At 43.8% G+C, this 60,948-nt stretch overlaps 1 protein-coding gene across 1 annotated transcript; it reads left to right on the top strand.

Moving 5' to 3' along the window:
* The first annotated feature begins 1,157 nt into the window (after positions 1–1,157).
* FLT3 (fms related receptor tyrosine kinase 3) lies at positions 1,158–54,595 on the top strand. The gene is made up of 24 exons (XM_053385951.1): positions 1,158–1,230; positions 19,578–19,699; positions 21,091–21,287; positions 22,625–22,740; positions 24,567–24,681; positions 25,231–25,385; positions 27,741–27,877; positions 28,340–28,493; positions 30,645–30,810; positions 35,169–35,275; positions 36,082–36,190; positions 36,577–36,749; positions 37,733–37,836; positions 37,927–38,059; positions 38,150–38,254; positions 41,534–41,644; positions 42,596–42,749; positions 45,047–45,168; positions 45,317–45,441; positions 47,908–48,030; positions 49,560–49,671; positions 51,058–51,157; positions 52,297–52,402; positions 54,412–54,595. Exons 1-24 carry the CDS (start codon positions 1,176–1,178, stop codon positions 54,487–54,489), a joined length of 2,979 nt encoding a protein of 992 aa, XP_053241926.1. The 5' UTR covers positions 1,158–1,175; the 3' UTR covers positions 54,490–54,595.
* The last annotated feature ends 6,353 nt before the right edge of the window (positions 54,596–60,948 follow it).

Below are 60,948 nucleotides of genomic sequence, written 5' to 3'. Positions count from 1 at the left end.
CATTTCCCTTATCAGAATACTTTGTGAGTTATCCACAATAACTCATACAACCACAAGTGTCAATGAGCAATTTCTGGAAGCATACGTAGATATACCACATTAGTGAGAAGCAGCTGTAAGCAACCCTTTTATATGTGTGTGTGTGTGTGTGTGTGTGTGTGTGTGTGTGTGTGTAGTGTGTTCCTGTGTTAACAGATCCGTGATATGGAGATAGCAAAACTTCTGAGTTTGGGTGTGTAAAATAAATCCATCCTAAGCACTTGACGACTGACACCTTACGGGAAGAAGGACCTGTTACTCTCCATATGTTGTTGTTGTGGTTAAATTTATTACTTGCGCTTCACCAGCAGGTACTATGGAGGGTTACAACAATTTAAAATTCAAAGCAGTTAAAACAGATTGCAATAACAGGGATATGGTGGACCCCGAAAAAACATGTATCAGATATCAAAGTCCAGACTAAAGAGGTATGTCTACTGCATTTGCTGGCAGCTGTATAGTGAAGAAGCCAAATGTGAAGAAGTTACAGAGAATTGCCTCTCCTGGCCCATGATTCCTCAAACTTCTGAGGGAGGTGGAACTACCCAGAGGGCCTTCTCTTTTGTTGGACGCCATCAGCTTCAGCCAACATGGTGAATAGTCAGCTTATGTTTTAGTCCAGCAATTTCTGGAAGTTCTCCACTTGTCTCTTACAGCCTTGTCCAGCATCCAATTAAACTAGGATATCTGGATTTAAATGTGCTTGGTCAATGAGAGAAAGTTAGTTTCAGTTCAAGGGTCCTGATTTAAGTGGGGTTTTGGACTTGAGCCCAAATTTATCTGCGGACAGAATCCTTCAGTACATGGTGATGATTACAAACGCTGATGTTGCCATGAGCTATCTAAAGCCTGCCTTTTATTAAAAGTTTGCCTCATTCTGATAATTCAGTGACACGTGTCATTTGAATATAAAAGCTCTGCTTAGATACCTGACAATTATTGGACTATCACACCTATCATATTTAGTTATTATAATAGCTATGAGGAGGCCTCTTCAGGGTTCTTCCTGAAAAAAAGAAGAAGCTATTTCGGGTTCATGCTCCCCCCCCACCCCCACCGCTTTTTTTGAAGAAGTGGTTTACGCTACACAGGCTGCAGTTTCAGACCCTGAGCTCTAACAGAAGCACACCACAGCTATGAGCATGCATCAGGCAGGCACCTGGGCCAGCAGAAGCCAACTGCAGCTGCTTGGTAAGCATAACCACTGACTTCAGTGGAACCAGGATGAATGCTCTGGCCTCCTGTTTGCTTTGGATTCTAGCTGAAATAATGCCATTTCCTCCTTTCTTCTTCTCATCCAGATGTTCCCTCTCTCCTTTCCCACCTGCCGCATTCATTCCTTCCCTCTCTGATCTCTTCTTTCCCCCATTCCCTCTTTTTCTACTTCCTTTCCCTCCTGTCTCCTTGTCCTCCTCCCCTTTCCTCTTTCCCTTCCATTCTCCTTGCTGCTCCTATACCTTACTCTTCTGTCTGTTTTCCCTGACTAGAGAGAAAGGTTTTGCCAACATAATGGATGCGTAAAGGCTACTGATTGCTTACAAAAGAGGTAATGCAATGACTTCCACTAGAAAAGCTTCTCTTGGCACAGTTGCAGTGGAAACTGTCAAAAGGCAATGGGACCAATGTTTTAGTAAGGAAGAATGGAAGTGGTGATTCATTATTAGCAGTGGTCAACTTGGGACTTTCAAATTTCAGCAGCAATGCCAAAATTCAGCGCTTCTTCCAGTCCATTCTGAGTCCTTGTTGTGGTGGCCTCTGCAGCACTCAGTGCAGCCAAACTGGTCATGCACCTCTGCTCTCAGATTAGATTTGGGCTGCGTTGTCAAGTGATGCAAACAGTGCATGTTCAGGAAGCTGCAAGCCTTAGATCAAGGATGAGGAAACTATGCCCCTCCCGATATTGTTGGACTCCAGCTTCCATCAGCCCTAGCCAGCATCACCAATAATTGTGGAGGATGGGCGTTGTAGTCCATCAACATCAAGAGGGGCACAGGTTCCCAAACCAAGCCTTGGAGCATTATCAGAAACATGATTTTTCAATCTATGGCAGTGCTTCCCAAACCGTGGTCCCTGAGCTTCATTCAGGTGGTCCATGGCATGTTCACATTAAATATTCATAGTGATTCTCAAATGTATATTTCACTCCTTTATTTCTTTTATTGACTTTAATTGTATTACAATTTGAATTCATTGGAACTGGGAGGTAATCAGAGTTCTTAGGGCATGGAGTTCCACATGCAAGCTGCCACCACAGAGGTCAGATCCACACCATACATTTAAAACACATGACTTACCCCAAAGGAGAAGGGTCGCGGGTGGCGCTGTGGTCTAAACCACTGAGCCTAGGGCTTGCCGATCAGAAGGTCAGCGGTTCGAATCCCCGAGACGGGGTGAACTCCCATTGTTCGGTCCCTGCTCCTGCCCACCTAGCAGTTCAAAAGCACGTCAAAGTGCAAGTAGATAAATAGGTACCACTCTGGTGGGAAGGTAAACGGCATTCCCTTGTTCTGCTCTGGTTCTCCAGAAGCGGCTTAGTCATGCTGACCACCTGATCCAGAAGCTGTCTGTGGACAAACGCCGGCTCCCTCGGCCTATAGAGTGAGATGAGCGCCGCAACCCCAGAGTCGTCCACGACTGGACCTAACGGTCCAGGGTACCTTTACCTTTGCCTTTTACCCCAAAGAAACCTAGGAACTATAGTTTGTTAAGGGTGCTGGGAATTGTGGGGTGGGGGTAAACTACAGTTAAATGATTCCTTGAAGGGGCGGGAAATGTGTTTTAAATGTGTGGTGTGTACACAGTTGTTGAAGGGTGATGTAAGACCTAATGTGTATTGCTATTAACCTTATTACTGTTTGGGGGGAAACCCATGTGAAATTCTAATGGACTCCAGTGGAACTCTAGTGCAGAGTTAAAATATCACATGTATTTTGTTACAAGGGAGAAAGCAGACAATCTCCGGTCTCCTAGTTTATCCATCCCATTCTCTCCAACATTTGTTCCTATGCACTTGCCTGCAGGGCTGACAAAATGTCTCTGCCATGTCAATATATATATATGATTTCTTACAGGCTTAGCAGCTGGAACATGAGCTGTTACACTCTTATCTTCTGATCTACTTTAGCCTGTCTTAGGACTGGGCTTGGGACTCTCAGTTTGTTTGGTTCATTCATGACAGGACATTTGCACAAGGTCCCATATGCTGAACTCTGATAAAAGTGTTGAGGTTTGATTGATGCTTCCTTGCACAATGCAGCCCAAAGTATTTTTACTGAGAAAGTTTCATGGAGTACAGTGTACAATATTCCTATCCATGTATGCTTGGAACTGTGGTCAACATCTCTTTTGCATGTAGTACAAACCAAAATCTCATCCAAACTTAAGAACCCAACAAAATTAGTGCAGCTAAAACATAATTTCACTGAGGTCTTTGCTCCTCTTATTGTATGTTCTAAATCAAAATTCAACCCAGATCTGTGTATACTTCCCTGGAAGTAAATCTCATAGAATACAATGGTGCTTCCTTCCCAGTAAATGTGCATACGGCTGCAGCCTTAACCTTCAGGAGAAAATACGCAAAGTGCTTTCCAGAGAGTTCACTATCAGTCCAAATCTCCCTAACGCTCTCCAAGATCAAACTACTTTTGCAAGTTTAAAGCAGACATTGGTTGTGCGTGGTGCTGCTGGCTGGCTGGCTGGCCTCGCATGATAATATCAGGAAATCCTGTCAACTCTCTGGAGCAGTTTTGCACTAACATTCCCCATTTTAAAAATTAAGAAGAGATAAATGAATGGATAGAGGCAGAAACACTCTTGTGTTGTTTTTAGAGGGGCAGTCTTCAACTCACTTTTACTCAGACTATACCCATTGGAATTAATGGACCTATGTTAGTCATGTTCATTAGTTTTGATGGCTTTATTCTGAGTAAAATGAGTAGACAATCACCCATGATATCTATAAAAATGGGGATGGATGGGGGACCTGTGACCCTACAGATACTGTGGGACTTCAACTTCCACCAACCCTAACCCTTGACCATCGTGGCTGGGGACTGATGGGACTTGGAGTCCAACAATATCTGGAGGACCACCGGCTCTCCATCCCTCTTAAAAGGCAGACCACCTGCCTGATGTGCAACTGAGCCAGCAATCAATTTCCTGGCATGTACTTGATTCATGTGCAAAGTTGGGAGTGATCTTGCAAGCTGAGCTCTGAGCTCTCTTTATGCAATGCAGAACTTCAGTCTTCCTCTGGTAGGCTGCTCTCTCTATGCCTGGAACAACAGCCCCTTCATTTTTCCTCAATCCAGTTTCTCTCCTCTATTTGGGTCTTCCTTTCCAACTCCTTTAGAAGTATTTCTTGAATGATTTTAACTCCTTATCTCCTTTCTGGCCCATCTACACATTGTCAGGATTTTTGCTCCCCACTCTTACCTGCCACAGCTTTGTCTAATGTGGGTTAAATTCTCAGAGAAGGAGCTCATTGCTATGTTGTGCACCTAGCCTATGGCACCTCCTTCATTTGTCTGCTTTGCTAGAAAGTTGACATCCACCAACTGGAGCCAGGTGCCAAACAGTGACTCAGGTGGGTGGACATAAGCTAGGAATTAAGGAATAGGGTGCTTCTGAGCAGATGCTCAGACCATTTATAATAATAATAATAATAAATATTTTTTTATTTATACCCTGCCCTTCCCGGTTCAGGAAACTGAGCTCAGGGCTGCTAACAACAAATCTAAAACAATTACAGTGGTATCTCGGGTTACATACGCTTCAGGCTATATACGCTTCAGGTTACAGACTCCGCTAACCCAGAAATAGTGCTTCAGGTTAAGAACTTTGCTTCAGGATGAGAACAGAAATCGTGCTCCGGCGGCGCGGCGGCAGCAGGAGGCCCCAGTAGCTAAAGTGGTGCTTCAGGTTAAGAACAGTTTCAGGTTAAGAACGGACCTCCGGAACGAATTAAGTACTTAACCTGAGGTACCACTGTAATGCTACAAAAAAAAAAACAACAGCATAAAATACGTAAATTATCAGTATGCACAAAAGCCCTTTCACACATAAATCAACATCTGCCTTCCCCAAACCACTTTTATTTGATAAAGCAAATTCTGTACACACTGTACATTTAAAGCACATGGCTTCTCTCCCCCTTGCAAAATTCTGGGAACTGTAGCTTACCCAGCACCCTTAACCAACCACGGTTCCCAGGAGTCTTTAAAGGATGTCGTGTGGTTTGAATGTATGGTGTGTATGCAGCCTTAATTTGGGGAAAGGGAAACTTTTTGTTCGTTGCAATTGTTACAGTGCCCAAATTATAAACATTTGCCGATTTCCTGCAAATCACTCATGATCTCGCTTCTGCCCACCCTGGCCGTACATCATCTAGCCCACTGGTGCTGCTGAAATATAGGTGCTCAAGAGTAACAAAACAGGACCAGCAGCTGTTCGGCTTACCAATCTGAAGAGTCTTCATAAAAAAAGTATCACCTTTTGGGCATGTTGTCAGAGTTGAAGGTTTCAAAGCCAGACAGCAATAAAACCAAGCAGGTTTTGCAGTTATTGCGGTATAATGAGCTGTTGTCTTGTGTGCCCATGTGCTCTATGCATCACATGGAAACGTTGGTTACTACCGTGTTGTACTCTCACATGTACATGGGTGTATGAGTGGGTGTGCTGTGAATGTGGATGCATACTCACTTGGCCAACACACTAACTGGTGGCAACGTTCAGTGTGATGGACTGAGGGAAAATGGGAGCCGCCCAGGTAGGTCAACAAGACAAGATTCATTTAAGATATAACTTGTTATTGTCACTGAAATGTCTGAGACTGAGTGGATAATTATTTTTCCTTTTAACTCAACATCTGGCTTCATGAATTTGCCTGTCCCATTCAGCAGAATGATTGCACTCTCAAAAGCATACCTGAGCATGTTTAGGCATTGAAGAGCTGCCAACTGTGCTAAATTAGAAAACATCCAGAGGCAGAGACAAGTTGGATCCTGACTATTAACACCACCAACACACACACTTTTGCAAAACAAACAACATGGCTCTATGAAGTTAATTCCCACTGAGATTAACTTGGTACGGTACAGAGATAATTCCTTGATACAGTACGGGGATTTCCGTTCCCAGTGCGATATAACATGGAACCGTTGATAAATGCACACCCACCACGTTGTATGATATTTAGGATGTAGGTCTTGTGTTATTCTAAAAGGGTAGTAGTATATGCTGTGTAGGTATATTGCAATAATGGAACTTTTGATGTAATATCCATAATATATTCTTTAAAAGATAGGATTAGCATGTCATTCTCTGCTGGGTGTTATTATAAGTAGTTAAATATGAAGCTGGCAATGTTGTTGGAAGGAAAGCAAAGTAGTCTTGTTTAGGGCGATAGGTCTTTTGGAGCTGTAATGGATGGAATGTATTTTAAATGTTAAATTTCTTTTTTAACCGTTGCTACTCAAATACTTGGCTAGGTTAGGAATTTCGTGGTCAATATTTAGAAACTGGTTATGACTATAACGCATCTTTTTTATTCTATTATTTATTCATTTATTCAATTTATATACCGCCCTATACCTGGAGGTTTCAGGGCAGTTCACAAACAAGACCACAACGTATAAAATCAAACCAAAACCAAAAACCCAATAACCCCACCCCCAAAAAGAACCACATTCTAAAAGGGTGTTGGATGTCAATAAGATCAACCAAAGGCCTGGTTAAAAAGGAACGTTTTTGCCTGGCACCTAAAACTGTATAATGAAGGTGCCAGGCGAACTTCCCTGGGGAGAGCATTCCATAGACAGGGAGCCACTGCAGAGAAGGCCCGTTCTCATGTTGCCACCCTCTGGACCTCTCAAGGAGGTGACACACGAAGGAGGGCCTCAGAAGATGATCTCAGGTCTGGGTAGGTTCATATGGAAAGAGGCGGTCCTTGAGGTATTGTGGTCCTGAGCCATTTAAGGCTTTATAGGCCAAAACCAGCACTTTGAATTGGGCCCGGAAACTAATTGGTAACCAGTGAAGTTGGACCAGGATCGCTGTAATATGCTCAAACCGTCTTGCTCCGGTGAGCAACCTGGCTGCTGAATTCTGCACTATTCATTTATTTATAATATTTATTTACAACAGAGCAGCATAGAGTCAACAAAAGAAGTGGGTCCCACAACCAAGACTGTATTTGCAGTATTAGCAAATACTTTAAAAAAAAAAAATTAAATACATGCATAACTCCTGTTACACATGAGCAAAGCTGCTTTGGTGCTGTAAGAAGAGTGTGCTGGATCAGGCCCATCTACTCCAGCATCCTATTCTCACAGTGGACAACCAGTTGCCTTGGGAAGCCTGAAAGCAGAACCTGCTTGTGGTCCCCAGCTATTGGCATTTAGTCAGAAGAATACTGCCTCCCGCACTGGAGATAGAATTTACCCATTGTAGCGAACAGCCTTTGCAGAAGAAAGGGGCAGATCCACTGATTTCCCAGCCTTGTGCATGCAGCCTGTTGTGGAACCTTGTGCACACAGAAAATAACGTGTCTCAGCAGAGAGGGTGAGGATGGACCCATGACTCTGCTTCTAAGTGCCCAAGCAATAATTAATTACTTCCTCATAAATGACTATCCACTTTTTATCTTTGTGATCTCTGGCCTGCCATTTCTGCACCTGGAGATGCTTATATATAGCAAGCAGTCTGTGGTGCATGTGCATCTCTGGAGAAGGTACAACCACATGGAATCCCCATGCTGCACAAAATTATGATAGTGAATGTATAAATATTCATTTGTTCAAGCCAAGATTCCCAGCGTGTTTTGAATTTGAATTGCCCTTCAGCAGGAAGGTTTTAAGAAACAGATGCATAAAATTACAAGTGTGCTTCCATGGGCAAGACTGCCAGTTAGCTGGTCCAGGCAGTGGTGACCTCAAGCCCTAGTGAATTCCTCTTAAGACAGGGTTCGAAACCTGCAAAGGAAAAATTACTCATCTGGCGGTGTGATGGTGTCAGGTGATGTAGCTGGCCACGCTCACTTGTCTGAGTGGTCCATGGGGGAGCTCACTCTGGGTTAGAGCCCTCCTCATCAGTTGCAAATGGCTTTTGCAAAGTTGGGAGCAGGAGGTTGTGTTAAGTCTCCACTCTCCTAATGCCCCACCCACCCTTCTGTTCTGTAAACCCATGAGAATGCTGTCAGAAAGTTGGGAGATGGCAGCGACTCATTGCTCTAATCCAGCCTTCACTCCCATACTAAAGCTTCAGCCTGAATCCCATTTGCATGGAAGTAAGCCTTTCCAAATTCATTCTGATTTGGTTAGCATTGCACTGCAAGGAGACTTGCCAGTTGAAAACTGTGTTGTTTTTCAAAAGTCGGTGCTGGAGATTAAAAATTAATATGCAAAAGTTTAAAAGGCGCAAGGAGATAGGATAATAATATATTAAGGATGGAATAACAAATAAAGTGAATAACGCAACAATAACAAATGTAATAGCAGGTAAAGAAGGTCGCACATGGGTGGAGGGAAGTGCTGGGCTGCGGGGGAGGGAGGTGAAGGGATTATTTGAAATTGTTAAAGATTGGTATAGGATTTAAGAGATTTAAATTTTCATAAAGATTCTATAAGGAAAGCAGAAAGCAGCAAGAAATATCAAGGAAAGGTATCGGAGAGGAGATCAGTGTAAATGAAAACATGAGACTTATGGTTTTGTTACATATGATTTTCTTTTGGAGTTGTCTGTTTATTTTGGAGTTGTTTGTTGTAAAGAATGTATATTATGTGAATAAAATAATAAAGGATTTGGGGAAAAAGAAAAGAAAAAAGAAATCTGTGTTGTTTTTCAATAGCTGCAATCCAGTTTATGGAGGCGTAAGCTGTTGAATTCAATAGGATTTACTTCCAAGTATACATGATTAGGATTACACTGTATGACAGAACATTGGAAGATATAGACTCCTCGTCCAACAATCAGGTGCTTCTGTCCCATCCCATTCTTACGTTGTCATCTTGAATGTTCTAGCTTGACGTATGGGAAGGACAAGTCAGTCGTAGGTCAGAAATGATTCTTTCCTTTCGAAGGGGAAGTCCGGAGGTGACTAAAATGACAAATGGTATCATTTCTTCAGTTGTTGTTGGAACCTTATTAGAGCTGCATTTTCATTTCTCCATTGTGTGTGTCCTGCCGCCGCCTACACACTTTCTTGGCTGGTAGCGTATTGTAGGCTATGGCACAGCATCATTGGCTAGGATAGTGGCCTAATATCCTCGAAGCATTGTGCAGGGGTACCAAGACGCCATTGCTTATACCCATGTTGGTTAAATATTTTAATATTTTATGGGACATCTGCACCTCCCTCTTAAACAACAGCAGTAACTTCGGCAATTAAGTACTGCGGTTATGTACCGTCCACACTGTTGACTGAAAACAATTCCTTTTCCACTTTAGTGCAATGGTGGGGAACCTTTAGCCTGTGGGCTTATTTAGGTCCATCAGTTCTCCCTCTTTGACCCATGAGGCCACTTCAGCCAAGCCACCTCAACCTGCCGTCCACCTGATGTCATGTAGGATGGCAAATGTAGGGCAGGTAATGTGCCGAAAGAGGGTTTGCGAACACTGTGTATCATCTCATTGCTGGTACTCACAATCTGCCTGGGGAAATGGATTGTTGTTGTTGTTTAGTCTTTTAGTCATGTCTGACTCTTCATGACCCCATGGACCAGAGCACGCCAGGCACTCCTGTCTTCCACTGCCTCCCGCAGTTTGGTCAAACTCATGTTCATAGCTTCAAGAACACTGTCCAGCCATCTTGTCCTCTGTTGTCCCCTTCTTCTTGTGCCCTCAATCTTTCCCAACATCAGGGTCTTTTCCAGGGAGTCTTCTCATCTCATGAGGTGGCCAAAGTATTGGAGCCTCAGCTCCATGGACAAAGACAACAGGGAAATGGATTACCTGACACCATTTTGATATCAGGTGATTGACAGGTGAGCAGCTCTGCGCACCTGCCAAGCTTGGCCCATGGGGGTGGGAGAGATTAGGATCCAGCCTGCTACCTGGATTCAGTTTCCCATTCCTGCTTTAGTGCATCTGCACTACTGAGATCAAGTATTTTACTGCTGAAATTGTTGTTGGCATTTGGTTAGCATCACCAAAGTGACCTCCCCAGGGTGCAAGCCTAGGCACTTCCAGACAAACCTGCAGCTATATCGTAAGGCACTTGTAATGTGCCCCCATCTCTGGGGAGAATTGATCGATAGATAGAGAAGGACACCCTCTTCAAGCAATAAATGCAGGAGGTGTAGTTTCATTCTGTAGAGGCAGCTTCTAGGGCTGTGCATCAGATTTGGCAAGAGCCTGAGCCGCATTGGGCTGATTTGGGGGATCTAAGGCTTTACCTCAAACCTAGACAGCATCTTAAAAAGCAGAGACATCACCTTGCCGACAAAGGTTCATACAGTTAAAGCTATGGTTTCCCCAGTAGTGATGTATGGAAGGCTGATCACCAAAGAATTGATGCTTTTGAATTATGGTGCTGGAGGAGACTGCGGGAGGCAGTGGAATACAGGAGTGCCTGGCATGCTCTAGTCCATGGGGTCATGAAGAGTCGGACACGACTAAACGACTAAACAACAACAAAGGCTTTACCTAAGATGGGGTGAGTAAGGCCATGGATATGGCCATCTGAAGCTATCTGGAGTTGTTGACTGGGTGGAGTGGAAGGCTTGGGCAGGAAAGAGAGGCAGGCATCAGGCAGAATGGGTGGGAGCCATACAGCCCTAGTCGATTCTTTCTTCTGGTGATGTATTGGAGAAGTGGTGACTAAGCCAGGGATGCTTGTTGGTGACTAAGACCAAATCATATGCCTTAAAACTTAGAGGATATTAATTTAAAATTAGATCTCATACTTAACAATCAACATTTGCAAAGATTTCAGAATTAAAGTCTGACCTTTTTATTAAAAACACACACACATAGTTGAACATTTTCAGATTTTGCTTTACTTCAATTTAACTTTGCAGGCTACTTTAAGAAAAACTACAGCAAATATCCTATCCTCTTTTAAATGTGTGGGAGGGGAGGGCGTTATTGGTTTTGTTTTTCTCTTGTTTTTTATTATGTATTTTATGCTTTTATCTTGCATTTTTATGCTCTGAGATCTACGGATGAAAAGCAGTATACAAATTTAATAAAAAGTAATAACAATTGTTAGTGTTTATTTTTATAAGTCTTGTTGAGGCATTTGAAAAAACAGGATATAAATACTTCAAAAATGTAACTATGGCATTTTTGCTGAAGCGAAGCAGACCCAGCTGGCAATATCAAGTACACAACCCAGAGCTTCTTGAAAGACAAGAGGTGGAATATAAATAAAATAAATGTGTCGATCTACCAGATTTATTGCTGTTATCTCTTCTCTTACACACAGATGAGGTGTCTATATCCAGCAGTGCTCGTAACTGGAATGCTAAGAATAAAATTATAGGGGAAGAATACAAATTAGAAGTATTGTGACAAGGAAATCCAAAATTTGAGAAGGTTATTGAGAATTATTTCAGTTAGTATATTTCAGTTAGCACTCCTATATTAAATACCAGTCTATATTGAAAATAGACTGTTTTGGACCCTACATACAAATTGCCACCCATTGTTTCTCAGAGAATTGTGCTGGTACAGTGGTACCTCAGGTTACAGACGCTTCAGGTTACAGACTCCGCTAACCCAGAAATAGTACCTCAGGTTAAGAACTTTGCCTCAGGATGAGAACAGAAATCGTGCAGTGGCGGTACGGTGGCAGCGGAAGGCCCCATTAGCTAAAGTGGTGCTTCAGGTTAAGAACAGTTTCAGGTTAAGAACGGACCTCCAGAACAAATTAAGTTCTTAACCCGAGGTAACACTGTATTTGTCTTTTGTAAGCAAGCATTATGAGGTGCTCATATGCACAATGAACTGCTTTTTAAAATATATTTTAAAAAGAGGAGGGAATGGTAATTTTCTTATCTCAATCTAGAGCTTGGTGTCCAGATCGAGTCTGCAAACAGTTTTTGTTTGTGTCTTGAAAGTTCAGGGCTAGTTGACACTGTATTTCAATGCATTTTTGTAACAAACAAATGAAAGGTGCAGTACTAGTGGAAAGTTCTGCTGCACAAGTCCCATTGAAGTGAATGAGTCCCATTGAAGTGAATGAGTACTCAAGAGCAGTACTGTGCTCCCATTTATGTGCGTGCGAACTTCACAGTGAATTGAGCCTACGAAGCTTGCATTACGCCACTGAAGGTTAAAAATAAGAAGTCTTTATGCTGTACATGAAGTCCTTCTGGAAGCATGAGATAGCTTTTGTTGAAATTCTACCCTTTCATTAGAAAACTGGATTCCAACCTGGAGAGCTACATTAAGTTCAGCGGAGATGATCAAAGGCTTCAGACTGTCATGTCTGCAGCAAATTCCATGATGAAACCATGCAAAGCGAGTTTGATTATGGGTTGAACAGCATATTTTGCATATTTTGTGAAAGCGTCTTGATTCAAAGAGGTCAGAATTAGCATGGGGATTGCATCAGCTCCGCAGTATGAAGCACTCCATGATTACAATGCCATGCTTGCTTAGTCTAGACTTCAGATTGAATTTAGCACATAATATATACAAAAGTATTGGGCTTGCTGTGCATAGAGGGCTTAAACTGGTTTTTCCATTTCCCATATTCATAACTCATAAGCTTGCAACTTGTGCTGCTTAGATTGTGTGTTTGATTTTAAACTATTTATGTCCTGCTTCTTTTTATGCGTTAACATGATGCATTTGAGGTCTATTGCACCATTATTCTGTTTGTTGTGGTTATTTTAACCATCATAGTTATATCAACCACATAATACTATACTATACTATACTATACTATACTATACTATACTATACTATACATTGATACAATATTGAAGAACAGTGTATACCAGAATCTCTCTCTCTCTCTCTCTCTCTCTCTCTCTCTCTCTCTCTCTCTCTCTCATAAATACAATCTACGAAAGGTTAAAAAAGAACAAAGCAATAGATATATATTAAAATACAAATGGTTAAGAGGGCTAATACATTTAAAAGCATCCAGTTTTTTTGTGCTAAATGATTGCAATTTACCATATTAGCCTCAACAACGTTTCTCCTCAGCTTTTGGGTTGCCACTACAAATCTCGTAACTCTGTCAGGAATTTGTCAGAATCAAAAAACCAATATGTAATTTTTGCTTGAACATCACCATCAGGTACCTTACTTAACAATTTTAGAATAACCTTTGACCTAGATTTATTTATCTAGGGATTGGACAGTGCTATGTTCAGCACTATTCCACATTCAGAGTAGACAGTTAAGATAAGATAGGAAATATGATTAGATCAGGAGCTATGGCCAATTGAAAATCTCTCAGTCTGTTGTTGAGGCAACAATAAACACCTGTTTGCCCTTGCAAGATTCTATTCCTCATTGTATTCTGCTGCCCATTTTGCACAGGATGCTAAGCCAAGCCATGACTAAGAATAAACGAGCAAGAATTTGGTTGCTCAGAGCAAAAGGTTTCACTCATAGAATCATAGAATCATAGAGTTGGAAGAGACCACAAGGGCCATCGAGTCCAACCCCCTGCCAAGCAGGAAACACCATCAGAGCACTCCTGACATATGGTTGTCAAGCCTCTGCTTAAAGACCTCCAACGAAGGAGACTCCACCACACTCCTTGGCAGCAAATTCCACTGTCGAACAGCTGTTACTGTCAGGAAGTTCTTCCTAATGTTTAGGTGGAATCTTCTTTCCTGCAGTTTGGATCCATTGCTCCGTGTCCGCTTCTCTGGAGCAGCAGAAAACAACCTTTCTCCCTCCTCTATGTGACATCCTTTTATATATTTGAACATGGCTATCATATCACCCCTTAACCTCCTTTTCTCCAGGCTAAACATACCCAGCTCCCTTAGCCGTTCCTCATAAGGCATCGTTTCCAGGCCTTTGACCATTTTGGTTGCCCTCCTCTAGACACGTTCCAGTTTGTCAGTGTCCTTCTTGAACAGTGGCGCCCAGAACTGGACACAGTACTCCAGGTGAGGTCTGACCAGAGCAGAATACAGTGGCACTATTACTTCCCTTGATCTAGATGCTATACTCCTATTGATGCAGCCCAGAATTGCATTGGCTTTTTTAGCTGCCGCGTCACACTGTTGGCTCATATCAAGTTTGTGGTCAACCAAGACTCCTAGATCCTTTTCACATGTAGTACTCTCAAGCCATGTGTCACCCATCTTGTATTTGTGCCTCTCATTTTTTTTGCCCAAGTGCAATACTTTACATTTTTTCCTGTTAAAATTCATCTTGTTTGTTTTGGCCCAGTTCTCCAATCTGTCAAGGTCGTTTTGAAGTGTGATCCTGTCCTCTGGGGTGTTAGCCACCCCTCCCAGTTTGGTGTCATCTGCAAATTTGATCAGGATGCCCTTGAGTCCATCATCCAAGTCGTTGATAAAGATGTTGAATAAGACCGGGCCCAAGACAGAACCCTGTGGCACCCCACTAGTCACTCTTCTCCAGGATGAAGAGGAACCATTGATGAGCACCCTTTGGGTTCGGTCAGTCAGCCAGTTACAAATCCACTGAGTGGTAGCATAGTCAAGACCGCATTTTACCAGCTTCTTTACAAGAATATCATGGGGCACCTTGTCAAATGCCTTGCTGAAATCAAGGTAGACTACATCCACTGCATTCCCTTCATCTACCAGGCTTGTAATTCTGTCAAAAAACAAGATCAGATTAGTCTGACATGACTTATTTTTCAGAAATCCATGCTGACTATTGGTGATCACAGCATTCCTTTCTAGGTGCTCACAGACTGTTTGCTTAATGATCTGCTCCAGAATCTTCCCTGGTATTGATGTCAGACTGACTGGGCGGTAATTATTTGGGTCCTCTCTTTTCCCCTTTTTGAAAATAGGGACAACATTTGCCCTCCTCCAGTCTGCCGGGACTTCGCCTGTTCTCCAGGAATTCTCAAAGATGACTGCCCACTCGGCCCCTCCCTCCCACTGCTCTACCCATAAACAAACCAAAAGCAGTCAGCCAAGAGCAAACCTTGTCTACTGCTCATTGTCAGTAGTTTGGAGATCAAGTTTGGACTTAATCCTAAGGCAAAGCATGGCTTAGTTGCAGGTCACATGACAACAGCAAGACGAGGGAAGGAATATCCATAACCTGAAACTGGAAGAATTAAAAACTGGCATAATGAAATCATGCATCAAAGTCTTGAAACTTTGCAGCCACTTCATAACCTAAGGCAGGGCCTCCTTTAAAAAAAAAACAAAAAAAAAACCCTTGCCTCTGGCTGCTAGAAGAACTTCATAGCAACTTTATCACTGCCTCCTCAACTCCACCCCAACATGCAATCGCGGTTTGAAAGATCATTGTGTGCCGTACCAAAAATGAAAAATGCACTTGTTGCTGTATACTGTATATCTTTCTGCCAAATGAGCCCTTATTTCTGTCCAGGGCAGTACAACACCTGCAGCCTGCATACTGGAAACAGAGACTCAGTGCCGGGAATGTGGCGTAGTTTTGTGCATTCGTAGATCACAGAACCAATTTTCCGGTACCCTTTTCTGTGACATCTTTCAATACCATTGTTCTTGGGTGTTGACTGACAACATGCTTTCTTAGTTTCTTGTCTTCCTTCTTGACTACTTTCTTTATCTGTCAGTGGTAATCCTTCTCCCCGCGGTCTGCCACTTTCCATCTGAAGCTCCTCAAGGATCTCCTCAAGTCATTTTCTCTCTTTATCTCATTCCTCTTAGTGCTATTATTTGTTTTGTCTGCAATCATTTCCATACTATCCACTTGCAGCTGCACACACCTACTGATTTGTGTTCATCTTCTCTTTTTTAAGATTTCTGCTTTTCTTTTCTTTTCTTTTGTTATTTCTAACCAGATGTCTTCCCATGAACTTAAGCCAGGGTTTGGGGAACTGGTAGCTCTCCAGAGGCATTGCTGAACTGCAACTCCCATCAGTCCTGACCATTGATTGTGCTTGTGGGGGCTGCTGGGAGTTGAAGTCCAACACCTGGAGGACTACAGGTTTCCCATCCCTGCCTTAGATACTGTATTTCCAGTAGTTTTGTTTTGGGTCTAGGGATGGAAGGATCTGTCAGTTTTGGTTCTCTCAATTTCTCATTTTTCCAGTTTCCAATTTGGTTCTCCACATTTCTCAGCAACCTGTGTGTATGTGTGTATGAAAAATCCTCATGAACATTAGCACCTTAGTGCGACATTTACCTAATAAACACATTTATCTATGCGGTTTTGACTAATGTACACATTTACGTTCCTTTTTATGCATACTTTCTTCTAATATATGTATTTTTGGAAACACAGTTTGGTTGGAGAACAGCATTGCAAAATTCGCATAAGTGCAAATTTTGAAGGATTGCTGTGTTTCACTTCTCATGTCTGCAACAAATTCCATGATGAAACCATGCAAAGCGAGTTTGATTATAGGTTGAACAGCATATTTTGTAAGAGCATTTTGATTCAAAGAGGTCAGAATTAGCATCAGCTTCGCAGTTTGAAGCACTCAGAAAGTGTAGATTGGATAAATCCAGTTTTATATGCTAAATGAATCAAATTTCTCTCCCAACCCTACTTGGGACTCCCCCTCCACCCCAAGAAAATCCTCTTTTTAAAATTAAAAAAAATAATCTAATTTTCATTGTCAGTCTTTTGTTTCATTTCAGTGGTGGCTTGTTATCATTTTATAGATAATTAAATAATAATTTAAAAATGCAGATAGGAAAAGGAAACTGAAGAGCTAAAACAGAGCTGTTTCTGTGTTTTCCTTCCTCTGCGTTTGTGCTGTCTTCCTCCCTCTGGATTATGTGTTCTTATTATTCCTAATCCCCAGCCGTTCTTCTTTTAATCAGTCCACTCTCTCCTACTAAGATCCAACACTAGCGCTGCTTCAGCCACACACAAATCATACACCCACACTTGCACTCCTCCTGTGTACAACTCTTCCCAGCCCTCTGGCTTTCTGCCAGCTAAAGGGGCATTTCCAAAGAGACAGAGTCTGCTTTGCCCAATAGCTCTGGCGCACAATGGAAATGGCGTTTGCAACACCGACCATGAGGTCAATGGGCATCATTGTGTTTTCTGGTATAATTTGCCTCAGGGTGGGTGGGCCATTGGGGGAAGTGGAGGCGACTATAAACAGCAGGCGCCTAAAAGCATGGAGAAGATGTCAGAGGCAGGCAGAGTTTGTGTGGAAAGCTACCCCAAACAGATGCAAAGGAAGAATATTGCCATTAATAAATGAGAACAGAAGGAGTTGAGTTTCACAGCGAGGCAGAAACAAACTTTTGAGTTTCACAAAAGGGGGCAAGGATATGGGCAAGATGTGGTTGTGTGCAGAATGCATTCATTTAAAAAATGAATTTCCACCCACCACTCAGAAAGGTTGAGGGGGTCAGAGCAAAGGCACTTCCCAGCTTGAGAGTCGGGGGGGGGGCAGCAAAGCTTGAAGGTGCCCGACTAGGAAAGCATTAATGCTGTGGAAAAGGAAGGCATTGCCTCTTGAACCTCCAGCCCAGGACTACAAGCTACCGAACTTACAATAGCTTAGCATCCACCGCCTGAGGTAGATGGCTCACTCAGTCTAATGAAAGGGCTGGTCCAGCAATTGAGCTGGCTCTTAAAGCATTCCATTATATTTGATTACTATTTTGTTGTTGTGTTGTTGCTTCGGTTTTGGTCCTTATGCCTTGCCCAGCTATCTCAAGAAGGTCTGACAAGAATGCAGAGTATTTAAAACGGTCCAGGTTGTTTGAATGAGCTTTTATTGGGGTTGTAGTCACCTAAATCATACTCAGAGTGACATTAATGGACCAAAATCAATGTTTTCTGTGCCAACTTTTAATCAGCTGCTGAAAACTTTTCTTTTTAAATTCTGCCAGGCCTGTGCAGGCAATTAAGAGTGCATCTTCCACAATGGTTTGTTGATTCTTAAAACGACGATGACAACAACAAACTTGCTTGCTTTTAAATTGTTTTTATTTTTTAGAATGCTTTTATTGTATAGTTTTTATCCTTTTAAAGTTGTAAATTGCTTTGATATGCTTTAATGGTATAGGAATATTAGTCATGTCTATTAATTTCAGTCTACTCTGAGCAGGACTGACATTAGAAGAAAAACACTTTAGGTTCAAATAAGTAGAACAACTGTAAACCCGTTTGAATAGGTCAAAACCAAATGCAGAGCACTTTATCTGTGGTTAGTTCCTTGTTTTTACTTCACTTTTCCATGTTCCTTATGTGTCATTTTTATCCTTTGTATTAGGATGTGGCTTTAAACCACAGGTAAGTGTAGTGCGGGTAAATAAATATACCATACCTCAAACTGAGTACAAAGCAGGCACGACTTTATTTTCATTTTCTGGGAAACATTAACTATTTATTTATTACATCTATACCTCCTTTCAGTCTCAGGAGTTCAATGTGGTGTACATGCTCCCCCCCTTTTAACTCAAACCAACCCTGTGAGGTAGGTTAGACAGAGAGGTAGTGACTGGCGTAAGGTCACCCAATGAGTTTCATGACTGAGGGGGAGGGTTGAATCCTGGTATTCCCAGTCCTCGTTCAACCAGTACACCACCTTCAAGCCTATCCTCCTCCTCCTCCTTTTCCTCCTCCTCCTCCTCCTCCTCCTTCTTCTTTATTAAATTTGTATACCACCCTTCACCCAAAGATAACAGGACGGTTCACAACACTAATCAGGTCATATTGCATTGATCTTGTACCAGTGACTCAATGCCATTGCAGGTTACATTGGAACAGGCAGCAAACCTTTATGGAATACCGTCTCTTGAATTGTCTTACGCCTTCCCCACCTTTTACTCTTTTAAGCTTTTTAAACAAGATTGTTTATGTTGATTTAAGTGTGTGTGTGTGTGTGTGTGTGTGTGTGTGTGTGTGTGTGTGATTCTCATTGTAAAATGGCAGGCACCTAAATTAATATTAGAACCGTAGAATTGCTGGAAGGGACCCCAAGGACCATCTGGTTCAACCTCCTTCAAGGCAGGAATTGCAAATGAAGAATCCCTGGCAGATGTCCATCCAACCTCTGTTTTAAAACCTCCAGTGAAGGAGAACCCACCACCTTCCGAGGGAGTCGGTAGAATAAGGCTGTGACTGTTCCAATTCACCTTAGAAGAGGGGACAGTTCAGATACCTGGAAGATCAGGGTTCCAAATCATACTGAGAACTCAACAAGTGGAGAGGCTCCCTGTTCCAGACATTCGTCAGCCCTCTAATTTATGGAGGGCAACAGGATTAGCAGAACTAATAGCTGTACCTTTGCTATTTTAAGGTTGCTTTTTCTATTAATTTTATGCTGGATTGTGTTTATGCTTTTGGCGAATGCTTTGTGCTGGTTCTGCATTTTGTGATGTTCTTTTATTGATCGTATTGTCCTTGTACAATTATCCTCAATTTCCTGCTCATAACAATGGCCTCCATTTCCCTTTTTTTACTTTCAGCTCTGATTCTTACACTGGTATCCACGGCTGTGATTGGCCTGGGTGCACCAGAGATCACATGCCTTTTAATCAAGCGAAACAATATAATGTCAGAATCATTGGAATCTTCACCTTCTCATGAGGTAAAAAGGATATGAACCTGTGTGGTTAGTGAAGACCACCATCAATGACCTTGCTCCCTTCCCACCAACTTCAGAAGGGAGATAGATTGCAGTTTGTGGGATTCTTTCCCCAAAGAGGCTCAGGTGGTACCTGCTTCACTAGTTTTTTTGGTGCCAGCTGAACTTTAAATGTGTTTTAAATGTATGCTGTGTTAGCAACGTACAAGATTCTTCTAATTTAGGATTGAGGAATCTGGCCCTTCAGATTTGATTATTTTATTTCATATAATAAAACTTCATCATGGTTTACAAAAATAAAATAAAACCATTGCAATTACCAAAGGCACATCAAAGCAGGTCTTTTAAATATTCAAAGCTATGTAAGACCAGCAGTAACCTAAAAACAGAATAAAACACATGTTAATGTCTACATATCTGGATATATGTTGCTAGACTCCCAACTCCCATCAGCCCCAGTCAACATGGCCTAATGGTCCAGGATATTGGGAGCTGCCGTCCAGCAGTATCTGGAGGGCCACAGGTTCCCCATCCCAGTTTTAAATGAAAATGCCAGGACAGAACCTGCAACCTGCATGCAAAGTGTGTACTCTGTCATTGGCTCTTACCCACTTAGGTGGGTAGCTCTTAATATCTAATGATATCAGAAAAGAATGTTCACCTGTGTTTGTTCTTTACACTTAGGCAGGTGAAACTCAGGGAGGCATTTTGTGCAGGAGCTAGGAATGAAATGTCAAATCAATCAAGCAATCAATCAATCAATCAATCAATCAATCAGCAAGCCAAGAGATCCTTAGCATCTATGAGCCCATCAGTATCTGAAGAACCAGCTCTATGGAATCAGCTTCTTAATGAACTTTAAGGCCTAGCAATTGGCTCTTTTCCTAATGTATGTTTCTAATAGGGCTTTCCCTGAAGAGTGACTCTTCTATATTTGAAATATTATACAGTGGTACCTCGGGTTACATACGCTTCAGGTTACATACGCTTCAGGTTACACACTCCGCTAACCCAGAAATAGTGCTTCAGGTTAAGAACTTTGCTTCAGGATAAGAACAGAAATTGGGCTCCGGCGGTGCGGCGGCAGCAGGAGGCCCCATTAGCTAAAGTGGTGCTTCAGGTTAAGAACAGTTTCAGGTTAAGTACGGACCTCCGGAACAAATTAAGTACTTAACCCAAGGTACCACTGTAGTTAAATGCTTTTAAGATCAGTTTCTAGACTGCTATGTATACATTATATACAGTGTGTGTGTGTGTGTGTGTGTGATGGTGTACATTGCTTCGGAAACATTTGTTTGAAAGTGGTGAATAAATCCTTAAATAAAATAAATAAAGCAGAGATCTTAAAAAAGACCAGTGTGGTAAAATACGTCTTTCCATCTCATGCAATACAGACCCAAGAAGACCACAAGTGTTCCCTGTATTATCAAAGCAGCAAGAATATCTATGAAGCAGCAACAGATTTCGAAGTCGGTGTGCTTGAAAATGTTGAAATTAAAGCAATAGTAAATATTTCAGAGAACATCACCTGTCTTTGGTTTTTTAAAGAGAACCAGAATAACTGTAATTCCTCTCTGGATTTGGAGAACAGGTAAGCAAAGAGATACATTGGGTGACGATTGTGATAGAATTTCCTATTATTTGCTCTGGTTCAGAAAAGTGCTGAGCATCTCGGGGAAGATTATATGAGCAGCCAGAACTTTACTTGTCGTTTTTGCCTTAACTGTTCTCACTACTGAAGAGGCAATTCGCAGTGACTTGCCTCTTCAGCAGAAGGAATAGCTGGGTCAAAAGCCACAAGTGCACAGGGTGCACAGTTTTCTCATATACTTATATGTCCCTACTTTGACACACAGATTTAATCTTTAAACCTACCAATTAAATTCACCTCAGTTAAATACAAAGAGCTAAGCTTTACTCGGGGCATGCCCATTGAACTGAAGGGATGTAGCTTAGCCACATTCAAACATTTCAATTCTGAGTAAAATTTATTTGAATGCCACCCACTCACTTTAGATTCCACTGAAAGAGGTTCACTTCTGTCATTCTGGACAGAGGTTCTTTCTTAGGGAAGGGCGGTTTAGCACTCTTCACTTATTTGCTAGAAGTCAGAAATAACAGGTTGGGTGGGCACCTGCAACCATACATTCAGAGCAAAGCTGCCACATCAGCCTGTCCAGTTTACAATATTCAACAATAGTTACTGAATGTAGACATACGGTCTCGCTTGCGATGAGACAACAGCCATCACATATTTGAGTTGCAGGATCCCGGTGCAATAAGTACTTTGATAAACCTCCGAAGAAGCCTTGAACCTGAGACCTTCTGCATGCAAAGCAGACTTTCTACCATTGAGCTATGACCCTTTTCCAATTTGGCTAAGGCCTTTCTCCACAGAATGATTAGTATGATGGTTTAGTCTGGTCCCGGGACGCGGGTGGCGCTGTGGGTTAAACCACAGAGCCTAGGACATGCCGATCAGAAGGTCGGCGGTTTGAATCCCTGCAACGGGGTGAGCTCCCGTTGCTTGGTCCCTGCTCCTGCCAACCTAGCAGTTCGAAAGCACATCAAAGTGCAAGTAGATAAATAGGTACCGCTCCAGTGGGAAGGTAAACGGTGTTTCCGTGTACTGCTCTGGTTCGCCAGAAGCAGCTTTGTCATGCTGGCCACATGACCCGGAAAAACTGCGGACAAACGCCGGCTCCCTCGGCCTATAGAGTGAGATGAGCGCACAGCCCCAGAGTCGGTCATGACTGGACCTAATGGTCAGGGGTACCTTTACCTTATAGTCTGGTCCCAACCACAGGTTTTGCTTGCTTGCCTGCTTGCTTGGTGTTGCTTTTGTTGTCAATTTGTTCTGCTTCCTTTTACTTTCACATGAAGTTGTTTTTTTGTTTTTTTAATGGATGCTTTCCCCCTATTGTATAGGCATGTTGTTTCAAAGAAGTTTCCAAAAATTAGAGAAACCCAGGCTGGAAACCACACGCTGTCCATTAAAACCAAAACTGATAATTACAGGGTGACATTTACAATTCATATAAAAAGTAAGTATGACATGGAGACAAAGGAATGGCTTGATCACAACTTGATGAAGGATGATAGGGCAGGAACGGGTCCATGTATGATGCATGCCTAACTTTGAAACAGCAAAACATGTTGGATTCTTCCCCCTGCAGGGATTTTCCCATTCCTTATTTGAATATTTTCCCCTCCCTCTTTCAGTTCTGGTATTGTGTGCTATTTTTCCCACATCACTCATTTCATTTCAAGCAAGGGTACATCATCCCTCTCAGGAAAAAGCTCTGAGCTGCTCAGGGTCAATTACATTTTTCAATGGTGGCTGGGTTTTTATTTATTCCCCCTTAAGTATCAATCTGATGTTTCATTGTTGTGACTCTTCTAAGCTTCCTGCTTTGAGTCAGATGGGAAGTTTAAGAGTATTGATCAAGATTTGCTCTTCATATTAAAAAAATATATATGAAGGGAAGACAATTCCCTGTTTTGCTGAAGGTGGGGTTGAAGTGGGATTAAAACTAGGTGTAAGGAATAGTCAAGGCAATAAACAACTATTTTACTTCCCTAAACTTCTGTTTAGGGAAGTTTTTAATGTCTGACGCTGTATTGTTTTTGATATTTTGTTGGAAGCCACCTAAAGTGGCTGGGGAGACCCAGTCAGATGGGCGGGGTATAAATAATAATTAATAATAATAATAATAATAATAATAATAATAATAATAATTAATAATTCTATTATTATTATCTCTCTCTCTTACGTGAAAGTTTTCTTCAGAATTTCCAACAGCTTTTAAAGGGAAAATGGTTCAAAAATATAGGGGACTGTGAAGCTACTACAATCCTCTCTATAATTACTTTTATAAAGAGATGTTTGTCTCTTTGTTGGGGAAAGGGAGTAGAAAATGCGAGAGAGGGCTCACATATACAACATGAATTCAAAACACTCTTATACCACTTTAATAGCCATGGCTTTCCCCCAAGAATTCTGGGAATGGTAGTTTGTTAAGGGTTGCTGGGAATCATAGGAGCCAACTCTTGGGGGCCATGTGTGCTTGGGAACCCACAACAATAAAATTGTGTGGGCTGGGCACCCACAAAGTCAATGAGAAAAGCCAGCAGGCGACAGCAGCACTGCCTCTGAGAGAAAAGCAGTTGAGCTCTACCTTCTGCAGCCAGCAAGTGAGGCACCCTTTTCGGTGTGGGGCTCAGATGCGGAGGCACAGCCTCTCTGCCTCTGAGTCTGAGCCCCTACCTGCAGGAAAGGGTGCTTTGCTGGCTGTGGAGAGGAGGAGGAAGAAGAGGAGGATCTGACTAGAGAGAGACAAAATAGAACCCTTTACATGAACAAAATGTCTAGCCCTTTTGTGAAAACAGCTAAATAACTTCAGCATCTCAGTATACAGCCAGTGCAGAAATGTTATTCATGTGAATTTGATTGATAGAGCTTTGTAAATATCGACGAACAATGCACTTTCTCTCTCTCTCCCCCCCCCTTGTGAAATGTGTTTGTTTGTTCTGCTTTGGATGAATCATAAGGCATCAAGACCAAATTTTCCATGATGGTTCTTAAGATCACCTTCTAAGTTTGTATATAACTAGGTGCCATTTTGAAACAAGATGGTGGGCTGAACCATTCCAAACTGCATTGATTTCAACCATTGATATAAAAACTGCACTGGGTTTTTTTTGGGGAGGGGACTTCTTAGAGTTCCTGACCAACACTGGGTACAAGGCTGCTAGTGCTCTGATAAATGAACAATTGATTGATTGATAGATTGATTGACTATAAATAATAAAAGTAAAATACTTCCATGAATAAATAAATGATAAGGAATTCTTGCATTATTTTCAATAGAAAGTCCAAGAAAGCCACATTTTATACTAAATAGGCAGCGAGAAGTTAGCTGCCAATCAGAAGGATATCCTAAACCAAATTTTGAATGGTTTTCTTGCAAGACCCCTGATGAAAGGTAGGTCACCTGTTTTGCTACCAACCTGTCATGGTTTCTTTTCTTTTCCTTTCAACTCTACATTCAGAATGGACATCTTCCAACTGAGATAAGACTGCACACGCACCACAAACATGCACGATTGATAGATTGTATAAAAGGGAAAATACAGTAATCTGATTCTCCTTTTGTTCTGTAGAATTTCATGTCCAGCCACTGAAGTTGCAAGCTTCTTGCCCCCTTTCCTCCCCCCCCCAAAAACCCCATTCTGAAATCAAATATGTATATGTAGTGAGAGGAACCAATGTTTTAGCAAGTGCCTCGCTACTTCTAAAATATGAGCAGCATACAGATCGAAGAAAAATACAGAATCCTGTTTTGAACCACCCTTCTCTTAGAATCTCATTCTGCACCAAAATGCCAAAGATCTGCTCCAGATTTCGCAGGAGGCTTTTGCAGTTTGGGCCAGCAGGAGCCCGTATGTGGAGTCCCCTTGAGTCATTCTTGAGTCGTAACGACAGCAGTGTTATTGGCTTTGAACACGTGGCCTTTTGTCATTCTGTTTTATAGCTGCAGAAGTTCTAAGGCTGCCCAAAGTGAAGACATAGATGGAATACAACAGGCCCAGCTGAAATTACGAGACAACGAATTGCTCTTTCGACAACATGTGTGGTGTTGTGCAGTTAACGAGTTTGGAAAAGCCTGTACCGAACTCTATACAATAGGTAAAGATACAAATGTATTTATGGGTTTGGACTCTTTAGCCCCTTTATTCATGCTAACAGTACCACTTCTTTAATAAGACCCAGTGTGGTCTTCCATACGCTTGCATAGCAGAGGGAATGTTTCATTAGACAGGTTTGTGGAGGGTTTGCCATCAATAATTCCTTATGAACAGAAGGGATCGGAAACCTGCTGTTGAACTCTGACTCCCCTCAACCTCATCCAGTGTGGTCAGGAATGAAGAATGGTGGGATGTTGCAGACCAGCAACATCTAGAAGGCTACAGGTTTGCCATCCCTGCTGCACAGGGTTTCTCTTTTTGTCAGTGGAAGAAAAATGCCTGCAGAAATATAATCAAGTACAAGTTTGGGCAGTCTAAGGATCATTGTGGTTTAATTGTGATCCTTTCTTGTTAAATCGATTTGATCTCTCACCTCCCGTAAGATTCTCAGTTCTTGGTTTTGCGAAGCATAGCCAACGCACCACCCAAATCAGCTTTTATACTTCCATTCCAGTCACAGATTTTGATGGGCATAAAATGTGACGCTGCCAATTGATAGGGTGAAATTGCAGCCTTACTGGTGCAAAGTGTTGCCTGGCATTGTTTCTCTTCAATTGGGGAAGGGCAAGAAGGTCCCTGGCATGGGGAAGGTCCCTAGTTCAGTCCCTGGCATCCAGCCCGGATTTCTATGTGAACTGTGAAAATAATGTCATGTTTTTTGTTGAATGGTTTGTGTTTACGTTCTGTGCCAATAAAACATGTGCAAGATCTCTTTTATTTAAAGTGTTCAAGCAAAAGAATTTACAGTGGTACCTCGAGTTACAGATGCTTCAGTTTACAGATGCTTCAGGTTACAGACTCCGCAAACCCAGAAATAGTACCTCGGGTTAAGAACTTTGCTTCAGGATGAGAACAGAAATCGTGTGGCGGTGGTGCGGCAGCAGCGGGAGGCCCCATTAGCTATAGTGGTACCTCAGGTTAAGAACAGTTTCAGGTTAATAATGGACCTCCAGAACGAATTAAGTTCTTAACCTGAGGTAAAGGTACCCCTGCCCGTACGGGCCAGTCTTGCCAGACTCTAGGGTTGTGCGCCCATCTCACTCTATAGGCCGGGGGGCCAGCGCTGTCCGCAGACACTTCCGGGTCACATGGCCAGCGTGACAAGCTGCATCTGGCGAGCCAGCGCAGCACACGGAACGCCGTTTACCTTCCCGCTAGTAAGCGGTCCCTATTTATCTACTTGCACCCGGGGGTGCTTTCGAACTGCTAGGTTGGCAGGCGCTGGGACCGAGCAACGGGAGCGCACCCCGCCGCGGGGATTCGAACTGCCGACCTTTCGATCGGCAAGTCCTAGGCACTGAGGCTTTAACCCACAGCGCCACCCGCGTCCCTGAGGTACCACTGTATTTATTTAAATGTTTTGGCTTCTTCAGGACACTATGAGTTGGAGGGGAAAGGAGCCCTGATATTTGCAACAATTTAAAATGGTTCCTCCTCCTCCAAGTCACTTATAGTCTAAGTATTGACACTAAGCACTCTAGAATTGGTTAGCTTCCTTCCTTCCTTCCTTCCTTCCTTCCTTCCTTCCTTCCTTCCTTCCATCTTATAATGTATTATTTACATTGATGACTGATTAAAAAAAAGATCATCATCAACCAGTCCTCCATACTCTCATGAAGACCTTCTTCTGCCCCTCCCTGGGAACTGCAGATTTTATTTCCATGGAATCATAGAATTGTAGAGTTGGAAGGGTCCCTGAGGGTCATGAAGTCCAACCGGCTGCCATGCTGGGCTGCAATGCCCAATGTGGGGCTCTAACCCACAACCCTAAGATTAAGAGCCTCATGCTCTACCGACTAGGCATGTACACCAGACCAAGGCAAAGCACTAGAACCTGTTCAACTTTCCACTGCCTTTATCTTCAGCAAAAGCAGCCTGAGACTTTGCCTTCAGCTTGGATCCAAGTGTGTGTGTAAGTGTGCACTTAGGATGACTTTGGGATTTGGAAACTAGTTGATGGAGGTGTGTGTCTAACACTTGCTGTGTTTAGTTCTGAGGTTGCATTTGTGTTCATTCAAAATTCTATTAGTGTTTTACTAGGGCCAGATAATTTTGTTCAGGTGCGTTTTCCATTGATTTTGGCATTCTAAGCTGACTCTGTTTTAATTATCTGCTCTGTTGCTGCTTCACATTAGCATTTAATTGTTGATCATTTTATTGCATTTTGAATGATGTTAGCTACCCTAAGCACTACTTTGGTAAGCGGAAAGGGATAGTAGTAGTAGTAGTAGTAACTATTATTATTATTATTATTTGCTGGTATTGTTATTTTATTGGAATTATTTTTATATTTCAGATCTAAGTGTACCAGGAAGCTCTATGCAGGAATTCTTTCTTAAAACAGGAGAGCTATTGCTTTTAAGATGTCGTGGTATATCTGGTGATTATAACTTTGGAATGAAGTGGTATTCTGAAAGCAAGCAATTGATTCAGGTACCAAGAGGAACCCATTTTCCTGTCAGCACTTACTGTAGCCTTATATTAAAAATACTAACTTTAAAATCCCCTGTGTATCTCTTGTACCTGTGTAGCTGTTCAGAAATCTTACTGCTTTCCAAGTGTCTCAAAGGTTCAGGACCACAGTCAGGGAGATTTCCCACACTTCCAACACTTCCCAGTGCCTCTTACCAAAATGCCTGCTTGCTAATGGCATTTTGAAGACTCTTGCCTAACTCTGGTTCTGAAAGAAGCCCCATATTAATGTCGTAATATATTTTTTAAAATACTGAGTTGGAGCCAGACTTTTGATTCAACTGAAAAGCTTATGAGACCTACATTAGTTGTGACTCGCTAAATTCCTATTGATTTCAGCAGTTCTGAAGCTTTGCACAGCTCCACACCACAAATGAATGTCACCATCTCTTAAATACTAACTTTTATTTTTTTAAAAAATAGGGCATGTCACTCGAAGGAAGGAAGAATTTGAACTCCAAGAGGGTTAAGACGCAATATGCATTTGTTTTCCCAATGAAAACACAGAGTCACAGACATTTTAACTGCTCGTCCAAAGAACTTGCTGCAAATAAGAGTGCTTTGGTTACAGTTTTAGGTAAGTCGTCTGACATATAAAATGTTTGCATAGGAACATAGAAAGCTGCTACCTGTTCACCATGTCTACATCCCATTGAATTTAATGGGGCTTACTCCAGGGTGAGGTTACTATTGCAGCCTTAGATGGTTTATAAAATAAATGCACAGATACACACATAGCAGCTTCCACACCCTTTGTGCCTGTTTCACGTGTGCCTGTTTCACTGCATTTCCTATGATGGAATTTACAACATGAGAATGATGTATAGTCCAGGATATTTTGTTTTTATTTTATGTGTTAATGGCATTTATATGTTACCCAATAAGAGTGTTTTCTGGCTAGCGTGCAAATAATACAATATTAAAATTAAAAAAAAAACTCATATAAAAATCCCAGCATTAAAAATCAGCACAAGAATTTCAGCCGCAGAGAGTTAAATAGCATCAACGAATAAATATTTGCTGGTCCAGATTGGCTGAGAATCTTTTAGTGCCTTAGCAATACTTGTCTGATTTCAAGTCCTCTGAGAAGGAACTAGTGGGACGCGGGTGGCGCTGTGGGTAAAACCACAGAGCCTAAGACTTGCCGATCGTATGGTCGGCGGTTCGAATCCCCACGGTGGGGTGAGCTCCCATCTTTCGGTCCCAGCTCCTGCCCACCTAGCAGTTCGAAAGCACCTTTAAAGTGCAAGTAGATAAATAGGTACCGCTTTACAGCGGGAAGGTAAATGGCGTTCCGTGTGCTGCGCTGGTGCAGGCTCGCCAGAGCAGCGATGTCACACTGGCCACGTGACCCGGAAGTGTCTGCGGACAGCGCTGGCTCCCGGCCTCTAGAGTGAGATGAGCGCACAACCCTAGAGTCTGTCAAGACTGGCCCGTACGGGCAGGGGTACCTTTACCTTTACCTTTAAGAAGGAACTGTGTTGCTCTGACAGAGCAAGTTGCTTGGCACTGAATTAATATTCTGTTGAGGAATTAAGCACCTATCTTGCGACCTATCAAGTGTTTGTTGCTTCTCAGGGTGAAAATTATTGTGCATCAAGGCTAAGGATGCGGGGGGAGGGGCAGAATTCGATACAGTTCACATTTAAAGGTGAATCTACCCGATTCTCACTTTCTGAAACAAAATGAGAACCAAAACCCAGTCACCCTTCAAAAATCACGCTTCTCCAAATCTTGTGATCCAGTTCTCTAGCCAAGTAATAAGTACAAAAATGCATACACTGGGGCAAAGTGTACCTAGAAATGCATGTTTCTGTACAATGACGGACCAAATCTGGACAATGACGGACCCAAATGCATTATCCCGGGGGGGGGGGATATGCTTTGCAAAAATGCATGCAAATGTGCATGTTAGGAGAAATTCATTAAATAAATTACAAACTGATAAGGAAATGTGAAGAACTGAAACTGACAGAAAGGAAAATTGACAGATTCCTCCCCTCCCCTCCCTTCCCCTCTCCCCCCCAAAAGGTGAATTTTGACATTTAAAGCAATGTCAAGGGTCAGGCTGTGTGAAGGACCATCTCCTCTTGTGTGAATCTGCCCATCTGATGAGATTGCCTTTTGCTCCCCTCTTACCTGTGCCATTTCAATTTGAAGCAAGATTGGTGGCAAAACGTGAGAGGGCTTTTTCTTACCACATCCATGCCATACACGTAATGCACATGGCTTGCCCCAAAGAACCCTGGGAGGTGTATGTTTCCCCAACAGTGCTACAATTCCCAGCACCCACAACAAACTATGGTTCCCAGTATTCTTTGGTGGTAGTAAGGTGCTTTAAATATGCTTTAAATGTATGGTGTAGATGTGACTTCTCTGGTGGGGCCCTGCATATGCCCCAATAATTCAGGTTATCTTCCTCTTCATTCCTTTTCTGTTGGTAATTGAAAACCATCCTTTTAAAACAAGCTTTTGATTCCGTTCCTGCCGCATGTGTTGATAAGCTACTGTCAGTTTTTGGGTTTTGGCTTTTTTCTGGAGTTTTTTGCATCGTTAATTTGTATTTTGAGGATCGGATTATTGTTGCTTTTAGCTTCCTTTTTTTATTTGTAAGCTGCTTTGAGCAACTCCTTTGCGGAAGGGAAGTGCAGGGTATTAAGTTATTTCCGAAAACGTTTTCATTTTATATAAAAATATCACAACATCATTTTGATATATCTTTCAACAGATAAGGGTTTTATCAATTTCACCAACACAAAGGAAGATTTTGAAGCGGATGTGGCGGAAAAGTTGTGCCTTGAAGTCACACTAATAGCGTATCCATCAATTAGATGTATATGGATGTCTTCCCAAATGTCATTTCCTTGTATACAGACTTACACAGATGTTTACAGGTAATTAACTTTCTTTGAATGTGCTTCTGTTGTGTGTAAAGACTTGCAGCCACTATTTTCTGCACCCTTCTGAGTCAACAGGTTTAGAATCGATCCGTGTATTTCTTTCCCATGTTTTGTATTGCCACAATCTCTGGTTAGATAAAAAGGTGATTGAAAAAGACCCTTAATGGTTCTTGTTTTAGCCAAAAATGCACTGCAATCCACCCCCCTGCTCTGCTCACCATCTCATGTTGCACATTGTATTTCTTCGTTTCTTCAGAGTCAATGCAGCAGAAAACTCAGGACATATATAAACCACCATCAATGGTGTCTGCAGGAGGCCTTCAGTCTTGCAGTGATCAATTGGCCATATAAGGGATGAGAGGATCTTTTCATTATTCTAGTCTCAAGCTGTATATATCTTGCTTTAGTACCCCCATCCCACCCACCCAAGAATCAATTGACCCGTTTTGTGTACTTGCAAGAGCACACATCCATTGATTGCTACTCTGAGGCAACCACGAGGAGGCACTATTATTATTATTATTATTATTATTATTATTATTATTATTATTATTATTTATACCACCCTTCTTCCAAAGATCACAGGCCAGTTCACAACATAAAAATACAAAATGAGAACACAAAATACATAATAAAACAAAAACAAATCAATACCCCCCCAAGCACATTTAAAGGAATGTTAACCAGTCGAAGGTCTCGTTATACATAAACGCTTTTGCCTGGCACCTAAAGATTTATAACAAAGGCTGTGCTTGCTCTGTACTGGATCCAAACCTGTGACTAATGTGTGTAAATCCATGGCAGGGCATCTTCTTTGGATGCAGAAAGGTCCTGGTCCAATCTCCAGCATCTCCAGGTAGGGCTACCTGTTGGGCTCTGTCTGAAACCCTGGAGAGCTGCTGAAAGTCAGTGCAGACAGTGCTGAGCTCGGTGGACCAATGGTCTGATTCAGTATAAGGTAGCTTCCTAAATACTATTCAAAGAACAATACGGATATTCACTGTGATGGTTGTACTGTCTCCCATCTTCAATTATAAATCCATAGGCACAGCACAGACCACCTGAGTGAAGCTCGCAAACTACTGGTGGTTCACAGACCACAGTTTGAGAGCCCATGGTCTACAATGATTGGCCAAATCCCTATAGGGTTTCAGGAAAGGGGTCTTCTCCTAGCCCTCCCTGGAGATGCCAAGGATTGAATCTATGCAAATTTTCTGAGCCCTCCGAGCACAGATCTTCTGGGATGGGGGAGAGAAGCCATTTCCCTACTCAGTTGCCCACTGCAGTTCTTCCCAATGGATAAAAGAGGACCTACGGTATGTCTTTTCCCTCCTAGGGAGAAAAGTGGCTAGGAAGGGAGGGGAGATGCCAAGCAGATCAATAGTTGCTCTCCCTCTCCAGTTCTCTGCTCTGCTTGAAGCCAAATGGAAAGTAAATTTCCACACAGCACTCTCTTTTTGGGCTTTTGATTTCAAGCCACACCACAATGACTCCCACCCACCTACAACTTCCTCTAAGCTTTTCCAGAAAATGTTCTTAGTGCCCTTTGGTTTTTCTGTTCCCGCTTTGTAAAATAGAAGGTATCTCTCCACTCACTTTCACTTCCCCAGAATTAAACCAAAAACGTATCAATGTCTATTGCAAGCCTTCCTTTATTTTCAAGCAGGCTGGCTGAAACTCCTGCACTGAATCGGTCTCATGAAACTGAAATTCATGCAGAAATGCTACTTGATTCCCTACATTTTATTACCCTTTTGCGTATACAGTGGTACCTCGGGTTACATACGCTTCAGGTTACAGACTCCGCCAACCCAGAAATAGTGCTTCAGGTTAAGAACTTTGCTTCAGGATGAGAACAGAAATCGTGCTCCGGCAGCACAGTGGCAGCAGGAGGCCCCATTAGCTAAAGTGGTGCTTCAGGTTAAGAACAGTTTCAGGTTAAGTACAGACCTCCGGAACGAATTAAGTACTTAACCCGAGGTACCACTGTACTAGCCATTTGTTACATCAGAGCCCAATTATATGTCACATCAGCCTTCCGCAACCTTCAGATGTTGGACTACAACTGCCACCATCCTATACTGGCAGGGGATGAGGAGTTTTGTAGTCTGAAACATCTGCAGGGCACAGGGGAGGGTAAAGTTGCCTTCCGTCAGTCACACTTTTCTATTTTTAAAAAGGAGCTTGCTTCAATTGGCCACTTTTATTTTGAACTGCAAAGGAAGAGGGTGGGTGGGAGAGTTTTGAGACTAGTGGGTGGGTGGGTGAGAGGGGAGAGGAATTTGGAGGTTGCCATATTGGCGTCTTATGTAAGATGAAAATCACGAGTCACTGAGATCCGTTTCCCAAAGACTCCCTGCTTGAAACCCTGCAGAGCTGCTGCCAGTTTGTGTAAACAGTACTGAGCTAATTGGAGCAGTGATCTGACTTGGTATAAGACAGCATCCTATGTTCCTAAATCACTGGCAACATTTGTTAAGCACAATTTTTGAAATATTTAATACAATTAACTAACATGTTAAGGTATCTGTATTTGGGTTCTGTCTGTTCTGCACTGAAACTGAGTAGTATTATATGTCTTCTTTCTCTTCCTCTGTAAAGTACAAAACAGCTATTTATAAAATATGACACAGGGTGAGGTTCCGTAGCAGTGCCCAAAGTTGCCGGATAAGAAAACATAAACACTGCCACATTGGTCCTTAAGCATCACTCACCACCGGCAACAGAGGGACATTTCTCCCTGTTTGTTGTTGTTTTCCAGGATGTCTGTAACATACTTAGATTTATTTCTGGTCCATTACAGAAATGAATGATGCTGTTGCAGGATACACTGAGTAGCTGAAGGAGGGGTTTCCCCGTCACTGAGCGCATAGATGTCATTTGTGCAGAATGTTTTTAAAATGTTGCCTTTCTAAAGGATGCTTTGCAGTCTTATTTTTGCCCATCTGTCCAAGGCAGCCCTTCCACAGCCAGATTTCTTTTCCAGAGTTGAGAGGAACAGATTCCTCTGGTACTGTTGTGTGCTTAAACACTATTTTTGAAGCAGCAGGTATACAATTATATATACAGCCATTCTTCCCTGGGAATCGTGGCTGTGATAGGGAGGTGATCTCTGGCAGGCACCTTCCAAAGCCAGCTTTCCCTTGCTTCAAATGGAATCATGCACGAAGGTTTCAGAACCAGCTTTTCAGAGCTCACTCCATGGCAGAGAAAGGCATCTGGTAAGGGCACTTTCAAAGGGCTTTCAATATGTAACATTGCTGCTGCAGTTGCTGAGGAACACAGAGCTCCCTATATGTTGTTGGAACCCTGACCATTGGACCACCCTCTAAGAACAAGAGGCTGGACCTGGTGGGCCTTGGGCCTGATCCTACAGGGCTCTTTGCAGTGGCAGACCTACATTTATGGGGTCCTGAAGCTTGGACAGTCATGGGGCTCCCTTCACAAGCAGCAACAAGGTCAGGGTAACCACTGTTATCTTCCTCCATGGCAGATCACTACATCCTAACATCTGTGCTATTGACTCTCAAACTTTAAAATATATACAAAAAAATATAGACAACAAAAAATTAATCAATTTGAGTCGGGCAACGCAAATTGGGTCTACTAGACCCAACATTTTTAAGCAATGTAGACCAAAGTCACCTCTGGGGCTTCATTAGTTTCATCTTTGACCTGTCCCTGCTTCTTTGTATGTTCTTATGCTGGCCGGGGCTGGTGAGAGCTAGACTGAAACCAAGATATTGAGGATCACAGGGTCCCCTGCCCTATCTTTGCCCCAGAAGTACTGTGTGGTTGTTCTTACTGGACTAGAAAACCCCTAACCTTAGTAGAATGGGCACTGATTCCAAAGGAATTTCTTCTGTTAGTTGAGGCAGTAGCTGGTGGCATGGTGGAGTGGAGTCACCTACTGTACCTGACCTCCTGGCAGATGAGTTGTTGCTGCTTACAGGGAGGAGAGGGGAAAGGACAATGTTGTGGGGAGTGCAGCACAGTGCAAATGTACCACAGAGCCAATCTAGTGCTCCTACTCTTGCATATTCACTGTGCCCCCCTCCTTCTCCTTCCGATAAGCAGCAGTGACTCACCGGCAGGTAAATGTCCCTGCCCTACCATGCTGTCTGCTACTGAGTTGATGAACCTCTTTCCAGAACTAATGCCTTCCAGGTGAGGGCACCATTCCTATTCATGGAAGAGGGCACCGATGTAGCTTGGCCACGATGCTATATTGGGTTCTCATTCTTTGATAGTTGCCTGGTTTGGTTTAAAAACAACAACAACCTTTTAAATCGCAAATGCATATGGATGCATGCTTGGGTGACTCTTCCTTCCTTCCTTCCTTTGTGAAACAGCATCTCTTCAAAATTATGTGACCATAAGGACAAACCAGGGGAATATGTGTTCTACGCAGAAAATGACGATTTGTCTGTGAGCAGGACATTAAAACTCTACGTGAAAAGTGAGTTTAAAGAGGGAGGGAGAGAACAGATTGGAAATGCTTGCCTCCATGCTGCTGTTGCTTGTTTGTTCTTCTTCTTGTGAGGGTTGGGAGACAAATGCAATTCAGTTTGCATTTAAAGCTAAACCCACCTTATTCTCACTTCCTGAAAGAAAAAACACAGCCATCCTCTGAAATTTGCACTTTCTCTGAATTTTGCAATGCCATTCTCCAACCACGTAATGTGTACAAAAATGCATTATGCAGGTTAAAATGTGAAAATAACAACAACAACAAGTGCACTGCGTTATTGGAAATTGCTCTGCAAAAATGTGAATACTTAACCAACTACAGTTCCCAAGATTTTCAGAGGAAGAGAGCATGGTGGCCATTTTGGAGTTCATCTCCACTTTCAGGCTGAGAGCCAGCATTTGTCTGCAGACAGCTTTTTTGGGTCATGTGGTCAGCATGTCTAAACCGCTTCTGGTGCACAGAACACGGTGACGAGTGCCAGAGCACATGGAAACACTGTTCACCTTCCTGCTGCAGAGGTACCTATTTATCTACTTGTGCTGGTATGCTGTTGAACTGCTAGGTTGGCAGAAGTTGGGATAGAGCAATGGGAGCTCACCCCGTTGTGCGGATTCAAACTGCCAACCTTACGATCGGCAAGCCCAAGAAGCTTGCTGGTTTAGACCACAGCGCCACCCGTGTCCTGCAGGTCATGTATTTATGGGGAGGCTCAAAGTATAGGGAGTCTTGTTCTGATGAAGTTCAGGAATTCTTGTTCTAAAGTGCTCTGTGCTGTTTTGCTGTATCTTTTGCAGGGAAACCTGTTTTAAAAATGTACAAGACATCAACTCAGATTTCTTGCGCCGCTGAGAGCAGGCCTGCAGCATCTTGGGTCTGGAGACAGTGTCGGGACGAGAAAACAAAGTAAATAAAGATGTTGATGGCCTTTTCCATGGATGTTAGCGGCTGCATTTTTAAAAGCAGCTGAGATGCTGTGGTGTGGTTTAAGATTCTGCAAGAAGTTCTGTTTGCGGCACCAGCAAAGATCCCTTTCATCCAAGCTCCCCATTTACCTGTGCTATACCTGATATCATATATGGTTTCCCACCCTTGTTCCAGCCCATAGTATGTTTATCTAAACACATCTGTTAAATACAAATGATCTGTGAGCTAAAAAAGCTAAGTGATCAGCTTCTCCATTCCTACACAGCTACTGAAAGAATATTAAGATATATGAAGCACGCACATCTGATGATGCCCTTGCCTCGGGTAAACAATGAAAACTGTAAATGGCTCTCTTCTCCCCACAGTTGCACAGAAATCGCAGGTGGAATATCAAACAACACATATGACGGAAATACCTTTGGTTTCCAGATTGTAAACAGCACTTTAGATCTATCGGAAGTAGAAGACAGATTTTACGTAGAGTGCTGTGCCAACAATTCGGTGGGCTTTGACTGTGAAACAAGCTTAATTGAGAAAGGTATTGTACGGAGGTGCCTGTAAAGATGGATTTGGCAGTCTGTGTAAGGAGGAATAGTCAATGTGGTACCCTCCAGATGTTTTAGAATTGCAACTCCCATTAGCTTCAGCCAGAATGGTGAATGGATGATGGGAACTGTAGCCCAATAACATCTGTGACATGTTGTGGAAAAGGGGAGAGGTTTGCACTTTCTCAGGCAATTGGCAAGAATTGCTTATATGCAACAGCTGGATTTTAGAGTCCCAAAGAGATCTGCCCCCATGGAACTTTGAACAAACTATGCATTTTTACTAACCTGACTTTGAACTTCAGTTGAGTTTTCAAGACCCAAGTCCTTTGCCTCTGATCCCATGATGTGCTGGAACCATGGGAATGCCACCTTTGGGTTGCTGAGTTGTATCTTGTCTCCCCACCATTTTCTTATTGTGCTATGCCTTCGTGGTAAACCCTAAGACAAGTCACAGTTTGCATTTTACAAGTGGGAAACTGAGACTAGAAGATAGTGGTTAGACCAAGGCATCTCAGTGATGCCACAGAAGTGGTGGGTGGGACTCACTTAAACCTGGATCTCTTAAATTTAAATATAAATGATTGTTCATCTGGGAACACACTGACCTCTAAAGAATAATACTGTGCTCACCAAAAAAAGGAAGCACGACATTTATGTCTCATTTATGGGTATTGTGTGGTGGTTTGTTTTAATGTTGCTATTGGCTTGTTTCTATGAATGACTCCAACATCCTTCTATTTGCTCTGTGGGAGCCACGTTATAATGCAAAGCATGGGTTCCATGCTAAATTCCATGGTATGTAAAAATATATTAAATGTTTGTAACTTCAGAGATGAGTCCTGTGGCACCCTGAAGACCAACATCTCTATTGCGGCATGAGCTTTTGTAGATAAGACTATGTTTCTGTGCAAAGTCATTTTATCTTTAATGATACAATGAAGTGCTTAACAATCCACCTCTCTTCAAATTACAGGAGAACATCCCCTGTCCGATAATGTTGCATTATATGCAACTGCTGGATTCTGCTTTTCGGTCATTGCTGTGTTGTGTGTCTTAATTTGCCAAAACTACAAAAAGGTAACAGCTGAACCCAATGTCTGTCTTTTTCACTTTGCTCTGTTACCTTGAATGTCCTTTTCACTATTCCTCTTTTCCCATTCCCTGTAGCAATCGAGGTACAAAAGCCAGCTGCAGATGATACAGATGGTTGGACCTTCCTCTAACGAATACATCTACGTGGATTTCAGCGAGGTCGAGTATGAGCTCAAGTGGGAGTTTCCCAGGGAAAATCTGGAATTTGGTGAGTTTGGTGGCACTCATCGTAAGATTAGCAAACACATCACCAAAGTGCAAGATGAGGAGGACATGTTCATTTCCCTTTTTCTTGTAGGGCAAGAACTTGGTTCCGGTGCTTTTGGGAAAGTGGTGAATGCCACGGCATATGGAATTAGTGAAACGGGAGTGTCTGTCCAGGTCGCAGTCAAGATGCTAAAAGGTAGTCTATCCATGTATATTGTAATGCAGGGATGAGGAATCTGTGGCCCTCCAAATGTCCTTGGACTCCTTTATAACTGACTACTGGTTGTGTTTGCTGGAGAGGATGGGAGCTGGAGTCACAGAATCGTAGAATTTTAGTGTTGGAAGGGACCCCAAGGGTCATCCAGCCCAACCCCCTGCAATGCAGGAATCTCAACTAAAGCATCCAGGACAGATGGCCATCCAACCTCTGCTTAAAAACCTCCAAGGAAGGAGAGTCCACAACCTCTCCTCTGTCTAACAATTCTCACTGTCAGAAAGTTTTTCCGTATGTTTAGTTGAAATCTCCTTTCTTGTAACTTGAAGCCATTGGTTCAAGTCCTACCCTCCAGAGCAGGAGAAAACAAGCATGCTCCCTCCTCCATGTGACAGCCTTTGAGATATTTGAAGATGGCTATCATATCATATCTCCTCTCAGTCTCCTCTTTTCTAGGTTAAACATACCCATCAACTGCATGTGTGTGTGTGTGTGTGTGTGTATAAATTCTCCCTCTCTCCATTTTATCCTCACGACAACCCAGTAAGGTAGACTAAGGGTTTGTGACGGGCCCAAGGTCACCCAATGAGTTTGCTGGCTGAGTGGGGATTTGAACTCTGCTCTCCCAGGTCCTAGCCTAGCAGTCTAACCACTACACCACACTGGCTCTCATGTGGAGGACCAAACGTTTCACACTCCTGCTGTAAAGGCTGTAACCTGTTCTTGATTTGGAGGGGGGAGCCTATCTTCAATTTGGTGTCTGGGGTGCTTTTGTGGAAGCACGATCAAGGCAGAGCAGGCCAACCCAACCGCCATTCACAGTGAAGAGGCGACGCAAGGTGACAAGGGTCATTTGGTCGCTTGGTTTGACATCAGTTCCATCTACTATGTACAGACAAATTGCTCAGGCTGAGGAAACAGAATCTAGGGATTTAGAAAGGTCAAGTGAAACTCCTGTTGGTGCCCTGCCTTACATCGCCTGGCAACTGCTGAGTCAGCAAGCTGCAGGATCTACTTCTGACCCAGCTGCATTGGCGACACCCAAGCGGAGCAGATCCCTGGCAAACAGCTCCCTCTTCTGACAACTTGCTGTGGTGGCACAGAGAGAAAAGCACTTGAGTCAGACTCTGAAAGGTGCCCAATCCTGTAGTGAGCCCTTGCATGAGTGCTTAACTGTGCTTAATGTGCTGGTCCCAGGGGTAACCCAAGAAACGCAGTCCAGGTCCAGTCCAGAATCCAAAGGTTCCACTAGGAGTTAGTCCGACAGGGCCAAGGCAGGACATGAGGCAGGAAACCAGGCAAGGACAGGTACAGGATCTCAGGCAGGATCTGGCAATCAGCAATGTTGCTCCCACAAACTGGGGCGGGGTCCAACAGCCTTTTATCTTTGTCAGGGTAACGGCTGGTCCTGAACCCCTGGCGGCTCACCTCCCTGTTTCACCCGAAGGCGAGCACTCCTCCTGTGAGTACTCAGGTCTCTCCTTCTCTCAGACCTTAAGTCTCTGCAGCTGGGGAGACATCAGTGGGTCACTAGGCCCAGGGGCTGCTCAGCCTCCCCTGACCAAACCGGTAGTGGAACAGCTGTAAGTGATGGCCCAGCTGGAGGCAACGAGGTAATCCCTGCATCTGGAGCCAGGGCAGACTCAGGCCCCTGACTTGGCCCAGCTGCTGTTTGTTGCAGGGGAACCTGTCCAGACTGGGACTCTTCAGGATCAGCCCCCAGACTTTGTTCAGATGATGCCTGAGGCAAAGGGTCCGGTGCAGACTGAGACTCCTCTGGTTCTGAGTCCGAGTCCCAGGCCATCACACTTAAGAACATAGGAAGAGCCAGACTGGATCCAGCCAAAGGCCCATCTAGTCCATCATCTTGTTCTCATAGTGGTCAACCAGATGTATCTGAGAAGACCAAAAGCAAGACCCAAGCACAACAACGCTCTCCCCTTTTATGATTCCCCGCAACTGGCATTCTAGGGGCACGATGCCTCTGACAGTGGAGGTAGATACATAGCTAGCCATTAGCATTTCAAAACATCTGCAGACTCTGATTTTTCTCCTACGAGTTTGTGCACACTCGTGTTGTTTGAGGGAGATCTATTGCAATCCAAAGTTTCTGGTGGCATGTCTTCCCTCTCTTTGCTGTAGGACTATTATGTGTGATGCAGCTGTGTCACAGTTGTGAGTAGGTGGTCATGTATCGGAGAACAGTCCTTTATTTGAAAGAGTCCTTTGTCTGAAGAGCTGCCTAATCCAAAGCTTAAATTGCTTGTAGTTTTCAGAACATGGTGGTGATTCTGAGGATGACGTCAGCACCAAAGCAAAGAAACCATTAAAATGTGAATTATGTTTGGGCTTTGATTTGCGGAACATCAAGCAAAAGTCCCTGGATATCTGACTTCATCTCCCACAGAAGCCAGGGGTGTTTTTTTCAGACCTATGCTGGCCATTATGGCTGCATACACAACATGCATTTCAATCACAGTTAAAGTACACACAGCTAAAGTACGTTTCCTGGGAAATGTTCCTTATAGTTATTCCTATGAACAGCAAGTAAGTCCCATTCCATGGAGGTTGCTCCATTAAGGTGAATGGGGCATTGCCTCACCAAGGACAATCTGCCCTCAGCCAGCCCCCACCTCCTCCTTACTTCCAACCAATCCAGGGGATGTTACTAGCTGGCTGCCAACTCCTCATTAGCCTCAGTGTTGCCTTTGTAGAACTCATCAGGGAGGAGGTTCAGGTTGCCTCTGCCTATCTTTGGCTCTGACTTCACCAGCCATTGGTTTGGGCTTCATTTCCTGTTGGCTGCTCTGGTCTTCTGCTCCACCACTCCCAGTGGGCACCAGCCTCCCCTGGCCCCATTGACTTCACTTTCAAGTAACCACTCATACGGCTGAGCTCTTGGAGGAAATGGAATCCCATTCTGCTTTCCATGCATTGGATTGATCTCCATCTACTACCACACCAAATTACTGCCTCTGCTGCTACAGCTAAAGTCGACCTATGCAGTGACCTTAAGTTTAGGATTTAGCATTGTGCATTGAGAATCTAAAGCCGTTTCCCTCAACCTGGTGCTTTCCAGGCATTGCTGGACTACAGCTCCCATCAGTCCTCAAGTCAGCATGGTCAGTGGTGATGGGAGTTGTAGTCCAAATCCATGAAGGTTGGAGGAGGCTGATCCTAAAGCCTTAAATTGCATGGACTTAACCGCCCTTCCCAGTACAGGCAAATATAACTACACTTCTGTTGCTGTTGCATTTACAGACAAATACAGCTCTTCCGAAAAAGATGCTCTAATGACTGAACTCAAGATGATGACTCGCATTGGCAGTCATGAAAACATTGTGAATCTGCTTGGAGCTTGTACCATATCAGGTAAGGAGCTGAACAGCCAGTGGGCAAAGCCATCTACTTATGCTGGACCCTCCAATGTGACCTCTTTTTGCCTGGGTTGAGTACCCAAATGTAGAATTAGCATTGGCCTGTTGTGCCTGTAGCTCCTGTCCAATGGAATGAAAATTCACATTTAGGGGATCTGCTGAGTCTTTGATGGAACTCAGGAGACCATAGATCAGTGGCAGAGCACCTGCTTTGCTTGCAGAAGGTTTCAGGTTCTGTTTCTGGCATCTCCAGTTAAGAGGATCAGGCAACAGGTGTTGGGATAAACTTCCCTCTGTCTGAGACCCTGGAGAGCCACTGCCAGTCAGAGTAGACACTACTGGGCTAGATAGCTATACAGACCTTTAGTCTGATCTAGTAGACAGCAGTTTCCTATGTCCCAAATGGCCTTTCTGCTGTAACTACCAAGAGTCTGGGCAGCCACTCTGGGCAGCTTCCAACAAAATGCAGAAAAAACAGCAGCAGCAGCAACAACAACGAACATCAAACAGTAATAGCTTCCCTAAGAGGGTGGCCTTCAGAAGTCTATGAAAAATTATATAGTTGTTTAGCTCTTTGACATCTAATGGGAGCAAAATCCACAGGGTGGACACCACTACCGAGAAGGCCCTCTGTCTGGTTCCCAGTAACTTCACTTCTTGCAATGAGGGAACTGCCAGAAGGCCCTTGGAGCTGGACCTCAGTGTCCGGGCTGAACAATGGGGGTGGAGACGCTCCTTCGGGTATACTAGGCCAAGGTTGTTTAGGGCTTGAAAGCTCAACACCAACACTTTGAATTGTGCTCGGAAATGTACTGGGAGCCAATGTAGATTTTTTTTAGGACTGGTGTTATGTGGCCCCAGTGCCTGCTCCCAGTTGCTTCCTTTTTCACTGTTTGCTCTCTGGTATCTGAGTAACAGATTTTTATTTTTATTTTAAACTTTCCAGGACCAGTTTACTTGATTTTTGAATATTGTTGTTATGGAGACCTTTTGAACTACTTGCGGAGCAAACGAGACAGATTCCACAAGACCTTGACTGACGTCTTCCGACAGCACAATTTCAGCTTTTACCACAATTTCCCACAGTATGCAAACTCAAGGTAAGGAGCACTGAGCCAGTTGTGGCTTGGGCAAAGCGATGTGTTAGAGGCCCTTGTGTGCCAATCAGAGGGGGAGGGAATAGTGCCTCCTGCTCTCCTTGGCGGGGCTATGGCACGCGAGGAAGCTTCCAAGGCTTCTTCACACCACGCCTCCCTTGAGGGCCTTCCCCACATGCCCATCCTGGGCAGCTGTAGCATACACTCCACCTCTGTGGTGGGGGGAGCCTTCCCCATAGCATTAGCCACCTGGGACAGCTGCCTCACTCTGCCTAATGGTAGCACAGGCCCAGCAGGCAGATTCATGCAGATAGTAGTCCAGCGGAAGAATCTGATCATTTCCCTGAATGACAGGTTACCTAGACTGAGGGAAAGTATCAATTATGGAGGCTTTATATTAACCACCAGCAGCTGATTGGTTCTCTAGTGTCACCTGACTCATTGGGCCAGTGGTTCTGCCTTCTGATCAACAGCCCTGGCAGTGCAAGGAGGCTGTAGCTGATCTGCACTGTTCCTCGTTCACATCTCCTGACAACAACTCACAGGGCCAAGTTGCTAGGGTGATAATAATAATAATAATAATAATAATAATAATAATAATAATATAATTTTTTATTTATAGTCCGCCCTCCCTGGCCAGAGCCAGGCTCAGGGTGGCTAACACCAGTAAAATTACAATAAAAACATAATGGGGGGAGGGGGGGAAATTTAAAATATGGGTTAAAATACAATTTAAAATGCAGCCTCATTTTAATAGTAGCCCATAGATCAAAACCATAAGGAGAGGGAAACATAAGGGTCAGACTGAGTCCAAACCAAAGGCCAGGTGGAACACCTCTATCTTGCAGGCACTGCGGAAAGATGTCAATTCCCACAGGGCCCTAGTCTCTTGTGACAGAGCGTTCCACCAAGTTGGGGCCAGTACTAAAAAGGCCCTGGCCCTAGTTGAGACCAATCTAACCACCTTGCGACTTAGGACCTCCAAAGTGTTGTCATTTGTGGACCTTAAGGTCCTCCGTGGGGCATACCAGGAGAGGCGGTCCCGTAGGTACATGGGTCCTAGGCCGCATAGGGCTTTAAAGGTCAAAACCAGCATCTTAAACCTTACCCTGTACTCCACTGGCAGCCCGTGCAGTTGGTAAAGCACTGGATGAATGTGATCCCACGGCAAGGACCCCATAAGGAGCCTTGCTGCGACATTCAGCACCCGCTGGAGTTTCTGGGTCAGCTTCAAGGGCAGCCCCGCATAGAGTGAGTTACAATAATCAAGCCTGGAGGTGACTGTCGCATGGATCACTGTGGCCAGATCAGGGCGAGAAATGTAAGGGACCAGATGCTAAATACGGCGGAGATGGAAAAATGCCACCTTTGCTGTGGCTGCAACCTGCGCCTCCATGGAAAGGGAGGCATCAAAGGTTACACCCAAGCTCTTGACAGAAGGCTCTGCCACTAACTGAGCCCCCGCAAGAGATGGGAGTTGGTCCCCCAACCCCATGTCATCCCGACCCAGCCAGAGGACCTCTGTCTTCAAAGGATTTAACTTCAACTGGCTCCCAAAAGTATTGGGGAAAGGATTGCACCCTGCGGGACTCCACACACCAAGGGGTGCCGTGGCGACAACTCCCTCCCTAGCGCCACACTCTATCCCCGACCTGAGATAAAGAAGCACAGCCATTGTCAGACTATGCCCTGAATCCCCACGTCAGCAAGGCAGTGGTCCAAAAGTTCGTGATCAACCATGTCGAAGGCTGCTGACAGATCTAAAAGAATCAGCAGTCCCGACCCGCCTCAATCCATCTGTCTACGGAAATCATCTGTTAGGGCGACCAAAGTTGTCTCAGTCCCGTAACCAGGGCGAAAACCGGACTGAAATGAATCCAGAGTCGATGTTTCATCCAGAAACCCACCAAGCTGTTTGACAACCGCTCTCTCAATTACCTTACCCAGGTAAGGTCCCTATATGATATAGTTTGAGAACCACATCTGCATGGAAAAGCCACAAGAGATTGACTGCTTTCATTTCTGCTGTGTATTCCACCTGATCAAGCTGTAACTGTCACAAATCCTCTTTCAAAGACTCTGCTGTTTAAATTGAATGCATGCTATCATGATGAAATCTGCAAGTGAAAAATTCTAAGCACAACACCATCCAAATGCTTATTTTTTAAAAAAATAACAATGTGTTTACGCAGATTTTAATTTCTATTTATTTGGGGTTCATTCTATTTATTTGTGTTCATTCTTATGGATGTCATTTTTACTATAGCAATCCCTTTTTCTTTAAAAAAAATCTTTTTCAGAAATGAATATATACTAAGAAATGGATCATATATTCCAAAGGATGACTTTGGAAACACATTTGCAAAAAAAGACTTAGATTTGGTATCTAAATTGTGCAGAATTGCCCTGCTTGCTGAGGAAGGTAAGAAATCAAAGTCTCCTTTTGGATTGTAATTGTGGGTTTAAAAAAAAAATGGTCTGAAGTAATGTAGTCATTTGGCAAACAATACTAGTGACAGAAACTCAAGCCTTAGCGAAATAAAGCTCTTGCCATTGTTTTTCACTTGTAGAAGGAATGAAATATGTGAACAGGGGAATAGATGATGAAGAGGACCTCAATGTGCTGACTTTTGAAGACCTTCTCTCTTTCGCATATCAAGTTGCCAAAGGAATGGAGTTTCTGGAATCAAAATCAGTAAGCATGATGTGTGAAAATTTGTTCAGATGATAAAGAGAACAAAAATGCATACAGTGATCCAAATCCTATTACCTCCTCTCCTCTCCAGCTGGATGTTCCAGCTCAGAGCTACAAAAAATAAAACAAAAAACTTAATTAGAAATGGACTTTTATGAGAGAAATACATTTTTCTGGTGTGTGTGTAAATACTAGGACCAGCCCCAACATTAGGCAGAATGAGATGATTGCCTCAGGTGGCAGATGCTGTGAAGCAGGGAATGCTGGCGAGACGTTGGAGGACAGTTTTATGTAGTTCACAAAGCCTGCCTTATGTCCTCTAAGGAAGACAGCTGCCCTCAGGAGGTTACTGTCCCATCACCAGTCTAATCAGCTTCTTCACGTGGAATAAGGATGCTTTCTTGCCCTTTGCTTCAGGCATCAGAATGTTTTAGGTCAGTCCTGGTTGTTGCCATAGTTGCTTATGATGCATCTCTCTGGAACGCAAATGGCTAGAGGGGAATTGAGAGGAACCTCTTCTCTCTGCTGCGGTGGCTCTTCTCTGCCAAAGGAACGCTGCTGCCAGTTCAGCAGAGCTGGCTCAGAAACTAGCATGTTTTACCAAATACACAAGAACACAGTGTGACTAACATTTGGTCTAGGTAGCAGAATGCCCTAGTAAGCTCCCCAAGAGGGACTGAGAAGGCCAAAGCCAGTGCTCTTCCAAAGAAAGAAGGTTTTCTAAATGAGGTAAAACAAAAGGCAAAATGTAAACTGAATTTCTGAAGGCTTGTCTCGGAAGGAGACAGGAGGACAGGCGGTCTAGACGGGGAGATGAGATGCCAGGGAACCAAGAACAGCTGTGTGGTGATGCTCCAGTGTTTGTGGGGAAAGGGGGAGGGAGTGTTGGAAGTTGGAACGTTGATGGAATGAGAGAGAAGGAAGATGGAGCTGTTTACCTGTCCTTCTGCTATTGTCTGCCTAAAACATGTCAAAGAATGGGGGGAGCAAAAATCCTCAAGGGCAAAGTAATTCCAAAAAGAAGGGAAGAAGAGCAAGCATTTCCTGGCCATCACAGAGGTTTCGCTGGACAAGGACTGTGGGATTATGGGGTGCAAAGACGGGTGCCTTTAGGTGGGATTTCCAAGATTTAATCAGACTTTAAATCGCTTGGAATGTGTGTAACTCAGTGTTGTCTACACCAACTGGCAGTAACTCTCCAAGGTTTCAGACAAGAGTAGCTGGAGATGCTGTGTAATGGGCCCCGCCTGCTAGCCTGCTCCCTAAAATATCACTGGTTTTAGATACCTGTTAGGTCCATAAATTACCATATAGCATATATTCAACATAAAAAACAGTAACAATTTGTTGTTGACAAAGGACAGCTGGACACATAAAGGGCCCCATTACCTTCAGTAGCTTAGGGCCTCATCAAACCTAAATCCGGCCCTGGCTGTGGGTTGGGACCTTTTGAATGCAGAGTATGTGTTCTGCTACTGAGCTGTGTGGCCCTTCCTGTAGCTCAATAACTGTAGCCCCCAACATGGGAGCAACAAATAATTGTTCTGCTAGAGTATATCTATTTGGCAGTCATTAAAGACTATCTTTGATTCTGCAGCAACGATGCAATGCTATATGGGAACCATTTGAACTCTGTTCTGAATTTTGGTGCCTAGTGTTTATATATCATTGGGATGGGAAATGAATTTCTGCCTTTAACATGGGATCAGGTCAAAATACTCTTCCTTTTGCGTATGTAAGTCTTATGCCAAACAAGGGGGATAGTGCCCTTCAGGAGGAGCCAGGAGCAGCAGCAGATGTGCTTGCCCAGACAGTGCCACTCTCAGAAGAGCATGTCGGAGATAAATGGTGCATCGCTCATCTTTTTGGAGGGTCAGCCAACAATCTTCCTTTGTGCAAACCCTGTGAACTTCCATCAAGTGAAATGTGACTATCGGTATTACAGTATTTCGTACAATTTCCCTCCAGCACATAAAACTTTCAGTGAACTGATTGGCGTTATCTTTCAGTTCCTTCTTTCTAAGATTTATTGCTCGCAGGCTCACCCACTTTTGGTTGTTGTTGTTTTAAAAAAGAGGATGTGTGCCCTTCAAGTGCTGGAGAGGGGAAGCACCGCATAGACCATGAACAGGGAAACAGGGGCCTCCAGATGAGAACATTGGAGCAGAGAAAGCTCCTTTACACGAAGCCAGACCGTCGGTCTGTCTAGTTCAATGTGGTCTACACCGGGGCCAGGGCCCTCCAGGGTTCAGATTCTACCTCCCATCAACCTAGTCCATAGGCAGGGCTAGACAAACCATTAAGCAAAATAAGCACATGTTTACAAACCCTCCAAGTGTCCCTATTTTGGCGTATGATTTCAGCTGCGAAAGGTGTTGGCTTGGAAACAACCAGGGACTTAAATGTTGTTCTTTGGCTGTTGTGAAACAGGGCGTGAAGCAAACTCACACCATTCTCCCTTGACAGTGTGTTCACAGGGATCTCGCTGCCAGGAATATTCTAGTCACTCACGGGAAAGTGGCAAAAATCTGCGACTTTGGACTTGCAAGGGACATAGAGAATGATTCAAACTACGTTGTCCGAGGGAACGTAAGTAGATGCTTCTGGCAGACTCTTTTAATAGCTTTATGCTAATCATAATAACAACACAGTAGTACTAACCATAAGAATATAAAAATAGCCCTGTCAGATCAGGTCAAAAGCCCATCTAGTCCAGCATCTTGTTCTTACAATAGCCAACCAGATACCCAGCAGGAATCTCCCCACTTGTGCAACTGGTATTCAGAAACACACCAGTTCTTATACTGGAGAATAGTGCACAGCCATCATGGCTCGTAACCTTCATTAGCCCTATTCTCCATGAATTTCTCTTTATCTTCCTTCAAAGCCATTTAACTTGGCGACTCTAACAACCTCCCGTGGCAATGAATTTAACGTAGCTTAACTGTGTGCTGTGTGTACATGCAGGAATTGGCAAGTGGATAAGCTGATGGTTAAGAATTATAAATTAAAAATAATCCCTCCAAAAATATTGCAATAAAAGGTTAAATGTAAGGAATGGAATGTGAATTAGAAAACAACGCAGCAACAAGAGGAAACTATGGACACATGGAAAGCAGAGTGTGGGAAGCCAATTTTTTGAAAAATTGTATTAAATTTGCTCTAATTTGTGGTTGATTTGTTAAAATGTGAAAAATCAATAAAAACAATTTCGCAAAAACAAAAACCCCAACCACTCTATAAGCTGTGTGAAGAAATACAGTACTTCTTTTTATTTTTCTGGATACCTTCCAACATTCAGCTTCCTTAGATGACCCCAGATTCTGGTATTATGAGAGGGAGGAAAAACACCTCTTTATTCACCCCCTCAACTTCAGGAGGCTGGATGGACTCCTTTGCACACAGAGATTGTGATCTAGAATGGCAATCTGTGCGCCAAAGCCTCTTTGTAGGTACAGATTCCCTTGCTGGGTTTGCTAGAACACACATGTCTGCTTTCTTCCTAACTTCTTTATGAAAGGGACCCCTGCTGGATTAGACTAACTGCCGATAAATCCCATTTCCTGTTTTCTGCAGATGCCTCCAGTAAGCCTGTAACCAGGACATGAAGGCAGTAGCCTTCTTCTCCTGTCCTTGTCCAACAGCAGCTTATATTCAGTAGCATGAGGTCTTTGAACCTGGAGGCTGCATAAAGCCATCTGTCTGAGGGCACCTTCACACAGAAAGTGCTTCCTTGCAGTAAATACTAAATCCTCAGCGTAGCTTGTCACACACCCACCCAAAGATATTTTACAGTGGGAAGACATGCTTGAGAAACTTTTCATATAGGGAATCGATCAAGTTTGAAGCAGTCCTGGTTATCTGTTTTTTAGGTGTTACAAACAAGAGCTGCTTCTGCAACATCATGTGAAAATCCTAGTTCCTACTCTAGTTCCACTATGCTTTGCATGTGCTCCCTCAAAGGCCACAGCCGCCCTGTTCCCAAGCAGATATTCCTCTAAAAATGAAGTCCATGCATACTAATTGCTAGACTTTGCATAGTATTTCTTCTTCTTTTTCCTCTGATGTGTGGAAGTTTCAGTGCAGAAATGATTTCCTCCCCTTTCCTCTTCCTACAGGCTTGTTTACCTGTTAAGTGGATGTCTCCTGAAAGCTTGTTTCAAGGGATTTATACTATTAAGAGTGATGTCTGGTCTTACGGAATCTTACTGTGGGAAATATTCTCTCTTGGTATGTTCTGGATTAAGTTGCCTACTTCAGCATTAAGGAGGGCCCAGAAACAAGGGGTGGCAGAAAAAATTGGTTCAGTTTGCATTAAATGTGGACTTGCGTCATTGGCACTTTCCAAAGCAATTCTCTGAAATTTTCTAGCCAGGTAATGTTTTCAGAAATGCAGGGGTTCACAGACAGTGGTAATAATAATAATAATAATAATAATAATAATAATAATAATAATTTATTTATACCCTGCCCATTTGGCTGGGTTTCCCCAGCCACTCTGGGCGGCTTCCAACAAAATATTAAAATACAATGGTCTGTTAAACATTAAAAGCTTCCCTAAACAGGGCTGGCTTCAGATGTCTTCTAAAAGTCTGGTAGTTGTTTTTCTCTTTGACATCTGGTGGGAGGGCATTCCACAGGGCGGGTGCCACTACCGAGAAGGCCCTCTGCCTGGTTCCCTGTAACTTGGCTTCTCACAGTGAGGGAACTGCCAGAAGGCCCTCGGCGCTGGACCGCAGTGTCCGGGCAGAACGATGGGGGTGGAGATGCTCCTTCAGGTCCACAATCTTCATTCAAGCCATCCACAGCACATTTGTGAATTTGTGGTTGAAGACTGGAAATAGAACATCCACTGTATTAATGGTGCATGTGGATTTTTAATTGTATTTTTATTGCTTCTCTTATTTCTTATATTATTTCTTACATTATTTCTTATTGTATTACAATCTGAATTGGAATTCAATAAAATACAACATATGAAATAAAAGCAATAAACCTCCACTTAAAAATTGTATAGCATCCAGCACCATGCATTACAATTGTTATAATAGGCAGAAAAATCATTAAGTCCCCGCCCCCCGCAAAGTCTCAGCAGTGTTCAAGTGGTCTTCGGGGAGTGGGGAGGTTTGGGAATCACTCTACTAGGGTAAAGTGTGCAGGAAAATAACTTACAGAATACATTATATTAGGTGAAGTATGCTTTCCAAAAATGTGTGTGTTAGGGGAAATTGGATACAAAAATGTGTACATTAGGAGAAATTGGCACTAATATGCCGATTAATCTTCACGAGTTGTTGTTTTTAAATAACAAAACTGATGTGGTAATATGGAGAAATGAACTCAATGATGTGGGTGCATTAGGCTGCATACTGCACACCATAATTTTAAGCACATGACTTTCTTCCAAAGAATACTGGGAACTATAGTTTGTTGGGGCATTAGGAATTATAGCTCTAGGAGGGGTAAACCGCAGATCCCAAGATTTGCAGGGGGAGAGCTGTTTGCTTTAAATGTACAGTGTATATGCAGTCGTGAATTGTGTGAAGAAGGGTGTGGCAAGCCTGTTTTTCAACATCCACTTTTTCACTCTTCACTTCTCCCATCTTTCTGTTTTAGGTGTCAGTCCTTACCCTGGAATACAAGTGGATGCAAACTTCTACAAGCTAATTCAAAGTGGCTTTAAAATGGACTGTCCGTTTTATGCTACAGAAGAAATGTAAGCATGGGGTATGAATACCGAGGGCTGGGGAGGGGCAGGATTCTGCCCAGGCACAATTTAGGGATTCCATGGTAAATTTCACCCTTCCTACCTTCCCTGTGCTTCTAATTTATTATTCTTCAGGACTACCAGTATCTATGATCATCTCACTAGTTCCACATACTGGCTACTGATAGAAACAGTTAAGTAGGCATAAACTGACCTGTGTTGCACATTCTGGGACACACACACACACACACACTTCTCAGTCTGCTTTCCCTGTTTGTACCATTGGTATACATGCGCTGATAATGTGGTGTGGACATCATTTCACCTTATTGGATTGCCCCTTGTGAATTGCCCCTTTTTCCTGGCCCCAGCCATGGTGCAGAGCTGCTTAGAACTTAAACCATCATGTCTAGTTTCAGAGTGTTTTGGATAATGGATGTGGGACTGAAGCCACATACCGTATTTTTCGCCCTATAGTACGCACCGGCCCATAGGACGCACCTAGTTTTTTGGCGGGGAAATAAAGAAAAAAAATTATTTCCCCCCCAGCCGCGGCTTCAGCGCGCCCCACGCTCCGGGCAGCAGGCTGCTATCCGCAGCCTAGGGAGCCCTGTGGGAACTCCCACGGGCTCCCCAGGCTTGCTGATAGCTTCCTGAAGCCTGGAGAGCGAGAGGGGTCGGTGCGCACCGACCCCTCTCGCTCTCCAAGCTTCAGCGAAAGCCTGCATTCACCCCATAGGACACACGCAGATTTCCCCTTCATTTTTGGAGGGCAAAAAGTGCGTGCTATAGGGCGAAAAATACGGTAAATGTTTGCAAGTTCTACTTGAGAGCATTGCTTCAGATGGGTGCCACGAGATTCTCAAATACTGTATATGAGACGGCCAAACAAGCTTATTGATAACATGGTGAAGATGTTAAAGCAGGCACATTAACTTAAAAGTTTTCATGCTTTGGGGTGTTGTCTTAACGAAGCGCCTTGAGTCTGAGCTGCAGGTGAAGTTCTTTTGATCCTAGGATCTTTTAAAAGCCCAGGCGTGCTTGTATTTTGGGACACATTCATATCCCAGTTGCCTGACTTTCCCATAGAAAATGCTTTGGGAAATCATTTCGTATCCCCCCCTCTGGTTTTGTTGTTGTCTTTGCAGATATTTAATGCTGTGTTCCTGCTGGGCTCTGGACTCCAGAAAAAGACCATCCTTTTCACAGCTGCTTTCCCTCCTGGCCTGCCAGCTGGCTGAGGCAGAAGGAGCAGTAAGTAAGATTTGCAAACAAGAACATTTTTCTTCTCTTTTTTCCCCTTTTGCTTTTTTTTTTTTTAGGGGGTGGTGGTTTAAAACCTATTAATAGCACCCATGGCAAGGGACTGTGAATGATGTCCCCAGCTGCTCGCTCTACCCTTCAGAAAGAACCGTCTGTTGTTTTCCCCCAGGGAGATCTCCAGAATGTCATCATGATTCTGGCGTTCTTCTCAGCTGTTGAGAGAGAGAGAGAGAGAGAGAGAGTGCAGCATCTTTGGCAAATATATTATTGAGTGTTTTCAGGAGAGCACTGCAGAAATGTGAGACTCCTGCACAGGTGTGCGAAACCTCACCTCTTTGTCTGGCTTCCAGGCCTGTCTTTGGCCGTGCCTCCACCTCACTCACTCAACTTCTCAATGTCCTACTTTTGAGTGTTTCTGCCTATGATTGTGCCTCTCGCTTGTCTGCTTAGAGAGGGTATGGTGTCTGGTGTCAGAGGTGGTTCTGAGGTAGCGTGACCAGTTCAGCTGCACTGGGTGCCGTGCTGCAGGGAGCACCACAACAATGCTGTAGAACGGAGCATGAGAGGAGGGGAGGGCAAATTTTAGGGTCTCACAGGGCGCCGCTGAAAGGTGAGAGCCCAGAGTCCTCCACTGCTGCTATCTGCTGGCACTGGAGGTAGGGAAGCAGAGAGACCAGCAGCAGGTGGAGTCTGAGCCAGTGACAGCCCCATTCACCCACCAACTGCTTGCAAGTGAGGAAGGCCAGTGGGGTTTGGCTGAGGGCCGGCTGAGGTTGTTGCATTGGCCCTCGTGGAACTGCTTCCACTGTGGAGGGTCTAGAACAGCCTTTCTCAACCTGTGGGTCCCCAGATGTTGTTGAACTACAACTCCCATCACCCCTAGTTAGCAAGGCCAGAGCTCAGGGATGATGGGAGTTGTAGTCCAACAACATCTGTGGACCCACAGGTTGAGAACCGCTGGTCTAGAAACTGCTGGCTTTTCTGTGATGGGAATGTAGCCTATAGAACAGGCTGTTGGGATGCGTCCAAGGAAACGGGGGCAATTGGCAGGCCCCGAGCTGGCTCCAGCCCACAGGCCCACAGCTGGGCGATCTCCGATCCTTGGATCAGCATATACCTGCGACTCAAGCCTCAGAAACCTTCAGAAGCTGAGCATGCAAGCCAGCAGAGTAAACTCTGAACAACAGAAGGGCAGATAGAGGCTGTGTAAAGCGTATTTACAGGCATTTTATTCAGCATCAGGACAAAGGGAAGAACATGTCTTCTCCCCTTCGTGTCCAAGCAAAGAGGATAAGCAAAAGCTCTACACACAACAGAAGTTCCCAGCAAGCTGTGCTGGAATGTAAACAGACATTTGACATACAACAACTCCACATATCTGTTAAGGTGGAACGGAATATCGTAACACAGGCACCCCCAAATTTGGCCCTCCAGCTGTTTTGGGACTACAACTCCCATCATCCCTAGCTAACAGGACCAGTGATCAGGGATGATGGGAATTGTAGTCCCAAAACAGCTGGAGGGCCAAGTTTGGGGATGCCTGCTATAGAACAATGGTAAGAGTCACATTTGTTGCTCCACCCACTTTTTTACTTCTGGCTCCAACCACCACTGGTATGTGGCCCCCAGAAGATGGTCTGTGAGGCAATGTGGCTCTCAGGCTGGAAAGGGTTTGCCATCCTTGCACTAGCCCTCTTCAGCCAAACACAATTGGAATCCCACACAGGAAGTTCAGGGGAGGAACCGGAAGGGACTGGGATGTTGCGGGTGGAGTCAGCATGGACAGACCAGCATTTTCTTCAGGCATGAGATTAACTCCTCTTTGCTGCCTGTACTATTTTACCTACATCTCAGTGAACTAAATGGGATTTGTAAACCACCGTGCATACCAGAAAATATTGTGGAGTTGTAACTACTGCTACTATTTCTGTTACTACTGCTAATAATAATAATGACAATTCATTATTTGCTACCTCTTATATTCCCGTCCTAAATTATAGGCATGTCCAGTGGGGAAGAGTGGGATTTCTGAACACGTATCGAGTCCAAAGCCACATATCCCAGTTCACATGGGATAAGAGAAGCTGAACCACTTTGATTCACCATTCCTACTCTGGATGCAGGTGCTGCAAGGGAGAAATAAGACGGATGCATTATTTTATATAAAAAGGCATATAAGCTGAATGTATCGACAGAGACGTTTTTTTGCCTTTGCTAAAGAGGCCAGATTTGCTGCTCCCGCCCCTGAATTTCTCGTGCTCATTTCCATGATCCAACTTTTGCTTTTGAAATGAAATTTGCCTCCCCTTTCAGGAATCTGGGTCAAGGCAAGAGCACACTTTTCACAACCAGGGGTTCTCTGGTATGTCTGCAGCCTCCAGGGGTTAGGAAAGGAAACTTTTTCCTTTCACAAATGTAACTGAAGTCAAACATTCCCGTTGTTGTTTGGTTGTGCTTAGAGCAGATGTAGAGAGTTGAAATTCTTTGTCATCAGAGCCTCCAGACATGAATGTATAGTGGCATTATCTTAACACTTGCTGTGCTAATAATTCAAAAAACCTTGGATCGGGACATTTAGACCCCTGCGCCACATCATAAGCAGCATATGCCTGATATGTGTCAGGGGTGGCCAACCTGGTTGGCACATTTGGTTTTTTGGGTGAGTGCCATGGGCTCCCCACCCCCTTTTTTGTGAACAGGGGCTTCCTCTGTAAGGTCTTCACCTTATTTCCATCATTGGGCATTTGAATTTCCTGTGATCCAGAAGGCTTTCTTCATAGACTTTGTGTGGCTTGGCAGGATGAAGAAAAGAGAAAATGAAATTTAATTCTCATCGGTGTTGCTTACACCCAGGTTACATGGTCAGAACAACTATACCATCTTAGGAAATGGGAAATCCATGACAGAGGAGCTGTCATATCTAAGCCCTGCCAAAACTGTGCAAACCACGGCGGAAGCTGGGGCGGTGGGTTGACAGTTTCCCCCTGGGTAATTCTGGTTCTTGTCAGAGGGAAATTCTCCAAGCCAGCCCTGGCATGGTTTTGTTGCCATTCTGAGGCCATGCCAGGGGAACGAGGGGACTCTGGATCTGGTGGGTCCCAAGCTGCCCAAGCTCTGCCCCCAGTGTGGTGTAGTGGTTACGAGCAGCAGACTCGTAATCAGGTGAACCGGGTTCGCGTCTCCGCTCCTCCACATGCAGCTGGGCTAGTCACACTTCTCTGAAGTCTCTCAGCCTCACTCACCTCACAGAGTGTTTGTTGTTGGGCAGGAAGAGAAACGAGATTTGAGACTCCTTTGGGTAGTGATAAAGCGGGATATCAAATCCAGACTCTTCTTCCTCAGCTGTGTCATCAAAGTACCAGCAGAGGAAGGTGGGCTCCCTCTCTGGCCCTGGACTTTCTACCCATGGAGAGGGAGATTAGCTGTATCCTATTGCCAGGGCTGGCCCACCCATGTGGCAAGCTGAGGTCACCGCCTCAGGCGGCAGAATCCACAGGGACAGCAGGTCCTGCTGTTGAACTCCCCCCCCCCTTGTTCCTGATGTACAGCTTCCCTTTCTCCTTCTTCCCTGGTGGGGAGGAAGCACCATTTTGGGGTCCACCTCACATGCCAAAATGTATTGGACCAGCCCTGCCTGTTGCCCTCTGGGATATCATCTCAGAGACTTAAAACTATGGGTAGGCAAAGTAAGGCCCGGGGGCCAGATCTGGCCCAATCGCCTTCTCAATCCGGCCCACGGACGGTCCGGGAATCAGCATGTTTTTACATGAGTAGAATGAGTGCTTTTATTTAAAATGCACTCTGGGTTATTTGTGGGGGATAGGAATTCGTTCATTTTTTTCCTTCAAAATATAGTCTGGCCCCCCACAAGGTCTGAGGGACAGTGGACTGGCCCCCTGCTGAAAAAGTTTGCTGACCCCCACTTAAAACCTTAAAGCACAGCTAGGATGATGGGAGTTGTAGTTCAGCAACATCTGGAGGGCTGCTGGTTCCCCATCTCTGACTTTTAAAGCTTTTCAGGATTTTTCTATCCTTATTTTGACTTAGTAATTTTATTTTGATGTGTTGTTGTTGTTTTTGACATGCTGTAGCTTTGCAGTTTAAACTTCAGTTTTCAGATATGTTCCTGCTGCTTCATGCTAGCACTGCCTTGACTATTAATTATTATTTCATTTTTCTATTTTGTGAGTTGTCTTATTTTATTGCTCATCTTGTCTGGAAAGGCAGTATCCAGTTTTTAATAGATAAATGTAATTTAAATGTGCTGTTTAATCATCAGGTAGCCATGCTTGCCGCTACTGAATGAAATGTCTGCTGAAATATTGATACAGATACTTGATATATATTTGAAATAAAGATGTAGGTGTTTTTTTGTTTTGGTCTTCTTGGTTCCTGAGCTTTCCGGTCAGTTTTGCCATTTCAGCAACTTCAACAAAGAATGGGATTTTTTAAAATAATTTATCTTGGAGACCACTGTAAGCAGATGAAAATATTAGCAATAACACTTGTAATGTAGCAAGTACTATGGAGACAATGGAGTAATATAAAATATAGATTATGGGAAAAGATCTAATAATAGGACCATGGAGGGGAGGTGGGAAGCCCAGAGATTCGGAGGAATCTGTAAATGTGGATGTGTATGGTTGTATTATTATTTTATACTTGGAAAATCAAATAAAAATTATTTCCAAAAAAAAAAGATGTAGATTTTCTTCCAGTGTGCTGTGTTATTTCTAGATGCAATTCACTTCTTTGGCGGAACATTTGGAGGAATGGAAAACCACAGGGCTCACTGGAAGAGATCAGGACATTTGGGACTTGCTTGTGCATGTACTGAGTCCAGAGATGGTCCTAGGGATGGCAAACACCCTCATTTCAAAAGGTCTCCTTAGCCCAGGGATTGGGGACCAACTGCATTAAGAACATAAGAAGAGTTTGCTGGATCAGGCCAATGTGCATCTATTCCAACATCCTGTTCTCACAGTGGCCTGTGGGAAACCAGTGTGCTGGGCCTGGGGGTAACCCGAGTAACGCAGTCCAGATCCGGTCCAGAATCCAAGGGTTCTGCGAGGAGTCAGTCTGACAGGGCCAAGGCAGGACACGAGGCAGGAAACCAGGCAAGGACAGGTACAGGATCTCAGGCAGGTTCTAGCAAACAGCAATGTTGCTCCCACAACCTGGGGAGGGGTCCGACAGCCTTTTATCTTTGTGGGGGTAACGGCCGGTCCTGATCCCCCGGTGCCTCACCTCCCTGTCTCGCCCGAAGGCGAGCACTCCTCCTGCGAGTACTCAGGTCTCGCCTTCTCTCAGACCTCAGTCTCTGCAGCTCAGGAGATGTCGGTGGGTTACTGGACCCAGAGGCTGCTTCAGCCTCTCCTGACCCAACTGGTAGTGGAGCAGCTGTAAGTGATGGCCCAGCTGATGGCAACAAGGTAATCCCTGCGTCTGGAGCCAGGGCAGGCTCAGGCCCCTGACTCGGCCCAGCTGGTGCTTGTTGCAAGGGAACCTGTGCAGACTGGGGCTCTTCAGAATCAGGCCCCAGACTAGGTTCAGACGCCGCCTGAGGCAAAGAATCCGGTGCGGACTGAGACTCCTCTGGTTCCGAGTCCGAGCCCAAGTCCCAGGCCATCACAACCAGCATGCAAGATCAGAGCACAAGAGCTCCCTTCACTCATGTGGCTTCCAATAACTGATATTCAGAATCATTACTGCAGCCATCATGGCTAGTAACTATTGATAGCCCTCTCACTGAATGTGTCTCTTGTAAAGCCATCCAGCTCTGTGGCCACCCCTTTCTCCTGTGGGAGTGAGTTCCATAGTTTAACTGCTCTGCTGTGCATGCAGAAGTACTGTTCTCCCATCGCCAATGGGGAATGGCCAATGATTAAGGATGGTGGAGATTTTAGCCACCCCAGGTTCCCCAGCCCTGTTTTAACCCATCTTCTTCTCCAAGTTGCGGCAGCAGCAGAGGCTCAATCACAACTCACCTCTAAAGAATCAAGGCTGGGCTGAATCACACCTCTGGTGATAAGGTGCCGTCCAATTAGCAAACCACTGCTACGAGGGTACTTTGCGTTTGGTTTTCCAATTACAAACACTAGGTGGAGCTGTAAGCTCATTTTTTTGTAGCTGGGTATTTGCAGAATGCTCGAAAATAAACGTGTCTTGTTTGCTTTCCAATGAGAACAGAACCAATTTGGTGAGAGATTCTGAAGCAGAATCTCCTAACTAGAATTTGCTTTCAGAAATGCGTGTTTTTGTATTTTCTTGATTCAATTGTTTTTAATCTTTTCAACTCCGAATGCTACCACCAGAGGGATACAGCAGGAAACTTTGCCAAACTGACTTTTGGTGTGTGAAATTTTCTTTCAGTCCTCATACCAAGTGGTATGTAATATGTCAGCCCAGGACATCCCACAGATGTCTGTGCAGGTCCTAATTCTGCACTCTAACTGCCACATCACACTGCCTCTAGGTAGTATGTACCATATATTCACACACACACACAAACCCCAAACATATTGTTGTACCTTTATAAGCTAGGTGAAGGTAAAGGGACCCCTGACCACATTAGGTCTAGCTGTGGCCGACTCTGAGGTTGCGGCGCTCATCTCGGATTCAAACCGCCGACCTTCTGATCGGCAAGTCCTAGGCTCTGTGGTTTAACCCACAGCACCACCCGCGTCCCCCTTTACAAGCTACTTAGAGGCTATTGTAATTAAGCTAAATATAAATTGTTTAACTAAATAAAATAAAATAAAAATTTTGAAATTAACGAATTAATTTTTTAAAAATAAAACATAAATCATGTGCTATGATAATTTCTTTAAAAAATAATAATCCTAGCTTTGGCTGCGGCAAAGTCATGAATGTTATAATTCCTCCAATGAACTCAAGAGGCCTCATGTATGCTATCCTCACAACAACCTTGTGGGGAAGGTAAGGTTCACCCAGTGAGCTTTGTGGCTAAGCTGGGAAACTGCTGGTCTAAAAGATACAAGACCCTAAGGCTATAACTTTAGGCAGTTTCTTTGGAGGTCTTTAAGCAGAGGCTTGACAACCATATGTCAGGAGTGCTCTGATGGTGTTTCCTGCTTGGCAGGGGGTTGGACTCGAAGGCCCTTGTGGTCTCTTCCAACTCTATGATTCTATGATTCTATGATTCTAACTTTATTAGCCTACTTGTGGCGCCCTGTCTACAAGAGCCAAGGAAATGCAACTTTAAAAATTAGCTATTATGCAGCTGTACTAAAAGAAAAATTTGTGTGTGTGTGTGTGTGTGTGTGTGTGTGTGTGAGAGAGAGAGAGAGAGAGAGAGAGAGAGAGAGAGAGAGAGATATCTTTGGCTTCACATAACATGCACATATTTTGGGGAAGTTACTCTTACTTGCAGATCCCTCAGATACTTTAAGGGATAAAACACCTTATTTGTATAAAAGTAGGTGGAACATGAAAAGCAGAGTGGGGAGACTGGTTATGTTCTTGCTAAAACTGTGGTCAGGATGCCAAGGAACACATGAGAGGATGCAAAACTTGTTTTTCTTAAACCTCATCCTTTTAAGTTTTATTTTTAAAAGGTGCTCCTAAACTCCTCTTTAAATCCCTCCAAATTCAAAAAGCTTGCTGGAGATTTGGAGAAAGGGATTTACACAGAGAGTGAAATTGTGCATAGACTCTGCCACCTCTCCCGCTCTGAATAGCTCTAATGAAAAATCCACAAATGTCTTTGGTTTAGAGACCAGTTTGAAGGTTCTAGAGGAGCACCTTAGTCACATTGACATCACACGTCTAAAGCACACTTAAGGCACATTTAAAGCACAGGCAGATATGTCTTGTCCGATCTCACCCAATGAGTTGTGTCTGTGTTTCTGACCACAGATTTCAATGCTCAGGTTTAGTTACTCCACCTATATTTACCATTCTGCTTATTGCCCAGTGCTTAGTAGTAAAACACTGGCTTATGTTTTCTGAAACAATGCCGTCCCGTCCCCCCGTCCCCGGGAGAAAAAAAACACCCATGAAGAAAAGAGACAAAGGGATATTTCAACTCTTAGAGGACTATCTGGAGTTAATGTGAAATGGTGAAATGGATTGGTGAAACTACAAAGCTGTAGTTAATGCCAAGCAGTAAATGGAGGTAATGTGCTGTGCTGGGCAGCATGGCAGATTTTGACCTGGGTTCAAATCCCAGCACAGCATTGGATTCACCTGGGCAAGGTACTGTTTCCTTTAGCACAATTGCATGTGTGTCTTCTAAGAATCACAGAACCTTAGAGTTGGAAGGGACCCTAAGGGCGATCTAGCCACCCCTTGCAATGCAGCAAAGTACATCCTATAGCATACAGTGGGAATCAAGGACCACTGATTATGCTGACTGAGGTTTATAGAGACTGGAGATGAGCCGCAGTTCCCCCATCCCTGATATATACAGTCAGTATGTCTAGAAAAGTGTGGGGATTGTGGCTGCAAGTACCACCCCCATACACATGTGGATGCCTCTGCAACCAGTATGAACATCTCTATGTCTTGGTCAGGGA

The sequence above is a fragment of the Podarcis raffonei genome, chromosome 4 (assembly GCF_027172205.1).
Source record: "Podarcis raffonei isolate rPodRaf1 chromosome 4, rPodRaf1.pri, whole genome shotgun sequence".
NCBI classification, from domain to species: Eukaryota; Metazoa; Chordata; class Lepidosauria; order Squamata; family Lacertidae; genus Podarcis; species Podarcis raffonei.
Note: the sequence above shows the minus strand (reverse complement) of the source record. Positions and strands in the feature narration are given on the sequence as shown.

What these genes read in the sequence shown, in the direction of transcription:
- FLT3 (XM_053385951.1), top strand. Translation starts at nt 1,176, where the DNA reads ATGAGCATGCATCAGGCAGGCACCTGGGCCAGCAGAAGCCAACTGCAG. An exon ending in AAGCCAACTGCAGCTGCTTG is followed by an intron (nt 1,231 to 19,577) that starts GTAAGCATAACC and finishes TTTTACTTTCAG; the next exon opens with CTCTGATTCTTACACTGGTA. An exon ending in CAGGGAAAATCTGGAATTTG is followed by an intron (nt 38,060 to 38,149) that starts GTGAGTTTGGTG and finishes TTTTTCTTGTAG; the next exon opens with GGCAAGAACTTGGTTCCGGT.